Source organism: Genypterus blacodes, unplaced genomic scaffold, assembly GCF_046128005.1.
Source record: "Genypterus blacodes isolate CSIRO-AG114 ecotype Tasmania unplaced genomic scaffold, CSIRO-AGI_Gbla_v1 ptg000021l_1, whole genome shotgun sequence".
In the NCBI taxonomy this organism is placed as follows: domain Eukaryota; kingdom Metazoa; phylum Chordata; class Actinopteri; order Ophidiiformes; family Ophidiidae; genus Genypterus; species Genypterus blacodes.
Window position 1 is genome coordinate 1,512,386 of NW_027466834.1, and position 72,089 is coordinate 1,584,474.

The window sequence follows — 72,089 nt, forward strand, 5'->3', positions numbered from 1 at the left end:
ATAAAAACAAGGGAGGATGAGGATTAAACTGAGATTATCGCATCTATCAACACACATTTCGCACGAGTCGCTTTGATATAATAATCTGAATAATCCTGGATTTCAACATGTTTTATTTTTACTTGAAACTAACTCCCATTTCCTGCTTTGTGCCTGTGTTCATTTTCTTATTAAATCATACAGTATATTCAGGCTTACATACTGAACAGCCCCTGATGACTTTTTAAGTACCACAGCAAAACATTTTCTTGTAAATGGCTGTTTGCTTCACTGTGTGGTTCTGCTTCACAAGAACCTAATGTTGACAAAAGACTGTCTTGTCAAGGTGTTTATGGTGCGTGTGTGTATCGTACCTACTGTGAGCACATCAACATGACTTGACGTTCTGACCCACCTCCACCATCTAACTTCTAATCGTTCTGTCACTGCCTGCTGATCACAACCTAAATTGACTAACGTAAGACTCAAATAGACTTCTGCTGAACATCTCTAAGCAACAATAACAAACTATCACATCTTCTTCTTCGTCTCTCCTCCCCCCGTGTCTCCTCTCCTCTTCTCTCCTCTCCTCTCCTCTAAATCACATTCTTTTACCTCAAATTACAATGAGAAAAAAGCAGTGAAACTGACTAAAAAGTGCTTATTGTTTGTGTCAAACCATGAAATTATGCATTTTCTGGATTGAACAGAAGCAGGTATATCCACCAACTTTCCTTCTTCCCTCAACCTCGACTAAAGAGGCAGAGCAAACTCCCATCCTCGTCTTCCCTGAGCTCTCCTTCACCCTCCACTGTGTTTATTAAATCACATAGCACATGAATGCTTTACTAAATGAGAAAATATTGAAATTCAGACCTTTCTCTCCAGTCGAGTTTGTTCTCACACTCCTTTGCTTTTAAATTGGTTTCACGCTCTGTGGCTATCTGAATGTGAAATAATGTGTAGCATTATTAACTGGGAGAGAGGGAGGAGATAATCACAGGGGAGGACAGGAGGCGCTGACGAAGAAACTGGGCCCAGGATAAATGCTGCCAGTCTGTCATTAAACCTGTGCTCAACTTTAAAGTGGGGATTCAGTCCAAATGAGCATTGTCCTGTTGATGCCACACCACACCAAAGGAATAAGCCATCTGAGAGTCCCTGATGTTTGTCAGGAATGCCTGTGTTGATTAGCATCTTCACTTTTTCTTTCACTGTGGTGCAAACGATGTCGAGCTCCTCTTCTCTTATTAGGGGTAAATCTACTTGCCGGGGAATGTCAGCGAGAGTGAGTTATAACCAGAGGAGATCAGACGCGTATCGCATCTTGTTTAGGCAATGAGTTTGGTCTTGGTTCTCTTTAAGCAAACCTTCATACCTTCCTGATGGGGAAGCTGCTCTGGCGTTAAGTCCCTACGCTTTATGCATTAAACCAGTCAAAACAAAACTGCCTTTGCAACCAGGAACAATATATAAAACCAAATGGGAGTCCAGTACAAAAATCATCCTCTAAATATTTCATACGTGGGCCATTATCACAGCTGGAACCCATTGATAAATTGACAATGGCAGAAATTCATTATCACAACTAAAACCATGTGTTGCCACGGTTGCTCCTAACGCAGAGCTTTCCAGCAAAGCATGGCAGTGACAGTTACAATGAGGCAAATTTGCATAATAATTTGTTGTTTGTAAATGTTTATCTTGCCATGGCATTTAGAGTATGTAATCCAAAGAGAATGACATTGTGTACAGATGCAGTAATAATCTTAATCATTTGTTGTTTCTATTTAATATAATGCTTGTAACATGTTAAGGAATTGCCCTATAATGAAACCGAAAGTATTTAATGACTAAAAAGTGGTGGCAACAACTGATGGTTTGATGGTATGTACAAGTAAATGCAGGAGTTGTGCAAATGTTGCAGTTGCTTCAAGGAATTAACCTCTGACAAGTTTGAATCTCCAGTATTATAAGTCGGGATAAAAAATAGAAAACTCTTGAAATGATGCTCCAATTTGGGCCATTTTGGGTCCAGGCTGAATTTGATTTGGAGGGACTATGTACAGTGTGAGGCCATAATCATTCACACTTTGAGTTTGGCAGTACATTAAATATTGCATCTATCAGCTCTCGTCTCACATGCATTACCGTGTCATGTCAATCTTTAAAGCACTAATGGCTGGTAAACATCTTTCAAAACAACATTGACCTCCTCAAGTGATATCTGTAGATGATCTGGTCAACAAAAAAAAAACATTTTAAAGCACACACACACATCTCACCATGACACAAAGAGCACTTTTTAATCTTAGTGTGCGTATGGAGTACCGGCAGTAGTCCTCAGCCTGCCATGAGCTGTTGCTCTGTGTCCTCCCACACTTTGACAGGGTAACACAGACGGCTGCCTCTCCAACCTCTCTTCCTCTCCTTGGCTTGTATGAGAATATTTGTAAATAGCACTGAGAGGATCCGCTGTCTGGTAAAAAGCTGAATAGTGTTTGCGGCGCAACTTACTGGCCTTGCCATCATTTAGCCATGTGTCATCTTCACTGATCTGAGGCTAAGAGCGCTTCATTACAACTGACTACTACTCCACACTCCATTTGCATGTAAATACATTCTACTTAGTACAGTGACCTTGGAATAACTTGACATCCAGTGCCTTGCTCATAGGCATTTCAGCCATAATGATGGAGAGAGTGGGTAATGTTATCTGCCTTGCACTCACTGGTTCACATTCCACCCCCATTGCTAAGAACACTAAGGGCATCATATTAATATTTCAGCTGACATGCTCTCAGTTGCACATAACGATTTAACCACTTTCCAAATTGTGGGAGTGGAATCCCATGTTTGTTCTTTTTTAGCAAGACCATTTCCTCGCCAGTTACCTGGCGAGTGGCCTAGACACAAAGGGTTAAGAGAGGTTGGCACTGTAGGCTGAGGACAGGCTTTGGAGGACACTGAGTGGGTCTCCAGGGCCGGCAACTGCTTTGTTAGACAAGACCAGACATTTCTGCTGTTTATTGCTACCCTCCTGTGTCCTACTGTCCTTCCACTTTGTCAAAACGCAGCATCCCGGGAGACAAAAGCCAAAAGTAGATTGGAGCTCTACCTTTCAGAGAATCTACCTCTCTGTCTTGTTATTACTTGTTCTGTATATTGATTAAGAACATTGGAGGAAATCTCCTCTTCAAAGCTATATGTGCTTTATGATTTATTTATTCATGATAGGCATTTCATATTTCCGCACAAATGAGGAACGTCTTTGTAAAGAGGAGTGTGTGGCATGATTGTGAATGCTGATAAATAGGATACTATTCTCTTTGCCTATAGACCTACTGTATGTCTTTAAGTTGAAAATGGAAGTTGCTAAAAAGGTATTTTTCACAGTGATGCCAACACCTCCATAAAGCTGTGTTATATATGCTCTGAGGCTTATGTTTAGAGATTAAACTCGCTCACGTTAATCCGATGTGTGGTTTTCCCGGTTAAAGCAGCACTTTGTAATTTTCTGCCATGAAAGCATTATGATCATATTAACATATTTATATATAATAGTAATGGGTGAAGCAAATTGGTCCAATGTCTGTTCAAATAATACTGTCATTTTTATGGCATAAAAAAGTGCCACAGGTCCATTTTGCAGTTTCTAGCTATTCTGTAGTTCTTTGATGAAATGAATGGATGAAGCTCACTGAATTGTGGTGCAGCGTTATAGATTACCTTAGTGCTATTGTAGCAAGAGAGCAAAAATAGAAGAATGGTAGATGGGGAAGGAGAAGTGAAAAGAAAGTTTTGTCTGAAGACAGCAGACATACACACCAACATGGTGGCATGGAGGAAGCACGGTTGCCTCTTTTTACCTCCTAACTTTTTGACATGTATCTGAATTTCTGCACCATCCTCTGTAAATTCAACAAAACTACAAATGTACCACTGTCAGTTCCCTGGTTACTCACCTGGAGAGCTGGTAGCCTTCTGGCTTCTTTGGCTGAAACCACCTGCCTGAACACCAGCACATTTTCGTGCCTCTGGTAGCCCAGAAAATCACTTCAAAAGACAGGGAGATGTTCTCCTCCGCTCCTCATCTGGGCTGCAGCAGCTGTCCCCAGGCAATGCATGGGGCCCATACTGCCCATGTAGGACTCCAGGAGGCCTGGGTCAGCTCCACTGCCTACTTGTGCTCAGCCTGAGCTCCATGGGACTGCTGATCGTGAAGCCTGGCTGTGTCAAACACAATCAGGGGTACAGAGGCTGGAGCCCTGTAAAAACTCAGGTCAAAACCCAGTCTCAAAAAACAGACCGTGAATTGGCCCTCTACTCTATGCGTAACACAATATGTGCATGTAACATTAGATATTCCTTTGATCATTATGTTTTTTAGTATGTAGTCATGAAAAAGTAAGCAAATGACAATTCGAGACGGCTTCAAAGACCACACACTTTAAATGATGCTGAGGCTGGGTTTAGTTACTGATATTATCAAACCTAACCCTGTCAGTTTGAAGCTTCATCAATTAATTTTTGCTAACAATTTCCGATTCAGTAACGGATCAACCCAAGTGTCTTGCAGATTCATATATATACAATTACACATTATTCAATGTCAGGGTTTCATGAAAGGTGTCCTGTGGTCATGTAATTATCCAGACCCATCACACAGAGCACTACACAGCATACCTCATTGTCTGGTAGAACCTCTACAGCTCTTCCCTGACAGTCTGTTGATTTATTGTGATGAGAAATATTTGCACATATTTTAAAATGTAGCTGTATAAGGTCTCGCAAGTTAGCTGTCCCTGCTGCAGCGGAGGGGAATATGTTTATGAATACATTATTAATGCCCTTAAGCTGATACACAAAGGATAGAGTATGATTTGTCCTTGTCTTCAGTCTCTAAAATATGGTAATCTATACTACACAAGATTATTGACAGAAAGCAGGAGACATTATTGTATTGTGGAAGTGGAGACATTGTGGGTACAGAATAAAGGAGGCATGATTTGTAGCTGAATTACCTTTAGGGATACCCCGAATTATGCTCTCTTCCTAATCTAACCTGCAATTTGTAAGAAGTTGAAGTACAGTCTATGGGCTGTATTTACTTTACTTGCCCATTAAATGACTTCATATCAATTTACAAAAAAGACAAAGCAATGAAAAAGAAAAACACCACACTGATCTCCAACTGATCTTATGTCCACTATATCTTTTTAATACAGTTGTTGAAAGTGATTGTGTTTTTTAACATTTCACATTGTAATGAGACCTTTGATAAAGGCTTGACTTGAAGAAGACGGTGGTCAACATTCTGATGAGAAGGGAGGTGAAGTTTTTGCCTTGAAATTTAGCATTGTTTTTGCCTTGAGATTTTGTTGAGTTGTTATTTTGTACACCTACAGCGAGGCAGCTCAGCGTGCTTCAGCAATGGGGATGTACAGGAGTTGCTGTCTGAGCACAGGCTTGCTCTCTGGCTTTCTGTTGTTATGTCGTAAACCTACTGTATGTCAGAACTGGCAGGGACCTTCCCACAGCTATTGGGGACATACTGCTGCTCCACACATGTGTCATTGTCATGGCCCTTTCTGCTCATGTCTGCTGGCATGTGTGGATGTGTCTCCACATATCCTTGTACTGTTACGAGGGGAATCTAACAGAAGGCTGACCCCGAAACAACAAGAGCAAATTCACTCATGTGTTAAACACAGTTAAACAAGTGTTACGCTGGACTGATCCCTGCCCTCTGATTTTATGAAGCATGCATAGGCGAGCAGCAGGTCACTTCTAGATGACCTGGTGAATGATGATTTACTGTCTGTTGTACTTGAGCTATTGCACGCTGTCATGTCATGGCAGTCGGCGTAATAATATAGCTTCATCTTCTGAATCTATGCAGTTCGGTTGGAGTGTGTGAAATGAAGGGATGCCATATAACAACATGATCACTGGTGGAGGCCTTGAACAAGTCTTCTTCTGCTGCCTCAAGAGTTACTGGATAAGGAACAGAGCAGCTGTCCTCTCCTCCACAGTTTGAACAGGCTTGTGCTAACGGACATGAACTACAGCCACAGATATACCGGTTGAGGCAATACATCTGTCTAAGAGGGCTATAATGTCATGTGACATGTGCCACAGTTTTTATACCTATAGATATATAATACCGTAAACAACTAGGTTGTAAATAGGCATAACTACAAGTCATAAAAAAATAACAAATAAATAAACAAGCAAATCCATTAAATAGTGTCTTTGTGTCTTGTACATATTCCAGTCAAACTCATGGCATTTGTACATAAGCAGATGTGTATTAAGAAAGGAATTCTGCCATCAAGGTGATACTGTTGCGTTTCTATGAATTCAATCAATGATCTAACAGATGGCTGACCCCGAAACATGATAATCAAAACGTGACATTAACATTAGTTAATATTTTTTTTTTTGAATGAATGAATGAATCCATCAAACTTGATATAAATAGCAATTTTCTTGCAACAACTATAAAAGTGTTTTCGGTAGAGCATTTGGTTTAAAAGAAACAAATATCAACAGTAAAAGAGTAGACCACACACCACAGAGTAAACAGACAGTGGACATGTCACATGTTGTGGAATGAAACAGCAGACAGATCATAGGACTGAATTAACAACAGGTGGCAGTGAAGTTGCGCCGTGTTTGATTAACATAAACACACTCAGTCTGCAAGGTGAATCCCTATCTTTGTAATGCTGGACAGCTTGATAACAGACCTAGACAACATGGGAAGGAAAGTGGAGTTTGAGTCATTTAGGGTGTGTTTGGAACTTTCAAACTACCACTTGTCTCCTTTCTAGTGTAGGAATTGTTCTTTAACTTTTAACAATGAGAACTCCCTCTATCAATCAAAATTAATCTCTACAAGATTTTTTCATGACTCTTTGTCTTTATATATAAAATATGTGAGCAGGTGCTTTCACACCTGATAATTGGAAACTTCCCCTATATGTTCTCCTTCAGCCTCCTAACGCAATAGTACCTCTGTTTAAAAGGTCACAAGCTTTGAATAGTCATTCATAGCTCAGTGAATAACTTTCTGAATTAGTAACTTCATTTAATTATATAAATAACCACATGATACATTTGAATAATGGAGCATCTGCTAGCTGAGACTGAAGTTATATATAGCATTTTCACAGTTTTTGATATTATGAGGTTTTGATAAATCACAAGCAAAGATCTGGCCCTGAGAGAACAACAGGAGGAAGGTGCCAAGAGGCCGAGCCTGCAGGAGATATAGGTAGAGAATTTTAAATTATTTTGTTTATTTTTCTTCTCCGGCCTTTTTCAGCTGTCGTGTTGTCATATTCCTGTGAGACCTAAAGCTCCCAGTGAACCGTAACACCTTTGGCAATGACTACAGCACATAAACACACTTTGAACCACTAGACAAAAAAATGGGCATTTGGTACCAAATGCCAAAGAGTTGTTGAGGCAGACAAAAAGCACAGAAGATACATTTGCTGTTCCTGATAGACTTGTAAAACTTGTAAAAGCAATATTCGCTGCGGTAGCAGAAAGAGATGTGCACTGATCATGAATAAGTGCACTGATCCAGAAATGTCTGTGCTCTTCACAAGGCCTTCCAGCCTCCCCCTGCACTTAGAGAGACATTGCGCGGCCACATCAAAGTGGGGAAACGAGTTTGCTTCGCACACCACAGACCAGACACATGCACACTGATATATGCAGTTAGATGGCCACAGTTGAGTCTCTGTTGATGTGGTGAAAATGTGCTCTCTGCTGTGAAATACCAACTGCACCGTTGTTTTCCATGCACCTGAGGGTTTACTTCCATGAAACGGTTTAATTGTTTGGATGGGGTATGGCGTATGCTCACTTTATATCCTAGTGTGTCCTGTGGTGTCCGACATATTGTTGTGTTAGGCCAATGAACCAGCGGGCTATTTCAGGAAGCAGGTGCAGAAAAGTGAGACTTACATTGATTACCTCATTAAATGTGACTTCATAGTCCCCGGCAAGGAATACAGAGGTTGTGCTTGTGCATGTCAATTAATAGAAATCATCAATGGTTGAAAACACACAAAAGTATGTGCTAAGTTCTTCAAGGCTGCAGAAGAACTGATAATACAGCTTGACGAAGACTACATGCAAATGACTCAAAAGGAAAGAGTCAATAAGATTTGAGGATGCCTGGCAGTTGATTGTCAACCACATCAATGAAGACGACCAACAATGTCTGCAATGTTGTAATTCAGGCATCAAGATAAAGATGTGCAATCCACTTCTCTGTAACATGCAAGGGTCTATTTACTTTTCTCAAAAGAAGGAAAAGGACTTGGAATGCAATAGAATTTCAAGAGGAACATTTTCATTTCATCTTCTCGTATGTATTATATTATTATGCAATTATTTAGCATTTTTAGAATACATTTTGAAGCAAAAAGTGCAATTGCATGCCTCCAGGACTGCCTTTTCATTTAGAGCAAAGACAAAATGCAATACCGCTAAGATTGAAAATACATTTTTATGTAACATTTCTAGCAGAAAACTGATATTATCCACAAAGCATTCAACAACATTTTTCAGTTGATATGTCTACAAAACCAAAGCCTAGGAAAAATGCTTCCTAAGTATATAGCGGTTAGACAACGGTTGAGTAATTTAACAATTATGGTCAAGGTTTAAAACTGACCACTGCTCAGTGAGATGGGGACTGAAGAGTCTGTATGTTGTGCTGTGCTTCAGTAAATATCACACTTGTTACACTGACACTGAAGGCACTGAATGGAAATGACAGAATATTGACTGACTATATCATCAAGATAGAGTTGTTCTTGGCTTTAATCAACAGAAATCCTTGTAAATGCACTCTCAATGTAACAATTTTGAACTCTGATAACTTTTTAACAGACAAGGCTTTTAATAAATTACCAAACAAATATATCTGAAGTGCTTTGCTGTTATGGTTTCATCACTTTTTTTCAAATCAGTTCACTGGATAATAGGCTATGATTCCTCATTCATGATGTTGAGCTGCATTAGGCTCAGCAAGTCAGGCTTAGCCACTTTAAACCTGTGGGGCTGCAAGTATAGGTTGCCATAATTGGCATTTAGTCTTACTTTTTAAAATGAAACTTAACTTTCTCACTGCCTCAGATTGCTTTGTGAAACAGCCCATCACATGGTTGTTATGTGGATGGTTGCGAGGTCAGTGTTTGTTTTCCTCATTTTATTCACAATTTTTTATTTCTCACATAAAGATAATTAAACACAGAGTGCCTGGACACAGTCACACAACAAGAGCAGTTCTGCTGAATCGACGGCACCCAGGCATTGCATGTCTCCATCAAGGTTGAGTATTCTTTCAATTTTTTGGGATGAAAATGCTCTCTTTAAGTCATTGAAGACATTTGGTTGTTGTATTTTATAAATGTGTACCACAACATGCTGTGAATTCACATCCGACTAATGTAATTGTATGATTGCTGGTGAACAATCATAATGTACCGCCCTAGGTTTTCAAGGGGAAAATAAGCAGATGTTACAGACTGAATGAATATTTATACTAGGGGCTGCTGAACAGTACTTTCAACTACGCTGTGGTGCAACTCGTCTCATAACAGTGAATGCAAAGAAAGTATTTCACCAATAACAGGAGAAGCCTGGAGCAAGAAGCAAATGGACCAGCATGGCTTTCCAGTTTGCCTGTTAGGTGACATTAAGGAGGTGAGCTCAGCAGGCTGGACTCATTCTTTCCACTTTATGCTCTCTAGACATTACAATATAACTAGAGGCTAGTAAGCACTGATTCATCTGTAATGCAAATTGTGCAGAGTAGAGAGAATGTTTTTGTTTTTGCTCAGACGTGGTTACTGAAGCGGGGAGGCGATCTCACCTAACTACCTGCACAACTAAAAAAATTTCAAACAGGAAATGCTGTTTTTGGTCCGTTAAAAGAAGAAATTGAAGTGTCAACATCATTTAAAAATGTTTCAAACCACATTTAACATTTTATTTATTGTGTAATTGAGAGTAATGTGCAATTGCACCTTTGACATTTGACTGGCAATTGAGGAATAGAGATTGACTCCAACTTCCTCATTATCCTCATTATGTAAACATCACAAACAGAATATGATATATAAATTCAACATTGTAATAGTTTGAGAATTTCACTCAAGAATAAAGATTAATATGTAATTAAAAATAAAATATAGGTCTCTGACTTTTTTTGTTCCTCGTCTCTTTTGTCTGTTTTTTAATAACTAGTAACATCTCACTGTTCCAAATGTTCCAAATACACTGTATTGATTTGCTTTGGCCCATTTGAAATCAGAGGGGATTTCTAAGTAAATGATTCCTTGAACAGAAATGGCTGAATGTGATGGAGATCTCTATCTCTGACTGGAAGAATGAACACTTATTCATCCTTGTTACCCATTTCCTATTTCCTGTGCTGAGCTCATCCATTCTCACAGCATACAATACATGCAGTGAAGCTCATACAATCACACTGTACCCATCACTTTAACACCCACCTTTACTGACTGCTGGGATAATTTCCACCAACATGCAGTCTGTAGATTTTTTTTACGACAGTGCTCAATGTGAGTAACTATGAAATACAAATCAAACTGATGTTTTCTAAGCCAAATAATGAAATTTGTGCAAAACAGTGATGTATTGTTCTAGGACGGATCAAGGTTAATCTTGTGTGGGCTCTTGCATGACTTATAAATAGGTCCTGGTGCTGTGCTGCAGATGTGTGTGTGTGTGTGGCCCCATATACAAGAGAAATACATGTCCAAATGTACCAATGAAATAAGACCATTGTCTTTGTCACATGTGACCTGCACATGAATTTCCTACTCAGTTTTGTCTGTTTTCATTTGAAATTATATAAATAAAGAAACGTGAAAAATGTGCAGTTTAAATATAGTTACAATGTTTAATATATTTAGATATTGTGATGTGATTATGACAACTTAGAGAATGATTTAAAAACGTCATGTCTAAAAACTGCACATGAGCTTTACTCTGTGTATCTAATAACAGTATGAATATCCCTATAATGCAACCTTATTGAGCAGAAGTCCTCATTGATAAAAGTACACATACTGTATATATACTGTGTGTGTGTGTGTGTGTGTGTGTGTATGTGTGTGTGTGTGTGTGTGTATTTATACTGTATATACTGTATATGTGAAAACAACAATGATATCAGATGGAAATTATGTGATAGGCCACAGGAAGCAATACCTGAAAATGTATAAATTCCAGTAAAGGTTCTGTTTTATTTCCCATTGTTTCCAAAATCAGTAGCAGTTTTCCCATTACTTTTACATTTACCACAATCTTATTATTATCCTGTTGACCTTGTGAACAAACAATAATTGATGAAAGCAACTTTTATTTTATTATATCTAGCCTCGAGTTCAGAGGAAATGCATTTACCTTGCACAGATTACTTTCAAATTAAACTTATATAACATAGGGTCACTGCAATCAGTAGCTCAGTATCTCCCTCTGACTCATTTCTTTCAGCAGGTTTAATTATCTTTAATGGCAAACCCAGGCTCTGCATATATGCTGAGAAACAAATCCATTATATTGGCAAGTCTTGGAAGAGGGTGCTGTTGGAGGCAAAGTGAATGAAGGGTAATAGAGTTTAGTGTGTTTGTTGAGATTTGATAAGCCTAATTGTGAGCAAAATAATCACTTTCCAGAATGAAAATTGTATACCAGATGTGGTGAAGAATGCTGAGAAAAAGTAAATTCAATCATTCATGGTTTTGTTGCATTATAAGCATCCAGGCTATAACCATCTTTATACTAGATTTCTCTATTGGATATCCTGTACTTCTTAACAAGGCACATCACTGAGATAAAAAACAGATCCCTGAGTATTATGGTTTACACAATCTCTTGCTCTTACTTTGTTGTCATGGATACGAATGGCTTCTGCTGAGGCATTACCTTTCTTTTCATGGCATCTTACATTTTTAACACAGTATCAGCTTTCCTGGATACCCCAAGCACACGTTTTGACATTCACTCCCGTCACATGATCAATGATACTGTATGTGTATGCTGTGCTGCCGTGTGAGCCAAAACACGGGGGAGGATGAAGCACACAACAATTGCTCATTTCAAGCAGATTGGGGTTTTAAATTATGCAAAGGTTTCCCAGAGGCAGAGCTGCGCTTCAGGTAGAAGTTAGTTAGTTTAGATGCAGCCAACGATTCACCAATCAAAGGTTTTCTTGAAAAGAGAACGAAACGAGAAAAAGCCTGTAACTTTATATATTTATACTTATCGGGTACTAACTATTGATTAACTATTGATTAATTGCAATAACAAATACTTGTTGTCGTCAGGGCCAGCAAGGCCTTCTCTGCTGGCCCTAAACATCATCAGAATATAAATTGAATTTTGATATATTTTTTCCACCAATATGTATTAAATTGTTCCCCATAGTCTATTCTCTTCATTTCATAGCTTTGGTCTTGGTTGCGCTGCTTCCAGCCTCAGAACGAGATTTGGAGGGGGCTGGGCTTTATGTGAGAGCTTTTATCCAATCATATGTCAGCCTTAATGTGTTGCGAGGGTCCATAAAATCTGCCCTTAGGCCTTAAGAGTCAAGAGTGCGGTCGCCTGTAGCTTAAAGTGAACGCAAACAAAACTGTGGCGTTAACCAATCAGAATTGAGTTGGCTACTAAGGGCCAGCTAGCACTATTGAGAGGCAGAGCTATGCAGAGCTAGCAAACTGATCTTGAACGAGCCAATTTGTGTAGATTTTTACAAGCTGTTTTTTTTCAACCCACAATGGCTGAAGGAGGAGAAGAGATCGATTTGGTCGCAGATATCATTACGTCATTTTCAAGACGAGCTTTTCAAGAAAAGCTGGACATCGGGAGAAGAGTCAGTATCCAAGCAATCTTAAAGTTGGTAGTTTAACACTCTTAATTGTAAATGCGGATTTATTGATTATAAATGCTTCGGAAATATTAATATAACTCTGTTGTACTTGACCAGGTGATGCAACGCCCGGTTCTACTGGGCCTAGGTGTGAAATGCACGGCCCGCCGCTGTATATTTATATATATATATATTTATATATATAGTACATCTATCCACAGAGGAAGGGGGGAACATTGCCTTAAATAATGTAATACCCCACCTATGAAGCTCAGATCACAATGCAGGCCAAGCTGAGATAAAATTACAGAGATCACATTTAACATCAGGTGTAAAAGGTGCCATCAGTACAGCCACAGATAACCACAGATGTGATTTCTTTCCATAACCTGAAGGGTAAATAAATAATAATGTAATTTTTCCCTGTTTTCTGAGTCACACATGCACCATCACATCCTTGACATTCATACATAATCTGCAGATACCAACAGTCGCACTGCAGTTTTACTTTCTATTTTTGCAGATCTCATTAACAACAACAACAACTACAACAGTATTGTAGCTCTAGAGTGCAGCCCAAACAGTATCTGGCACTGGCTGTGTACAGTTTCCATGAAAACAAGTACTTGGCAAAGCATTAGAAGACATTTGCTGGCACAAACGTGATGCACAGCTAATTGAAACATACCCTTCAAAAGACCAAACAATGTATTTTAAGTAATTAAAAGAAACCATTGACCTCACTAATGATGGACACTACTATAGGTCATCCATAGTCCTCCGGCGCAGCACTGTCAGGAGCAGGATTCTCATGAATTATTTGTGACTGGGCTCATGTCAAATTTAAATAACCTGAAAGGGAAAATTACACACACACGCAGTTGTGTACTGACGGATTTCACTGTACTGGCGAGCTCTTGGTTTATGCTGCTGTCTTGGTTTCAGAGCACAATCTTGGTGTGAGTTAAGACACCAGTGCTCAGGTTGATGTCCCCCCAGGAGCAAGTGGCCTTCGCAGTGTGCCATGTCAGATCCCCTCAAACAAAAAGAAGGAGGGGATAATCCCACGGACAGATTCCTTCTTACCAATGTACCATACCTCAACATTTGCAGAGTTAAAAAGAAAGAGGGTAGGAATGCATTTTAAGCCAGGATGAAGAATAAATATCACCATAGAGATACTATCAAGTATTTGTCATTTGACATTTCACCCTTGTATATAAAATGAATGTTAATCAATGCTAATAATATACATAAATAGCTTTCTACCCAAAAGCCCTTCTATAGACCTCCTATTCAAATAAAAGAGACAATGGTTTTGTAGCAACATATCTGTGGTTTTAGATTCAGCTGTCAGTCAAAAATAAAAGCATTTGCTGCAACAGCGACTAACATTTCTCAAGATAGAATATCCCAATTTTACAACGTCGCCAACAACAGATAAAGTCTGTAGGCAGATCACAGTTGTAAATTGCAGTAAACACATTTGCACCATGATCTTGAATAAGAATGACAGTCTCCGGACGAATAAAGATGAAATGAACACAAGCCGTGTATGTTTGGGTAGAGAGCGAGAAATGGCTCCGTTGCCCCTTTTCAAGTTGCAAGCGCTGCAAATATCACTGATGTGAAGCAGTAAAAGGGGAAGTTAGGTCTTTTCTGAATACAGCCCTGTTTCAGATAATGAAATGGAAATCAAAGATAAAAGCAAGGCAAAGGGACAATGTGTATGTGTGATTCAATTTAGACAGAAAGCGAGAGTCAACAATGGCTTGTATAGTGTGTGCAACATGCAGAACCAACCTGCCAAAGCTGCTTTTGTGTTTCCTTTTGCATGATTACAGAAAGCGCAGGTTTACTCCTGCAAATGTCCTTGTCCATTTGTTGTATGGCCTCAAATCTAGTCCAGGCGTTTTTATTTATTTGCCCATGACCTCCTTGCAACTGCAGATGAATCACGCATCACAATGTGGAATAAGCAGAGTCCTATATTCTTTCCACAATTCCACTTTCTTTGGATTGAGTTTATAGCAACAGCTTTACAAGGCCACATGTTTACCTGCAAAACACCCCAATGTAAAACAGGAGACAGAGAAAGATGGAATATATTTCCACATTATGTTATTTCAAATGTTCTTTTCATTGCATAATGCCACAGATATCCAGCATGCAATTTTTCTGGTGGATACTTGACTTGCTCCCTTCTGATGCAATGAAGACACATCTGCTGTATTTTGGTTCCGACAGTAAAATTTGATACTTATTGTCTTGTCATGTCATGTTGATTCTGGGTTTTAAACACTGAAAACACCTTTATAGCCAAAGGTGTTTATTCAATTCTTGACTTTTCTCTGCATTGATTATATTTCATCTAATTATTCCGTTTTTGATGATTATTGCTTTCAGCCTGTGCATTCGTTAAATAAAAGATATAATTCTGTCATTATGTTAAATTATCCCAACACCCAACAGGAAAGCTTCATATGAAATGGTACAAGTTAATACAGTGTGTTACAGTACGGATGGTGTGTGCAAGTGGCGGCGTGGTGCCTGTGTTGTTGTGCCAGAGAGGAAGAAGGTCCTGCAGGTTTGAATCCAATTGGAATCAGATTGGAAACCTTTGATTAGAAGCCTTGACATTTTATTGTGGACAGGCAGTAATGCAAACACACACACAATGAAAGATAAAAGGGAAAAATCACATCAACATTATAGATTCTACATAGTGATTAATACATTTCAGGTTTTTGTCCCATTTCTGCTGAAATGACAAAACACCCTAACCTATCCACACAGTTTCCTCATTTTGGCCTGTGAGGACTTTTCTCCTGTCTGATCTTATGTTGTTGTGAATCATATGCTTTTTATAGGCCACATAATAGGCAATTATGTAGTAGTGGTATTTATCAGTATGAAAGAGTAATGAATCCGCTTTTGCATCATACAAAATGTCATTTTGCATTGAAGTGATGACTTCTGACATCTTCAGGCTCTTCTCCCCATCTTTGCAATTTGGGGAGAGATGTGATTTTCACACCTAGGTCTTTCTTTTCGCACCTCCCTTTTAGATAATTGAAACTTGAGCAAAGCCGAGCAATTCTGTGCCACTGAATTAGAGCAAAAACTTCCTTGCCTTCCTATGGTGAGACTGTTGAACAAGTCAAAACAGCACAGATTTGTAATATCTCTGCAGTTATTGTATCAACCATCCCCAGGGTTTTGCAAAGGGAAAGTCACAGCCGAGACGCTCAACTGGTTTCTGACATCTTTAACATTTTACACGGAGGGATTTGTGTCAGAACAACTGGATTCAGTCACAATCTCTTGGGACCTGTGTGATAAACCCATACACTAACTCCATACACTGTGTCTTAGATAATATAAATTAAATTAAATATGCGTGTCCTTTTTGAGGATTGCCTGAAAGAAAGTGCCGATTCTGGGTCCTCTCACTTCTGAGAGAGGTTGTTAAAGGCACTTCTAATGTCGGCGCGTAATTGATCATAATGATGACAGCATTTTATAATATAGCCCATTATTGTTATAATGGATGTTTCAGTGCAATTGATTTGGGAAACTTGCCTTTGATTAGGCACAGCTGTGTTTTGGAAATTATTCATTGCTGGAATACAAGCCATCAGTGTTTCCTGCACTACACTTTTACCACCACTGTTCATGGATTGTGGTGACATGAGCTGCATGGATGTTTATCACACATCATTCATCACAGTATTCATGGATATTGTATTCCTTGCAGCTCCTGTACGTACCCATTGTAACATTTGAGCCACTGTGTTACACAAACATCGAGAAATATTCTGTCGTTTGGGAGAGCGGTCAAAATCAGTTCTGTCATTTGGGACCCTGAGCTCATCTCTCAGTGGAAGAAATAGAAATTCAGACATCACAGAGATTTCTTTGAGTTGATTATTGCTCTGTCTGTCTACTGTGCAACAGCAGTACACCAGGGAATGCAAGTAAGTGAACTCCCAAGCCAGTCAATAACTCCCATTGACAAGTTAGATACAACAGAGACATAGTCAATAGTGTGAACACTTGAGAATTAAATAACATTTTGATGTAAGTAATTTGTTTTTATTGAAGCAAACATTTTACATGACATTGCGCATACAATTATAGAATATTTTGGTGATAATTTTTATACAGAAAGAGGGGGAAGAGGAGAGAGAGAGATAGAGAGATAGAGAGAAAGAAGGAAGGTTGTATTATTATTACTATTGTTGTTGTTAAACTTTATACATAGACCCTGAGGTAGAGTAGGCAATATATATATAATATAGCAGACTGAGATTGAAAAAGCCAGAGGCCACTGCCGCTGGAGGTTGTGAGAACATGGCACAGTAGTGTGCGGCCACATTTTGATGTAAGCTTAAGATAATAAAAAAAAAAAAAAATGTTTTATCACATGCTAAGGTGCATCTGCGCCCATAGTTACTCAGGCATAAAGGCATCCAGGGTTAGGTCACATCTCTCCCTCAGGGCACCCAGAGCCATTTACACTCTTATTCACACCTATGAGCGACTAATTCGACTAACACATGTCTTTGGACTTTGTGATACATTTGAGCGCCTGGAGCAAACCGTGATGAATTCAACTCGGGACATTCTCGCTGTGAGGCAGCGGTGCTAGCAGCGGTTAGTAGACACTAAGCCAATTCTGTGTAAAAGCATTACACTTTCATCTAACATGATTCAAGATTGTGACATCTTCACCTGTGAAAATATCGAATCATCATGTTTCCAGATTTAACATACACAAATGACACGAGCGAGTAAATGGATCATGCTTTCCAGGATTGGACAGGCGTTCATCCGATACTTCTATAAATACTATCCTTTGTTGTGATTATCCCTTAGGACAAGACTGCTGAACAATACGATAAAGCTTGAACTTCACTGTGAGAACACGATTGCAGGCCCTCTGGAAAACTACCCAGACACACAAGAATACAATATCAGACGGCAGATGGAGAAAATAATGAAAAATGAAACCCAAACTTACCTGCAGAAATCTTTTGGAACAATGCTGACAAATGGAAGCGGCAGAGCTTGGCTGTGCCGTTTTTATCAGATCACATCGTCCATCTCGCTTCAGCACCTTCCTCAGCTGCCCCATCAAATTTCAGCAACCGGCTGTCCTTGAGGCAGGTAGGCAGAAGCCAAATCATTTGCAGAGTGTTTAGCTACTTCAAGGTGAAACAACAACTGAGCACTCGATTATTTCACTGTGGCATATTCAGGCCTTACGCAGGGGAACAGAATTATAGGTTGGATCAGCCCTGTACTTCCTCACCTATTTACCTTGATAATTACTGCCCATATTACCTTGGTAATACATCTGCCTGCGAACAATCTGCTGTCCCCTGAAGTGAACACAAATTATAGATCCACTATAGACGTTTGCCAGCAGTGGGTCTGCTTTAGTGAGCTGCCAAAAAGATGTTTTTTTATGGCAGACAGATGCAGTCTTTTGGGCTGTCACAATTTTCATATTGGGATCTCATGACTCTTTCATGGGCCTGTTAAATAAATAAGGAGGGAAGATTGAGCCGCCTACAGAGAGGGGTGCTATGGCATATGGCCCATGCAAAAATTGGCCTCAACAGAGCACCTCTTTTGGACGGCGTCCTGGTGCACGCTCAATAGCCATGAGCTCGGCCAAGACAGTAAAATAATAGAACGGCAGCCACCAGCGAGAGACGGGGGGAAGGCGGGGGTAGGGGAGGGGGAGGGGGTGGGGGGTGGGAGAGGACTTTTTTTTAAATAAAGAAACAACATGTGCAGTTATTGAATTCTCAGGACTGCTTGACATCAAAGCAAGAGATAAGTCCCACCAGGGAGCCGCAGCAGACATAAACATCAACTATTCAACTTAAAATACTTAATCATGCGAAAACGCTGAATATCGTGTCAGAAACATAAATAGATAGACATACCAACAGAGGCTTATCTAACCACACAGAATTTATGATAATTACTGTATGTATTTCAGGAAGATGTATCAGGAGTTGCTGCTGTAGTTAGTTTTCCTTGGAAGTGATATAATGCATGTTTACTTAAGAAGTGAGCTGTTGGTTTTAGGTTTTCACACAATCATGTATTTGTATGTAGACAGAGCCACACAATACTGCACTACCTAAGTGGATGGATGAATCCAAATCTAATACTTCTGATAATAATATAATCAACTGTTTTATTTGCTAATCCTGTTGCTGTATAATACAGCTGGTGAGCGTCTGTATATAGTGAGAGATAATTTCACCTGGGAAGCATCCGTTAAGTGTATTGTAAATCAGGACATGGATCGGAGTTGGATGACGCCAATATGGGTCTGGAAGATTTATCAGTGGCGCAGTGTGCTGGCTAACAAAGATATAGACCAAGCCTGGTGCTGTCTTAATCTTATCATACAGTCTTCTGGAGTCAGTAACGAAATAAAATGTCATGTCCAGTCTCCCTGCAATCTTTTCAAAAAGGAAATTCAGTACATAGCCTCCAGAAACCGCTACACATCGCTGCTGCGTGTCCGAACAGAGAATGCTGTTGTTGTTTTGACTTTGACTTTAAGTGAAACAAAAGATGAGACACTTGTTTGTTTAGGGTGTGCAGTCTCCTCAGATGAGCTGCAAAGTACACTTGAATAGAGATTGTTTGGGGAAAATACAAGGCTGAGCTGCTATGCTGAAATCATTGGGGTGTTATATTAATATAGTTTGTATGAAATGAATTCTAATAAACTTCAAGCACCATATATTGTATTGTATGCTTTGAAAGTAATGTCAACCCCTCGCCACTCAGTCTGAAAGTATCTGAATATGAAACCTATTTCCTTAATCCTCCTCTGTGTCTTCTGCTTGATACAAGCATGATGAATAAGCAAATGCTGTATAATTAAAGACCAAACACAATCTGACTCACATGGCATATGATTCACTGCAACATAATTGGGCCATTTTTGCTCATTTTTGAGAAGATAGGTGCTAAATCAGGTATTAAATAAGGAGATTTCAAATATTCCTCAATTATTTGATTCACATGACTGCAACTATCTGAAGGTCAAGATATAATAAGATCAATGCAGAAAAAAAGCCCGTTAAAAAATGAATGTATGCATCTTCAGAGGAGATTCAGAGGATGTCAGTTAACATTATGCGTTTACCCCGAATTGTTGTTTGTCACTATATCCATTTTGAGCTAATGATGTGTGACAATGACTCAGCAGCAGATGAAGTTTTACAACCTTAAAACGACACTCTAAATCAGGGGTCACCAACACGTTGCTTGCAAGCTACCGGTAGCGACCCAGTTCTGAGTAGCTCATTCAAGGAATGTATGAATGAAAATGAAGGTACATTTGACAACACAACTTCACTTGGTAAAGCTGATTAAATTTCTATCCAATCAAATTCACAAACATTCCGCCCTCTTTTGTCACAAAATGATAATAAACCAATCAGCTGTCAGTCCAACACATGACGCTGCTGTCATGTTTGGTTACGTGACACCGTAACATTCGGCTAGCAAGCACACGCCGGATTTGACAATGAACGCAACAAATAGAGGAATTCATGGAGAATTAAAAAAAAATACAAATGCGAATGTCAAGTGTGTGCGTGTCGAACGCGTCTGTGGAGCGCCACTTCACCAAAGACCACAGGAACTTTTCACAGGACTTAACTTAACACAAGACAGAATGATAGGATGGTCTTCGCCATGCCATGAACACGGGGAAGACTGAACGTTTGAACTGATGTTGTGCCGTTTGACCAATTCACATGAAACAGACAAGGATCATAACCTCAAGCAGGGTGGGGCGGGGCATGCTGACAGTCTACTACAGGTACAGAGTAGGACAGAGAGAAGCAGAGATGAGTGACAGCTGGAAAAAAGCAGTATTTGGATGCATTTTGACAATTATGACATAAAGACAGAATGCAGAATCAAGCCTTCATGAATGTGGCCTGACTCAGATTGTGAACTCACAACTGATCATCTGTTGGTCCAGGAGACATTATCCCACATCTGCCCACAAGTTAAAAACCTCATCCTGCCCTTTTATTAAGCTGGAATGTTTTTTCTTTAACCATAATAACCGACAGTTACTAAATAAAAGGCACAACTTCAGTTACTCACCAGTGGAGTAGAAAGTAGTAGAAAGTTCACTATCGTTGTCCAGATCACATAGCTTGTCCCAGGTTCCCTCCAGTCCAGTGGTCTCCAACTCAGTCCTACAAGGACGCTGTCCAGCAGGTTTTCTATCCTGGCATTACATAAATTGCTTGCACCTTGTATACAGGCGTGAAGGCTACAGTCTTGCCACCAAGGACAACCAAACCATAGATCAGACAGCAACATGCAATTTCAAGTTTAAAACGGTATTGGCAGAGATCTGAGACAACTGTGAGATCCTCTTCCGGGACAGGAAGCAGAGGGGTAAGTGCACCAGGCTCCAGGCCAAGCTAAGGGCTGATCCAAATAAACCCCTTCACCCATGTGGAGTCCTTGCAGACACAACATCCCTTGACAATAAAATGGATGAGCTGAGACTCAATATTGCATAAAAAATGAATACTATACACAGTATCATTTGTATGGAGACATGGTTAATACAGCCAGCAATGCTATTAGGGTGCACCCCTGACTCCCAGTCTATTCCCTCTGAATCAATACTTTTTTTTATCCTGCCAAATTCAAAAATAGTATCCTGAAAACAAGCCATTACCTGAACAGACCAGATCAGCCTGTCTTACGCATTTATATGATATATGTTAATATGAAGATAATATTTGAGGTCACATAGTTACATAGTACAGCTTTAATGGACATGCATGTTGTCTGAGGGGTTGTGGCCTTTGAATGATCTTAACGGTGTCACTTCTCAAGTGTGAACACCTGTGTGAAGATCTCTTTAGAACTAGCATGGAATTGAATCCAGAATTCTAATTTAGCAAATTGAAACTGACTGTTTCATTTGAAGTGACCTAGAACTAATTGGATAGATCTTGATCATCACTGTAATTAGGAACCTGTAACTGATGAATGCAGTGTATTTGTGAGATGAGAGCACTGTATTCTTTTTCACATTAAAAATGGACTGGTTGACCTTTGTAGTGCACCTGCCATTAATAGTTAATTAAGTTCTAATTAACAGAGGATAGCAATGGTTTTACATGTTTCAGCCAATTAACTTCAGTTTCTTTACCTACCTACCACCTTACAAAATGTACCATTAATTTTTCATTGATATCTTACCAGAATGAACACTAGAACCTCAGTCAACAATCCTAAATAAAAATGTGTGTTGTTCTCATAATATACTGGTGTAAAAAGAGAATAATTTTGTACTATCTCTGTAGTGATTTAAGATACACCATCTAAGTCTATCAAGTACTAAGCACAAATGATCCTCAAATCCAGCTCTTTTTTGAGTAATTCTGCTCTCAAACAGACCAACAAACTGACAAACAGAGGTGGATGGAAACAGAGCCTCCTCCCTGTTTTACTAAATTCATTGTTATTCATTACTTATTTAAAGAAACTTTTAATTGACAGACTGACACAATGGGTAAATATAAATACGCATTCGCTCACACACCGGAACAAGGACCTAAATAAGATCCTTTGATATGGAGATCCTCATGAAGAAATAGCCAGACTGCAGTGAATTATGACTCACCGGCTACAGCACGCATGCATCTCTAGTGACTTGCTTTTTTTTAAGCATCTGAAGATTGTATTGTGTAATAGCGATGAGTCCAACTGCAAAATCACACTTAGTTTACTTTCATACCAGGTTTCCCAGTTGCACTTAGCCACAAGGATTTGGATGAGTGCAAGGAACACCCAGAGATGTGTATGTATTTTCATGCTCAGCTGAGGGGAGGCGACTTGTCACACAGTGTCGGAATCCATCATCCTGCTCCTGACCTAGAATTTTAAGCACAGATCTAATATCTGAGGAATAAAAACACTGGATTTCTCCATTACTCCCTTGGGCTGTGAGGCCTCAAGAATAGCTTCTCTCCTCTTGTATTCTGTCTGTCTGTTTTCAAGTCAGAAGATAAATGAGCATGCTTTGATACAGCTTGGGGGCGGGGGAGCGGGGCGGCAACAATCCCCATGGATTCCTCACCATGGCAGCAAAGATGGGAAATAAGAGGGCTGGGACAGAAATCCAAACTTAATGCAAAGCAGCACCATGTTTTATGAAACTAGGCTATGCTGTCATATCGGTCATTGCTGTCATGCAGTCATTTCCCTTCACCTTCAAAGGAACAGTAACCCAATTTAAGAGACCCCAGAATAAAGCTGTGAGTTTGTGTTAAAGTGCATTTAGTTTTTGTTTACATCCAAGTCAAATAATTACTTGACAGCAATGGCTCTTTAAACTTACAAATGCAGTTTATGCAGTTATAACTACATGGATCTTCCTTCTTTCTCGCTCTCCTTTTCTTCCTCCTGTATAAAAAAATGATCTCCAAAATAGTCATGTAAAATGTTTGCTTCAATAAAAACAAATAGTAAAAAAATAAAAAAATAAACTACATGGATCATATTGTCTGTGATCTTTTATTATCTGAAGTTACTTGTGGTTTAAAGATATCCAACAATAATTTGCATATTTTGCCATTTCACAGATCCCTGATTGGTAAAGTCTTAAAGGAGTGGAACATATTTCAGCTTTTTAATCAATCCGTAACTGACAAAAACAAAACAAAATAATCTCTGGCTTAGTTTAAAGTGCAGTCTGTAGTGATGAGTGAATCCAGTTATCAAAGCCTGGAATACGACAAAATAATTGAGGATTTGTAGTAATCGACAAAACCTTGCAGATACAAAATGTTGGATTTTTTTCTGTTTCTTTTTTAGATTGTCAACCTTTTTAAGAGCGTATTGAAAATCAAGATAGGACCATCATGTGTTTAAAAAATCCATAGATTGTTTAATACAACATACCATATTCTCAACAATTCAACATCAACAAAATTTGTTAATTAAAAAAAAATCTGCATATTACCTTTATTGCACAGAACAATTTTGTATGTATTTTCAATAGATTTCTTTTTTTAATATCTTTTTGTAAAAAGTTGGCTTGGACTACATGGTCAATAAAGTCCAGGGTCAAAATAAAAAAAAGGGAACAAGAGAAACAAACAGAATCCCAATATTACTCGGGCCAAAAAAGGCTAGGTACAGTAGCCACACTTTGAACAAAGAGAGCATTCATAATCAGCAAGTGGGAGAACCATGAGCCATACTGAGTGTGTTTTTTCCTTTATGCAAAACGGATTACAACAAAGCTGCTTCAGATTGCTCCATGGGTGAAACCATCTGTGTCACTCCAACCGTCTGCATATTCAGTCCATACTTCCAGCCCATTACTGTGTTGTTGTCTGTAATGTCATCCATCAAAAATAACTTAGCCTTAATCTGCACACATGTTTGCAAAGCCAGCTGTCCACAGTATGTTTTGAAAAGGTAAGGCTCTAACCTTGTGTTTTAATATGCACGCCCATGTGGGAGCACAATATGTGGTTCTTTTACCCCCTGACAAACATTGCACATTTTGGGGAATGGCAAACCTGTAATTGATCAGAGAAGGTAATATTTCACTGACTTTGATGAGGGGAGCAACAGTATAACTGATTTCAGAAAACATTCAAGAAAACTAACCAACAATGAAAAAAATATTCTACAGGTTGAGGAGCACATCAGAAAATGTGAGCGCCACAGTTTTTATTCTTCACGATCATGTTGAGCACAAAATAACATGAAAACATGATGCTTTTTGAAATGTAATTTGAAAGATAAGCTAATACAGCATGGTACCAGGTATTCAAGCCAACCATTCTATTTAATGGCATAAATCATGGAGAGATGCTGCAACAGTTGTTTGTATAAAGATTATATCAACAACAATATCCCATATTTCCTGTATCATGCCTTTGATCTATTTGCCTGTGCTGTCTGGGTCACATGAGTATACTGATACAAATATAGCAAATTTCCCCTGACAGTAAAATCTCATATCAACAGTCATATGTGACAACTTCAGCTATTTTTCACCAATACACACAGTAATATCTCTTTCCAAAATTATATTGCTCTGCTATATTTTTGGGATATTTTTTAAAGCATAGAACTGAGAATTGGTGTCAATACTAAAAGTGGTATTGATAAACTCCCTAAGAGTTTATGCCGTCAAAGCCCTTGCCAGTATTTCTGTTATTAATTCAAACTGACACAAATAAGGTCATCATTAATTGCAATTTTACCATTCAAATTAAGTTATAGTATATCACCGACAGTTTACTCAATGCTTAATTTACTAGCCATACTTTTCCAGGTGCTTCTGATAATTGTTGGGGCATAATCTTTTGACTATTCTATCTGATACTATAAAACAGACAAATATCTGATGCATTACAAAAATCGTTCTTAGAAAGAAAAACAGACAATATATAGCACATAGTATATGCAGTTACAACAGTAGTGTATTGTAATAACGATGTACATAAAATGCATAATGTACAAAGTTACTACACGTGAGAAAATGTGCTCACCAACCCATACAAATCTCTCTTCATATCTCAACACCTAACCCTGAAAAACAACAACAGAAAATAAAATTACGGACAAAAAACACCAATGGCCAATATACAGTATCTTCTGCCCCTCGCATTCTGGCTGTTTGAAGTGTTAGTTTTCTGATATATTTTTCTGAATATAAATCCACAGGAATATGAACCGCTTATGACAAATCTGACTTTTAAACAGTGCCCCTGCAGGTCTTGTAAAAGCCTTAAGTGCCCGGTAGCACTGGGTGTACTTTCATTCCCTCTCACTTTTGAAAGTCAGGAACTGCCCTCTTCTCTATGATGCTTCAGTCAGGAACAAAAAACATTACTCTATGTTAACAGACCAGGATCCACAGGGTTTTAAGAATGGAAAGGAAATGTCTTCTTTTCCATTTTTCTTATTTTTAAGTTCAAAAGCAACCAATTCCTCAGATCCCTTAAATCATTTTCATATTAAACTTGCGAGGAGCATCCACTGTGCTACTGCTCATGCCAGCATCTGATTTCCGTGGCACATACTCGATCTCAATGTTGTGCTTTGTGTTGCCTTTGCCTCTGCTCCAAAGGAAGAGAAGTACCAAGCAAAACAAGACGACGCCAAGAAAAGAGATAAAGCCCATGGTGGTTGCGATGATCAATGTCTTTATGTCAAAAGGGAACGGGGCGTTGGTTCTTGTGCCATTGGCACCAGTTTCTGTGGGCTGGTTGGAGATGAAGGCAAAAGTCTTGTTAGGTTGGTGCGGCCAGTCAGGTGAGTAACTGTGAATGTGCAGGTGGGCGAGAGAGGTGTCATTTCCTCCTGCGTTGCTGGCTATACACACATATGTACCATTGTCTTGAATCTGGGCATAGCGCACTTCAAGGGAACCATCTGGCAACACAGAGAGCCTTCCAATTGTTTTGGTGGTGATCAACTTTTTCTGTGGGGAGAGCCACATTATCACTGGGGCAGGATCTCCATCTGCTTGGCATGTGAAATGAACAATGGCTCCCTCATCAACAAATTTCTGCTGGGCTTTGCGATCCCTAATCCTGGACTTGCGACAAGTGAAGTAGTTAGGCTGCAGAACATCAGGGAAGTCTTTAAATTCTTTGCCTTGGACAAACTCAGGCGAGGCACAGGTGGGCTGTTGCCTGTTAAAGTTCAGCCTCCAGCGTCGTCGGAACACCCATAACAGTCGGCAATCACAGGCAAGGGGATTATCATACAGTGCCAGGGTTTCCAAATTGCCAACTGAATGAAATGCAGACTCTTCTAAAGTGGTAAGAGAGTTTCCAGACACATTTAACATCTTCAGGTAGTTAAGACCGCGGAAAGAGTAGGGCTCAATCATTGCCAGTCTGCCTCCTACCAGGTGAAATTCTTGAAGACGCAGGAGATCATGAAGCTTATTCCCCTCAATGGTATGGATAGGGTTGTACGACAGGTTAAGAAAGCGTAAATAGACCAAGTGCCGCAAAGAAACATAAGGAATTGTGGTCAGGTTGGCATTTGCAATGGTCAGAGAAGTGAGATTTAATCCGTACAAGCAATTTGGGGTCATCGTATCCAAATATGGCCAATTGGCTATCTCCAGTACTTTAAGCCGATAGAGCCGTTTGAAAGAGTAATCCCTTATGACATTGATATTGAGGTGGCGCAGCCTAAGAGTGACCAAACTGTGGAGGTGGGTGAAAGCCTCTGTGGGCACAGAGGACAAGTTGCACTTCTCCAGACTCAGGTGCTCAAGGCTGCTTAGGCCATGAAAGGCCCGGTGGGAGATGAAAACAAGGTCATTATCACCGACCTCTAAAGACCGCAGGTTGTACAAATCCTGGAACATGTAGTCCAACAGGATGACAATCTTGTTCTCACTGATGTCCAACTGTGTGAGATTGCTCAGACCTGTGAACACACCAAGCTGGATCAGTTTAAGCTTGTTGCTACGCAGCCCCAATGTTCGCAAGCCGTAAAGGTTGTTGAATGCTCCAGGTTCAATAGTGGAGATTGTGTTTTCACTGAGTTCCAGGTGTTCAAGGTTAGCAAAATTGGCAAACTCATCTGGGTTGATGGTTCTAATGCGATTCTTACTGAGATCCAGCAGTCGCGTCTCTGGAGGGATTCCCTCAGGAACTGTCATGAGCTTCTTTCGATGGCACATCACAGAGCGCTCTTGAACATTGCACTCACAGCGGGATGGGCAGCCTGTGGCAGAGCTAGACAGCACAGTGCCCAGCATCAGGATCAGAATGGGCTGCCAGCAAGCCACCAGGAGGCTGCGCCCAGTCGCTTCCCTGGCTGCCATCTTATTGGTTACCTGGAGAGACACAAAAACAATGCAAGCATTTTGTTAGAAAGGAAACATCATATTGCTAATTTCCACAACATGGCTGCTTAGGGAATTTAAAACACAAGCTTTCTTGATGTGGAAAAATACAAAAATATACTAGGTAAGCTTTTTGCAATGTGCTCGTGTGTATGCTTGGTTGGCTTGCTATAGTTGGTCTGATATCACTGAGTTGTTTGAAATCTACCTTACACTCTTGTGGTAAATGCTGCAGTTCAACATCATATCCCTGAAGTTGCAAAGTCAGGGTAGCACAAATTCATTTTAATGCGTTAAAGTGCTCTCTATTGGCCATTGTGTTTTCTGCCAGCTGGTAAGTTCAACCATTGTGAGTGCTAAAATGATGCTATTCTCATGTCACACAATTCCTCACAGAACAGAGAATATGAACCCTCGTGCAATATTCATGGCACAGGAGCAGGAAGAATAGAGGGAGAGGTTACATAGAATGAAGAATGCGCTTGCATAATTGAAAGTGCTGACAAACTTGAATTTGGAATTGTTCCCCTTTTTACACAGACCATGAAAAGTTATTTCAATTGTGTGTATCTGCTATAAACCAAAGGGCCATACCAGCACTGTCCCGGTCTTATTTCTGATATTCATGAGGGAATACTCATCTTTGCAGCATGTCCTGCAAACCTAGCAGGAGATTGATCAGTCAGTACCATCAGTCTGATATATAATGATAATCTATCAAAGCAAGGCAGCTTCAATTGGAATTAAGGATATTTTTCAGGAGGTAAGCCAATTCACACACATATGCTGAGCACATCTGTGGTTTGTTCTGCTCGCATAAAGTCATTACTTCCCCCCCTCCACCTCAAGTCATCTATTCCTAATTCCAGGCTGAATTTGCTGTGTGAGTTGAAAAACAGTAGGGGGTGGAGCAGCGGCAGCAGCAGGGGGACGAGGAGGAGGGGGAGGATGCAATCAAAGACGGATGGTGGCAAGTGTGATGTATGTACTGTGGCTGGTACTCAGCTCGTGCAATCTTTTACAATAAAATATAGACCATACACCACGGGGACAATTGGATACAGAGAGATATATACAGGCCTTAAGACCAAAAACACAAACCATATTCAATTTCAATGCCATCTGACAGTGCCCCCCCCACTCCTTACATTTGATTTCATCATTACACAAATTTCTGATTCATACAAAGAAGCATGACCACCAGAGTGACACAGGATCCAAGTTTAAGTAGAAGAACTTCACCAATGAATTAACGTTTCTTTTTCAAATGTGGTTTTCTGAGAGTGAGTTATCAAGTCTAACACAATATAGTGTCCAGACATAATGTGCCCTATTAAAAATGATCAATGACTCGCCTAAATCTAAATCTTAAAGACCTTACAGTGAAGATGTAGGAACAAAAAATTGTATTGCAGTGCATTGACAAAATTAAATTAGGAAATAAAACACTCTAATTCTGCTTCATTCTAAGACGTGGCACTGTGGGACTCAAACCTGTGTGATTGCAATCTCTTGCTCAAAATTAGTATCTAACGCCAACTGCTAACACATCCTGCTCCACAGAACAGCTGTGACGGCAGATAATGCTCACTTCTGTGCCTCAGTGGATTTAATGGGCCGTACTATATGTGACAGTTTGAGACTGTAGACTGAGTGTGCTGAAGAATCTGTGATCTTAGAGTTGACAGTTAATCATGTGGTGATATGTTATTGCCACTATGGCCACTGCTAATAACCTTTCCCCCACCCAGTCAATAGACTACTGGATATAAGATTCATGAGAAAAGGGAGCGTATAGGTTGGTTTTCACTTCACCCAATTTCATTTAATTCCCACTGAGGTCAAAGTTCAAGCTCTGGATTGGATGATATTGGTAATCGAGTGACATCAAAGTGATATCAAAACAGACTGAAAAAATTATGAGTGCAACATCACAGAGCTGCATTGGAGCATGCTGCTCCTTTTAGCCTCCATCCTTAATTTATCATTCTCATTCCTTAACCCACCCATTGATCAACGTGTGATGCCGAGATGGAGGGGTGTTGGGCTTTGGCATGCTGGGACACATAAGAAGAGGGAGGGACCTTTTCTCAAGCTCTATTACATCTGCCTCCCTCTTTCACGTGGCTATTGGATATTGGATATCAGTCACTGAGATTCTATTATGTTCAACTCTATTACCACTGACGACGCAACTCAATCAGGAAAATGTGATCAAATATAACCCCTCGTTGGTAAAGCTCCACAAATTCAGTGGGAGCCCTCAAAGTTCTCGACACTGGGTCAAAATTGCCAGAAAATAACAATGTGTTTGATGACTCAATCATAATACATACTCATTAAGTTTCCAAAGCTATTCCAACAGAACGGCTTCAACATTTATTGAAAGTGGCTTCAGCAGTAAAAATGCAGGGAAACAAGTCAGGACAGGGACACATTAAGGTGAAGAATGCTATCCATGGCTAAATGTTTAGAGCTCTGTATTGTTAATGATCTGGTGTTATCATTCCCTTGCAGCTGTGAAGTCTAAAAGCAATTCTTTGTCCCAATCAGCACTCTCCCAGAGAATTCCATTTATTGAGGTGAAATAAAAGGGGGTGTACTTCTCAAAGGAATGCATGAGGTTGAAGAGAAGTAAGAGAACGGTGCTCAATAAATAAGCAGCCCAAAGACTGTTCCAGGAATAGTTATAACTAGATCAATGGACACTGAGATTAATGTGATTCATGACAGCATCAACTAGGGATCCTGTTTGAAGATACTGCATTTTATCTGGAAGAAGGTGGTGCCCTGTGCTCCTGTTACAATACAATACAAATTAATGGACAGTGAGAAGTCTGCAGTGCCTCCACACAAAATAGGTGCCCATGTGGTGTTTAAGCACACACACACACACACACACACACACACACACACACACACACACACACAGCTGCAGTACACCACTTCTAATCCAACCTTTTTTGCAGTAATTTCACATCAATTCTCGACTCAACTTTAATTTGTCTGCTGTGGTATGATTATAAAATAACTAGGACAATGTATGGTGGTGTTATCTAGGCAACAACTTTACAACCACTCCTATTTCGTGTGGTAAATATCTTAAATATCCCTGAAAAAATACGTCAGCATGCTGGCCTAGCATTCTCCAGATAAATTAGCATATATTTTTTGCAATTCTCCTGAAGTCCAGAGAACAGTTTACATACACAGACTGACAATGCTAATATAAATAATCTCCCTATATCCCTATAATGCTGAGTTTCAGGTAATTCCTATTTAAGCCCCCCTGTATTAGTGAGGATATGATCCGCTTCACCTGCTTTGCATAAACCATTTGCCACCATCTACAAGTTTGTGTATACATGGGAGGTAATTGTGACATGTTTCGATTTGCTTTTTGTCCACCTCTAGCAGTCTTGAACAATGCGGTATTACGCCTCTAGATTTTGTAACGTAACGTTTTTCTGCATGTAAAAAATGTGACAAAAACAATGAAATGCTGATGTCCCATGTGTCTTGGGTGACACTATCTGTAGAAAGCTATACATTAGCTATAAATTACCTGTCACTAGATATGGTGACTGAGGCGTGTTAATACCACAGTTAAATTCCTGTAAGCTTGAGAAAAATCCCTGAGATGCTGCTGACATGATCTGCAGCATAAAGTGTTAAAAGCCCTTCCAGCCCATTCCTCTACACACTGCTTAGTCAGCTCTGAGGCTAATACCGGGGGAACAGGCCCAACCTCTGCTGTTTATCTACTTTACCATTTGCATGACTTTGATAGTCTATACTAGAACTAAATGCAGTGAGCATATTTCCCAATCCTCTCTTTAGGCACCACAAAATTCTTGTGTCAGAGTCCTACTGGTATTATTTAACAACATACTGCTTTCATTTTGTAGCTTGTGAATATTAACAGAGCAAACGTAAAACAGAGGTATGGTGCCATCTCTGTGATGAAAAGGAATTTATTAACTAAATATCACTTTTCATGGGTTCTGTTTTCTATTGCTGGCAGTTATGATACAGCGATGTGGGTACTGACAGCCACACTTAGGGTAAATCTATATTACTCGGGCATTGTTCAGGCACAGCATGTGACCTTTGGCTGCTCTTGTTAGATCCCTTTCACCCTGCTATGAAGCTGAATTTCAAGATAAAGGTTACCTCAGTGTCATTGAGAAGCTAAGCTGCCTGGTTGGATTGCTGGCTGGAGCGGCGCATGTGAAATGGCAGAGCTTAAATGTAAGCCTATGCCCGACAGATGGACAGCAAAGCCCTAATCCGGGCAAAGAAGCTGGTTGGAGCAACAAGGTGCAGAATTCCAACAGTGGCCAGCTGCTGTCCTATCAAAACTCTGCCGTGAGAACCTGTCAACATGTTCTTCTCAACTTCACCTCCAGGAGGGGTCATTTGCTGTTTCTGCACAGGTGCACGCTGCATTGCTCTATTACACCATCACGTTATATGCTAGACCCCCACTGTCTTTGGAGGGAGCCACGTACCTCTTTTTTCACTTGCAGGAGTCAGGCTTCTCTGGGAGTGAGGCTGACAATATTACCCCTCAAATCTTGCTCTGCAAGTGCATCATGCTGGCTCGTATAGGTATTAAGCTTTTATCAAACTTCTTTGAAAAACTCTGAGCTAAAGGTGATAGAACTTTGAAGCAGAACTAAAGAGTGTCATCCCCAACAGTGGTGATTAAACAGTACAAAGGAGCTCCTAAATGAATCAATCCCCATCCATCACTGATCATTGGTAAGTGTCATCTGTAATGATGTGCACTTTAATGACAATTAAAGCTCAGAGTTATTATACCCAAATCACCCATGTTCCTGATTTGATAGATGTGGTTTTGTCGAGGATGTTTGCGTGCGTGCGTGCGTGCGTGCGTGCGTGCGTGCGTGCGTGCGTGCGTGCGTGCGTGTTTACATGGTCCCATCATTATGGAGCTCATCAACCTAATCTCCAAAGCTCTGCTACCTCAATTTCTTGTGGGGCTGTATTTTCAAAGAAACAGCTGACTTTTGACATGGTGGATTCAAGATAGAATGACTCAGCTCAGTATTCACTAATAACAATATAGAGTCCTTACACACAATCCAAAAACATGCCACTAATTGTGTGTACATGGCTTAGGCAGGTCTTATAATATATAACTGCCTATTCACTTATATAAGACTTATATAATCACCAGTTCAAAGAAATTATTTTATTTTATATATACAGTTTTTTACAAATATCTAGCTACATTTGTGGAAATATTAGCATTGATGGTACTGTATTTTTCATTGGGTATCTCGACATTTGTAATCACGATATCTTGAATAGGAGTATTAGTACTTTTCTGTACTTTTAGGGTGATATAACAACACAGATTTGATGTAAATATATATTCTAGCTATACAACTTGCCACTTAATTCCATCCCAACTGATGTAGACTTCTTTAAAGCGCCTGTCAAAAGCTTTGGACCAAAGACACTAAGTTTGATGTTGTTGACTCGTTATATATATGATTTCTCTGCCGTTTTAAAGTTAAGTTGATTTCAAACTAACTTGCATAAAAACAACACATAAACTACTCCTAATTCTCAAGTATAATCTGATGTAATTTATGTCGTGAAACAACATAGAATGTGACTCCAGTGTCCCATACAAAGTGGTCCAATACTGGGGGGTAAACATCTAAGATATTTATGATGGCACTCACAGCATTTGAAGTGTGGAGAGTAACTGAGCAGAACAGCTAGACTGTGTACGATTGAGCTCCCCTGAGATAGCTGCTGGAATGGCTGTTTTCCTCTTTCCCTTAGGCTGAGAGAAAATGCTTCACAGGCAGGAGGGCTGTTTCTAAAAGACACACACATGCTCTTACAAAATTTCTGAGTCTGTCTGAGTGTGGCTTTGTCCCATAATGGTATGCCCCCCACGCTGAAGGCCTGATCTTTTGAGCTGAGGACAACTTGACGACAGCCTTCAAGACTTGAAATGGTAATGGCACTATGGCAAGCCACTTCAAAAGATGCCTTCTCAGCACCGCAGGACATGCCAACCTTTAGTGATCATCTGCACCACTTGCCGCTGAATTGGAAAAAAAGAAAAACAGTTCCACCATGGTAAGAAATGTTCAGGGATGACTACCTGTCTATTCAAAAAACATCTATTCCTGTCTCCATGTTCTTCCTCTTGGCACATTTGTCCTGTCTAACTAGAACTTAGCTTTATTGCACTTAATCATGTTGTTCTCTTCTCTTAACTACATCCTTGCTCTCGTTGCTTTAGTTAAGTATCTGCCAAATGAGTTAGTAGTAAGTTAAGTGAATTTGTTTAATTATTTTAATCTGTGAATCTGTGAAGTTAATCTTTCTTCGGTCAGCACAACCACAATTAAATCTACTTCTATGGATTTTCTACCAGGCTGTGCAGGAAAGTATGGATTTGTTTCATCATCATCAACATACATAAGATAATACCATGTATGATTACATGAACCACACGTGTCAAACTCAAGGCGCTGTTACTAATAATGTAAAACATGAGTAGCTCTCGGACACTTTTATTTTGTCAAATTAGCTCTCGGAGGAAAAAAGGTTGAACGGCCCCTGTCCTATATGGGGCTCGGGCAGCAGTAGCTCAGTCCATAGGGGACTCAGCTCGGTACCAGAGGGCCACCAGTTCAAGTCCCTGTATGGACCAAGAAAGAGTAGCTGGAGAGTTGCCAGTTTGCCTCCAGGGCACTGCCAAGGTGCCCGTGAGCAAGGCACCAATCCCCCAACTGCTCCTGGGGTGCCATAGAATGGCTGCCCTGCACCCCCTCTGTAATGCATTTGTTTTTTTGTGTGTGATATGTAAGAGGGGGTGCAAGACAAATTTCAAATTATGTGTGATAAACATTTTGAATTGCATGTGATCTGACCAGAATAAAGTATCTTATCTTATCTTATCTATATATATATAGTCAGCATAGTTTCATAATCTACTGTATGCTTGAGTGGATATTTGCACTTATTTACAACAGATGTACAACATTTTCTGCACTTTTGCAATATGTCCTTTCATCCTATCAATCAATCCTATGACAGTATTTGTGGTACTTGCCCTGAACTACTTTGCTCATACTAAATGAAAGAAATGCTACTACAAAGTACGCAAGATAACTTGGGGCTCGGTAACAAACTTGGAAGTTTCTTTAAAATACTCTCATTCAATCCGCTTTCATCAAACCTGAAGACCATTTTCCACCTGTGTCATACCCACAAGCTTCTGATTAGGAGAACCACTCCCCATTATGTGTAATGAAGTCACTCAAAGGCGCTTACACGGATAAACAGGTCCTGACATTGCAGCTTTGATGTAGCAATGGAAACACCGAAAAAAAAGTATTTTAACACTCTGACCCCCCCGGTGTGAACCCAAGACCACAAGAAAAACCTTTGTCTTGGAGGCAGAAATTTACATACTTGTGCGAGGTGGAGCTAAGAAAAAATGTAGGATTTTGGCTCCTGGGTTAAGAATGTTGATGTTGCTGTTGCTGTGTATGATTAAATAATAGTGTCTATTGTTCTATTACACAGCAAAACCTCTGCCTAGATTTGTGTGCATGTGGAGGATCTGGTTGATGGTGCATTTGTCTTTAGATTCAGGAGAGTTTGCATTTTCTCTCCTAACACAGCAGCATTTCAGCAGCTCTATACACTCACACTGCTCAGGCACAGTGTAGCACAGCTGAAGGCCATATTGACTTTAATCGGGACTGGCATTTATAGTTTTTTGTTTTTTTTACAGATGTGGTGAGGCATTAAAGGAAATGAGCTGTAATTAGTTGATGGGGAGGCAAATCCCATGCAGAAAATGCCACACTGAAACACTGCGATCAGGCATGGTTGAATATGGCTGCTGCATAACAGAGAAAAGCATGCGTTGACAACTGGCTCCAGTTTGGACATGAAGTCATATTGTCATTTACCTAAATAGCAATGCAATACAATAAATATTCAATTCGACAACTTCAGTTTGATATGATAAGATTAATACTACATTCAGATTTCAATGTTTCAATGTTCAGTTAGTGAGCAGTATTTGTTGTTGTAAAATGTTAACACTGTTTTTGTTTCTCAAGGCATTTTGTTACGTGCTCACTCACACTCATTCAAGGTCAGTACACATGATACAGGGAGAAACACCTTGGACGGTTAACTACTGACACATACACTCGTACACGTACGTTACGTACACACGTAAACTCCTCTTGATGTATGGCATGTGCAGCGACTTCAATGATATTCTGTATAAAACTGTCTGAGCAAAGTCAGTTTACTCATTTAGGATTTATCTCCTCAAAGGGAGCTGACTCAGAAAAAAACCCCAATGTCTCTTAAGCACTTTATCAAAATCCAGGGGTGCATTAAAACAGCTGCACAGGCGCCAGTTAAAGCTGTGAAACTGATGGTTCAGATGTACCATAACTACACAAAATATGCAATATGAGTCATGCCAAAAGCTGGTGTGAGTCAAGTCAAAAGCTGGTTTAACCTCACACATACTGTAAATTAAAGCATTTGAGGTCCTTCTGTCGCTCTCCCTTTATATGGCTCAGCTATCTCAGCGGATGCTTTAATGAGTGTTGACCCACACTTTCATCTATTGACTTTTTGCACCAAGAGCAGACACAGCACAACAAGGCTTTTGAAACCACTTTTGTGCTGCTCTCACGTTGGCACCAATGACTCACTATCCCGACTTCAACTGATTGTTAATGCAAATGAAATGGCACCTGCTGAGGCAAGCAAAGTCTTTGTAAATGAATATTCCAAAGGCAAAGGTCTCCAAGGCCACTGATTCAAATACCACACAAAGAAAGTTAGAGTGCGTGAAGTCTGTTGTCAACTCTAGCAAACCCTTTAGCACAGCTCATCAGTAAACTCCCTGGTTTCTCCATTAACTTAGAAAAATCTTTATTGGTTTCAATTCAATGCACTGAAAAAATATGTAATTATTGGGATGGCACACTCAGGTCAGGCTTTACAAAATCTTTACCACAGCTCACCAATCAGCTCATCAATACACTCCCTGATTCCTTTATGAGACATTTAATATTTTATTATCCTTTTTGTTCTTAGTATCAATTTAAACAAAACAACCTCAACAAGTCTTAATGTTCTCCATTCATAATCTACAGAGAGCAGCACAGTCCTGACTGACCCCATCATGGCTCCAGTGCCGAGATAGGGAAGCTTAATCCATGTCCTCTGAGAGACTGCCCAGAAAGATGAAGCCTTAATTAGCCAGATAAGACCCCACATAATGACGCCATTGATATAGACTAGGAAATGAGGACTAAGCAGAACAAAAAAAAAACAAAGACGGTGTAAGATGCCTGAGATGGGCTTAGGAGGCTGATACACGGTAACTGCAGTGGATAGAAGGGCATTTTACTCTCCCTCTCAACTCAAGCAGGAAAGTATAGCAATCCACCTGTTCTGAATTCTCTCATAAGAAGCTTAGAGGGAAAACGCTGACCTTCATATAATCAAAGATTACGTAGAGGAAAACAACAAACAGTTTGAAGTACTTAAGCAATAGCACTCATGGGAGTTTTGAGCAATTAAAAGCAAATTACTTGTCTAAGCTGTCCTTGCATCTTCACGTTCTCAATCTTTGGTTCCCAGTAGGTCATAAAGAGAGCAAAAAAAAAAAAAAAAAAAAAAAAAAACCAGCTCTGCTAATCCTTGTGGCTCTAGAGGGAGGAGGATCTCAGTTTTCGAAAGACAATCTAAGTATTTCACATGCTACAAATGGATCAATGACAAGGTGACCCAGTAGAGTAAATACCAGGTTGCTTTAGGAGGTGACAACACTGCAAATCCCTGGGCAACACTTCTGCACCCCTGAAAAGAAGTTACACAAAAATGCAGCAGTTCCTTTCATATTTCTCACAACAATTCTATAGTAATGAATGTGCCATTTCGGTCAGCTCACACCTCTGTGGCTTCATCTCTTACCACTAAGCAAAGTTAATTAGTTTCTGAGTGTCATAGAGTCTCATATCAAAGCACATCCAACTTCATTTTCCAGAGAGAGGAAGTGTGATCCCTTCTGCCACTCGTGCTTTAATTAATAAGAGGGACCGCCATATTCTTTTTACATCAGAGAAATAAACAAACTCTCTTTGATTGACGCAAGCTGACGTAAGCTTGTGGATTTCTTCTTTGTAGTCTTTTGATGTTCGCTGTGTCACAATGAACCTTACAGAATAGCCTGCTGTGCTGACACGTTGCTAAATATGCTAAGGCATTTCCCGATTTCTCTCTGCATTCGTACAGTTGATGTGATTCTCGTTTAGTATCATCAAGGAAAGTTGTAACAGGAAAACAGCAGGTAAATGCTTTTCTAATTTTCCAATGCGGACAAAAGCCTGTCCTTGTAGCAAAATTGCTGCTTGTACCTTGTCACCAATAAACTTCTTATTAGACTATCCATTGATGATAATGATCGACACAGAATCCCAAATGCTCTCGGTTGGGGTTTGGATGGAATCTACACTATGTCGCTAACACAGCAATGAGGAGTAGCCAATGTGATTATGAGAGGAGGTGGAAACAACAAGCAATTAATCGTTTGACATCAATAGCGCACAAAGTGAACACAAATTAAATTCTCCTTGTTTTTGCCCACATTTCCCAAATCATCACTCGTCTGATTTTGTCTTCAAGACTGTGGTGTCATTTGAGCAGCTCAGTCATTTTGGGATTTCTAAAGTTGTTTGTTTGTGTTTGGCCTAACTACTAATTAGAATGACTCAATTCCAATACAATTTTTAATGCTGGATTACCTTTGAACCAATATTCCTGACACAAAGAAAACATCTTGCATTCAACATCGATGTCACAACCCAAATGACAGAAAGGCTTAAGGCCTGACATCTGAGGTTGATTGAACGCCCAAAATATATGGCAGATACATTACCTACTTTCCTTATCAGTCGAACAGCTAAATTATTTATTCTAAATTTGCATTTCCATCCCAGATTCAGGACTAGGGCGAGATAGAATTGTAATGGTGAGGAAGATTAATTCTAAGGTTTTTTTGGGGGGGCAAAAGACCAGCTTGACCAATTCACACAGAGAATTTAATCTTAGTATAAGTATTCTAAGTATTCAACGCATGGAGAGTTATGCCATAGTTCAAAAACACGAGAGGCAAAAAACATTGCTGCACCTGAGAGTGACTTGTTTTGCAATACTAAACTTTCTACCTTTGAACAGAGCCTTACTAAATGAGTAATGAGATGGAAGTGTTAAATTGCATGGCCCATCAGTGGTCTGCGGGCCTGATCTCTGCTGCCTCCAGATTCCCACAGGTTCTCAACTATTTTGCACTTCTGTGGCAGCCCGTCACCCGCCAGCGTCCAACAAGGTCAAATGCCATTTCATTTTCTTGCCTTTGATCGCTGCCTCGCTCTTTCATCAGCCTCACCCCCCCCGTCCTCCCACACATCACTGCCACCATTTCACCGTGATACTGCTCTCACTCATCCCCTCGCAGAATCAGACTTTTGCAGTATATCTGACGTTAAATATGTCAGTCTCCACAGTGAATACATAAGCAATCAACCAGCCTCTACTTGGCAAACTTGTAAAGTCTGAGCGATTTGTTGGTTTTAGACCACATATGAAGATTTTGTGTGAGCAGACCAATCTGTGTATTGTGTTTGGCTTACATTCCCATGACTCCTAAAGCCTTCTAGCAGTAAGTCTGATTCTCCTGAATCTCCCTGAAGTTGTACTGAGGTCTATAGCACATGGAATGAAAACACCCACCTTTCCTCTCCGCTTAATTTATCTCTTGCAATATACTGCGCAGCTCAGCTCAGCAATATTTCCGATTATACAATATTACACAAAAGAGAGAATATTTTATCCATATGGCATTTTTTTTCTCTTTGTGACTGGATTAATCATTATTGTAGAAAAGGAACTATCATTTACTGACTATTGCTGCAGAATTTAGCTTTTCTTAATTTAATTCATTTTTAATGTAATACCATTGGGGTTTTTACTTCCAGTCAGACTTAAAAAGCCACTTTGAGACATTACACACGCTCTGGTACCATAAGCTGTAGATTTGTCATTATCATTATCATTCTGGAGGTTTTATTGTGTAAAACATTCACTCGATGAGCTGGTATTTTAGAACACTTCTTTTCATTTCAGTTTTCTCTCTGCTTGCAGCACTGTACATACATTTGATTCTTTAACAGAAACAAGACAGAAATGATACATTTATTCATGAATACACAAGCCAATAGACACATCCGATCCTTGGGTATAATCATGGTTATTCTATTCATGGTATAGCCTTATCCCGGGTATTGTAAACTGAATAGAGTACACATCAATGACACAGCATTGATTTGCACATTTCCATAAGATCAGATGTGAGGTTGCTTTATCTCAAGACCGAATGTTGATGGAGTATTCCTGCTTCAATATGTCCAGCAAACCAACATTTCCTCATGCATTCTCAGTCTGATCGATAACCTGAAATGTGAGCTCTTGTTTCCTCCCTGCACATTCTCTGTTCTGCATCGACTGTATTAGCAGTTCTTTTTACATTACTCCGTCATTCCTTTCTCTTCCTCTCTGCATTGACAGCTAGAGGAATAAAAAAAAAGCTAACATGAGATGGGGAGAGAGAGGCGAGAGAGAGGCGAGAGAGAGAGAGAGAGAGAGAGAGAGATTTAAAGGAGGAGAGAGTAAAAGACACAGAAGGGGAAAGTGAAAACGAACGAGATTGAGATAGCCAGCATTTAGGCAACTAAAAAGGTCACTTTGTACTTCAACGCCATCTTGGATCTGCCTGGTGAATAGTAATAAACACTCAACTAAATTTGTCAAAAGGAGCTAAAAGCATAATAAAATGCTCAGACTTTCAAAAAAAAGCTTTAATCCATACACTGTATCATAGAGAGTAGATTTTATATACTTGTGTCCCATGTTCTTAATGAATTCTAATGAGATTAGCGGTTTTTAATTACACTTTTTGAGTACCATTAAAGCAAGAGCAAAAAAGGTAGTGAGCAGAGCGCTGCATCTTACAACCCATCCCGACGTGCAATTAAAAATTGGGTCCATCCAAAGCTGTAACTGCAACAAGAAATGCACCATCAAACTACTCGGCAGAGCAGAGAATGAAAAAAAGCTAGTACCTTAACACTGAATTCAATGAGCTCTGAATCTCAACCCAGTGTATTAACATCCATTATATCTGAGTGTTGGGGCACAAAAACACATTTCAATTTCCACTTGTGAAAAATATATGCTCCATTTAAGTGTTGCTGCACAGCACACACTGCTGTTGTCCCGCTATTATCATTCCTGTTGTCACTGAATTTGAATAGAAAGATAGAACATGCTGTACTGTAATTTTTCTGTACAATGCTGATCAAAACCATTGTAAAACAGTTTCTACAGAATATAGTTATCTCCCAGTATAAGTACTTCAAGGGTATGAGACCAAATTGTGTTTGTATCCGCAAATTAAAGTGGATGATGTATAACCAAAATATATGATCGTGCAGACAAAACAAAAATGAGCTCAGGTTCCATCTGCACATTTTCACAAATGATAAGTGGGATGCTTGAGCACCAAAAAGAATACAGTTTTCTATGAAAATGGTACAGTTGATGAATTAAATTAATTTTATGGCACAAAGGGTATTTTAACTCCTGTCCAAACATACTGCCAGAGGTAAATAAACATGATATTAAGAAGTGTTTGTGCCCTGTGGTGCTTAACTCCGCAACTTGTATTGATGTCTTGATATTTTAGTTCTAGCTGCTGGACCTAATCCAATACCTGCCTCAAATCAGTGTAATTTACAGTCTGATTACAGCTTGGCAGGGTGATTTATGTGCCATTCACACAATGATCCAAATGATGTGTGTAACGGCTTCATTCTGCCTGGCAACATGGGCGCCAGCATAGGCATTGATTGGTCCCTATGCAGTGAATACAAATGTCCTCTCCAGAGGGCTGGTGAGGAGCCTTAGTAAGCACAATCACACCTCCCCAACCCTTGACCCATAACCTCATCCAACACAAATGCCTTTTTTAATGATGCATTCCCCAGTGGGCTCCAAGTGGTTTGTGGCAGGATGTTATTTCAACCCCCGGCAAAGATGAAGAATTTGCATCTGTTTAATATACGGTAGATGGATTGGAATAAAGCATGTAAGCAACTGTGAATTTTAAATATGTGAAGATATGTGCAGGAATGTCAGGCATAATCAAAATAAAAAACAATATGGATTTTGTTTACAGACAGGCTGAATGGAGGAAATGGCTTCTGGTGAAGCTTATTGTGGTACTTTAGCTCAAGACTCACACTGGGTCCATTTCTTGATCTATTGTTGACTATTGCCAATTAAAAGATATGTGTGTTAAAGATATGAGAAGTTGTAATTTTTGTTAAGACATTTCAATGACAATCTGAGATAGGTTAAGAAATACACCAGCTGTGTTCAGATTAACTAGACAGGGTCTTTTCAACGTTAATCTATGCAAAGGTGAATAGGGGCTGCAGGCTAATGAGAGGCCATGACATTTCTTGGGCTTAGACATGAACATGACATGAAAGCTGAACTACGTAATGTGGCATTTCCCTCACGCCAAAAATTCAAGTGCTTACGCAGTAATAGTAATGTTGGTAATTGGTTTGTTACAGGTATTTGATGTGATCTGCAGGGCCCCTGAAACAGTTTTATATCAGTATCCCTGACACATCTTTATTCAGGGAGGAAAACAGTGTTAATTTTAATGTAGTAAATTGCGCTTTAGGGCATGTGATAATTATGTTTAGGCACCAAACCTGACAGGATTACGGGCAATATAATTACATTTGTGTTCAACCTGTCTTTAAAATCAAAGTATTTTACTGACAACACAAAAACCTCACCTATCTGTTCAACTTCACAAAAGTGTTCCGCCTTAAAGCAGCATTAGGTCACTTTTGGAGCCCTGCCTTGTTGACATCATGCAGCAATCAGACCTGCAAAAGGGTCGCATGACAGTCTTTTAAGTGCCTGTGAAATCAGTCACACAAACACATCAGAGCTGTCTTGAGGAAGTCACAATTACAGGATAGCGCTCCATGAAAAAGCAACAAAAATCTCCCCATGATGAGAATATTTTTTTTTATCAATACAAGAGCGAAAACATTGATTCAGAATATGATCTATAGAAGTTATGGTTTCTCGACTGTATGTACAAAGTGGCACATGCATATATTTTAACCTTTCATAATTGTGTTAAACTATCCTTTGCTACACAATGACATAACACAGGGAAATGTGATTCCCTCTGCACTGGACCGAGGAAGCCAAGATGAAGTAATGCAGTTCGTTCAATCAAAGTGTTTTGCTAATTGAGATTCAGTTTCAGTTGATATGTGATTGCTTCTGCCATGTGCTTTGGTCTGAGATCAATTCTCAGTGGGATACAGGGATAGATTAAACCCCTGCCAAAAAAAAAGAAGAAAAAGTAATCAACATCAGCAGTCCCTTTGCACACAGCATCACAGCAAGATCACTTTTCCTGCTGATCCAGATCAAAAAGGTATTCACCAAAGACAACTGTGACTTTTGAACGATAACACCCCCCCCCCCCCCATCAAACAGCCAGTTTGAGCCCACAGCAGGCCTTTTACAAACAATCCATCCAGCCTGGGGCATCGCTGCATCAAGGCAGTGGTGGCAGATCTTATAAAAACAACATAATTGCCATCCCCAGTGGAAACTCTGTGTGTCGTCGTAGCATTATGTAGGTATCACGTCCTCACAACTGGGAGCTAATAACACATTGTCAATGCAGTAGGTGTCAGTTTTGGACCCGGGATGAACGTCTCCAAGAGACATCACATCACAGGCCAGTATAAGCCAGTATTCTGACTCTACCCACTCCTACTTATTACACATGTATGGAATATTATAAGATGAAAATGAAGACAGTCTGCACCCAATCCCTCTTATTTTGGTCCAATTAGTATTCTTTTCCAGTTCAGTCTATACTTGATTTAAGTACGAGATGAAACCATACTTCACTGAAATATAATTCTGTTATTAGACGCATGATTTTCCTATGACATCAGATACACTGTATGATATTGGTCACTATGGAGAGCTTTAGGCTTATTGCGAGCATTGATCAACGTGCCGTAATTCAATATAGGATGTCAACAGCAGCACAATGCTGTCCTGCCTGGTGGTGGCAGGGGGAGGGCGGGGGGTGAGGGTGTATGTGCTGTACATATGTTCCATAGCCTTCTTAGGGAATCCTATTGATGACTAGTAGACAGCCAAGGCCAGTGGCCACACATTTGTTTAATGAAGGCACAGTGTCTGGACAAAGCCGATCACACCGCACACACTTAAGCCACCACAGCAGCCATGACTGAGTCAGAAATCCAATGAAAAAGAAGAACATAACAAGTGAACACCATTGTTAGTTCCGTAGATATAGTTACACATGTTTCACACCCAAAGACAACTCCTTGGGAATGTAGAGGATTAAGGTCACTGTAAGCCATTACTGAATGCCACAGATACACAGGGGTGAATCTGGAAGATGGAAGTAACTGTGTAAGGGCAGCTTGCAACAGCTTTGGGGAGGGAAAGAAATTATAGAAAAAGGAGGGAAAAAAAGAACTCTGGATAATGCATCTGTGAAACCAACTGTGCCACACCCTTGCCGATAACCGTGATATCTCAGAGTGTATCAGTTATCTATCATCTGGGATGGTGTGCTCAGATAAACCCGGAGAGTCTGTGCTGGAGCTACGGGAGACTGCTCCTATTCTATCTGGCTGTCCGCTCCCTCCGGCTATTTATAACCAACAGAGCCACAGCACTTTATGAATGTCCGCAGGCACAGCATCACAGAGCATTCTGATACTCCTCTGCCACTCCTCTGGGTTGTCATTATGAGAGGCAGTGTTGCAAAATAAAGGGAAAACTCAAAAATTCAGGTGGCAGTGTTGTTCATCCTCTAATGCTGCCTTCAATGGCTAATAAGAGCCATAACCACACAAGTTTCACCCTCCTACATGGTGGAGCTGCAGTATAGCTAAATATAGATCCAGTGACTGATGTTTTTTATGCAATGACTGGAAACAAAAAAAATAAAAACAAAACAGATCTGTGCTTCAGAAAAATGCAGAACCTGGCTGCAGCAGGAGCCTTGCAGCTTTTATGACAGATAGCCATCTTTGCAGATGAAGACAATTTCGTATGGGGGAGATGAAGAAGAAGACTGCGCACAGCTCCACATAACAAAGATGCTATAGGTGGAGAGGAGAGGGGGCTACATGGGGACAAATAAATATACATTTTAAATATCATTCTGTGATTTATACACACCTCCTCTCCCATACAAACACACACACACGCACACATTTACACACATATACATATTCGCGGGACAATTATTTGATCAATAGCCCTTGTCCTCGTAGACAAACACACAAACACATAGAGTCAAAAAAAAGGGGAAGATTAACTGCTCACATTTTCAAGTGATAACACCATAAATTCAATTTCAATCGGGACCCATTTGTACCTGCAGAGGACGCGCCTAACCACACTCAGGTCCCTGTTTGCTTGCTGTCCTGTCTTATTTCACCGCATCATCACGAAGTTACAGCAATATAAGCGCATTTCAAAAAACGAAAAACCTTCCTTTACATTAGAATTCACATTAGTCCAATTTCGACTGCATGATCTCCAGCGCTGGTACAATCTTGGCTCCAGCAGCAAACACCGACACGAGTGGAGATCGGCAACTATGATTATATTATTCACAGCATTGAAACGAAGAAAACCAGCATCTGATCCCAGAACTCACCTGCTCCAGCCTCTAGTGCTCCCGAGCATCCTTCCGCATGTCCCCCTCCACGGCAACTCCCAGACACCGACGCTAAGATCGGGACGCGCTATCTCAAGTCCATCGGTTTTAAGGGGGGGAATCAGATTTTCAGAAAGACAATAACCGGGCGTGTCTCGCTGTTTCCCGATGAGTGTCTTTCTCTCGACAAAACGGCGCTGCTGCGGTTATAAAGACTAACAGCTGGAGTTTGAAGCCCCCCCCAAAATATGTGCAACCCACATACGCACAACGGCAGAGACACACACACACACACAGCGAGCAGCGATCCTCCCTCGGAAGCTGGACTCCCTTACGCGTCCCGGAACTCGTCCCGGAATGAGGTGTAAGAGACGCGGAATGCAAATATGAGAGAGAGAGCGAGAGAGAGAGAGAGCGAGAGAGAGAGAGAGCGAGAGAGAGAGAGAGAGAGAGAGAGAAACTCCCACGCAGCGCCCCCGATTGCAAAGGGAACAGTTGTCGCTTCTTGATGCAGTCCCTCTCGCTCGCCCAAAGGCAACACACAAACACACACACACACACACACACACACACACACACACACACACACACACACACACACACACACACACGCACTACCGGCGCCTTGTGTGCGTGTGTGAGTGGCTGTCGTCAGCGGCGGAGGCGATCTGTTCGCCCGCAGGGAGGGTCGGGTGCGTGTGCGCGCGCGTGTGTGTCGTGTTTGCTCGTATGTGTTTGATCCCCGCAACGCAAACACACTGTTCATTTTCGGATTTATTCAGGCGCGCAACGTTAATCGTCCATAATTCCATCTCAGGGCGCACGCACACAGGCTCCTTCATAATATGTAATAAAGTAGTGATGATGAAATGTGACCCATAATAATCGATATTATATCTGTAACGCGTACACATTATATTATATATACGCAGACAAGCCGGTGATATGTGGTAACGGTTTTTTGTGCGTGCGTGTGTTTGCGTGTGTGTGTGTGTGTGTGTGTGTGTGTGTGTGTGTGTGTGTGGGGGGGGGGGAGGGGGGGGGGGGTAGCAGTTCCTCTTGTAAGGGACTGGGGGCACTGTGGGCTTCAGATACGCACACACATACACGCGCACGCGCACGCACACGCATACACACAGCCAACAAACTGGCAGAGGAAACGTGGAAGAGACTAATACATACAGTATCTTCATTGTTTGACTTCCTCTGTCTAATCAATCCCAGTTTGTTTTGATGTGAATAAAAGCAGTAAGAATAAATAATTAATACTATCTGATCCCATCCGAAGCAAGGGGAAATCAAAATCAAATTGCTCTTATTCACATATGCTTGATAACGAGGGTGATTTTGATGCATTGGAGCTTTGAGATCAGCGCATAATCATTGAAGTCCTTTATAGTTAATTTACAGACTTATATGAGTCATTTGTATCAGTAATGATGGTGTGCATTGATTAGGGCAAAGTTTATGGGTGTACTGCAAATCTGATGGATTTCTTAACTGTTCATTACAACTTGAACTTGCTGTGCTATTAAAAGGTCCACATGACCTATTGCTCAGTTTGAGTATCTTTAGTTACAGTGTTAAAGTATCAGTAAGTAAAGTTTATCTGTCTGTCATGATTTGGCCAAATAAAATAAAATATACTTTTTATTGTCAAATCACTTGCAATTATCACACGATGCAGTTATACAGTTATCACACAAATTCAAAATTACTTGCCAGGCAGGATGGCGCCAGTGGAGCAGTTTTTGGGGTTCAGTGCCTTGCTCAAGGGCACCTTGGTTCTCAGACCCTTCGTTCTCAACCGAGTCCCCCATGGCCTGAGCTACTGCTACCCGGAAAGTGGCATCAAATTAATTGGCATTTAATTATTATGCTTAGATTTTTCAATATTATATGTAATTTCCGCCCTCTTAGGACATCACCTATTCTGTCCTAGCTCTTCTGATGCTCTTGTTTTCTATTCTGTCATTTCTAATTTGTCCTTTTTTCTCATTTATCATAGTACCTAACTTATTGCACTTCTACTCTAGCTCTACTTTTGCTCTTAGCTGTTGGTTTTGGAAGGAAATGAGCTTACGATTTCTTGTGTCCTGAAGTTCTTTTATCTACCTTTGTTGAACGCACTTATTGTAAGTCGCTTTGGATAAAAGCGTCTGCTAAATGACCGTAATGTAATGTAATGTAATGTAATTTGAGGAAATTCAAGGTATTGCAGCAACAATGTGGGAGAAATGTATATAAATGGCTGCTTGGAATAATTTATCATTCTCACCGGAGTTGACAAAGGGATTTGCTTCTCTGATTGAATGTCTGTAGTGTAGAGTAAAAGTGTAAAGTTTCCAGTCATGTGTACTATGGTATTCTTTTATAGGCGCGAGTGCCTGTGTGGTACAGTTATAACTGCCACTTCCATCTGACAGCATTCCAGCAGATTTTATTTAGCATGGACAATTTCCACTGAACTTTATTTTGTTTGTTTCACCCTGCAGACACAGAAGGAGACAGACAGCCCTGAAGAGAGGATAGAGAGCAAGAGAAAAAAATAGAGATTGGAAAACACTTTCTCTTCTCAACATCAGCATTTCTGCAATAGGGATTTTATGATGAAAGCCACTGAAAGCTGATTAGCTGTCACGTGTAGAGTGTGACGACTATATACCCATGTGTTGTGTTACTGCTGTGTGCTGCTCCTGAGCTTCTCCTCCATTGTTCCATCACTCTTCTTACATCACATACAGCTTGTGCTTCATTTGTTCGCATGTCTGTAAAGGTCACCAACAACACATGTGTCAAAGACTTTGTTGGAACTTTGAGCGCAAGAGTGAAATGTATACAGACAAATCTCTTTCTAAACAATACGCCCCCTTAACCCTAATTTGCAGCACCGCTTGGTGTTAGACTGCTCATCTATAAGCTCATCTATAAGCATAATCATAATCATAATCATATATATCTTAACACATCACAAGCATGTCTGGTCTAAAGAATAGATCAGCGATAAAGTACAAGACAGCACTAAACAAATATTTTACAAATAAATATAAAAAAATTAATGACTTAACTAATTGTTAGTACTCAACATCTGAAACTGCTTTGCATATTCTGAGTGACAGATTTCATCAAGTCTACTAGTAATCCACCTTACATGTAGTAACGCTGCATAATAAATTACAAGAGCTAATCTAAGCAAGATTGTCAAGCATTAACTAACATTACCCCAATTAGCGCACATGTGTGAGTATAAGAGAGCCTTTTTTTAAATGCATGTTAGATGTATAAGCCCACAGACCTGCTACATGATCATGCTGTAAGATGGTTTTGGGTATGAGAGGGACTAAAACCTATGCTGGGAAGTTTGGTCCCGACGTTCCACCATTTTTGGATGTGAGAATCAAGGATGAATTCTAATTCTAGAGGCACATTATCCCTTTGTGTTCATCGCTCATTATCCCTTGACAAGTATACTTTTCTTCTAATTTTCTGAGGTTGTTTTAAAGAATAACAGGACGACGTATAACAAGTAATGAAAATGTTCCACTTAAGCCGTCTTTTATCAAGCCCCCTGCTATCATTATGCATGTATTTAATTATAGATACGTGTTTATCAAGACGGATTACTTAAGGTGTTTTTAAACTCTTGTCCTTTTTAGATTAGCTCACATCTCATCAACTAATGCAAAGTCTAACTGAAATATTTCATTAGTAATCATCTTTATGGGGATTAATTATGAAATGGTTTCACAATGATCCCATGTGTACTTAACATTAGTTCAAGGAGTTAGGACATTATTTATAACACGACTCATAACTCTGGTGTTAGTGTTTATGTCATGCTTCTAACCCAGCTCAATTTTTCTTGCTAGCACATTCGTCGTTATGAGATACTGTATGTCAGGGGTCTCCAACCTTTTTTCCTCTGAGAACTAATTCGACAAAATAAAAGTGTCAGAGAGCTACTTGTGTTTTACATTATTAGTAACATTTAGCCACATGGCTGATTCTGCACCCAGACCAGCTACATAAGCGTTTTTTGTGTTCATCCACTTACAGGATGAACAACACTTACATTTTTTATCAAAATGTCATGTCATGTTTTTTTCTGTATACATTTTCAGTGTAGGCTGACACTAATAAATTCACATTATATTAATCTCATAGAAAACAAAACAGTGTTATAACTTATTTTACTATGTTACTAATACTATACCTTTCATATTTCACATTTGTCTGCCCACATATCACTGTCACAACTTCACTTCACATTCCCTGTAATTCAGGGAATTCCCTGTGGTTCCCATATCATCTGTACTTCACATGCATTCAGTCTGTTCTGATATTAATGAGATGACAGAAAGTGTGGTACTATTTTCATGAGGAGTTAAAAATAGTTTTGGAATGTTCTTGCAGTGAAGCACGTTCTCTGTTGTACAGTTTTGGAATGTTTTCCTGTTTGGAGGAACTACGCTGGATTGAGAGTCTGGGGGGAGCTCCTAAATTAATTGTAGAAGCACAGACAGTAGCAACCAATCTAGCCTGCCTTTTGTCTTCCAAATTAACTGTTGGATGCACAGATCTCATGTCTGTGAAGGTTTTGTGTTCGACATGCTGGCTTATCCGGAGCAAGGTGAACGCCCTGAAGGCAGCTGGCCCCCGATGGAATACCTGGGCGCGTGCTCAAAGCCTGTGCAGAGCAGCTGGCCGGGGTCTTTGCAGACATTTTCAACCAGTCCCTGGCCCAAGCAGTTGTTCCCCACTACCTTCAAGACCGCCACCATCGTGCCAGTGCCGAAGCACTCCACCGCTACGGCCCTGTATGACTTCCGTCCTGTTGCCCTCACCCCCATCATCGCCAAGTGCTTTGAGAGACTGGTCCTCTCACACTTAAAATTCTGCCTACCTGCTACTTTGGAACCTCACCAGTTTGCCTACCACCAGAACAGGTCAACTGAGGACGCCATCTCCACGGCACTTCTCTCCACACTGACAACCCGAACTGTTACACCAGAATGCTGTTCATTGACTTCAGCTCAGCATTCAATACTGTGATCCCCTCCAAGTTGATCTCCAAGCTCAGCCAGCTTGGTATCAACTCATCCCTCTGCAATTGGACTCTTGACTTTCTATCTAACAGACCCCAGTCTGTTAAGATAGACAACCTCTCCTCCACTATCACCCTGAACACCGGCGTGCCACAAGGCTGCGTGCTGAGCCCTCTCCTTTACTCCCTATTCACTCATGACTGCATTCCTATCTATGGTTCCAATTCCATAATTAAGTTCGCAGATGACACCACGGTGATAGGCCTGATCAGAGGTGACGATGAGACGGCCTACAGGGAGGAAGTACGGCACCTGACCACGTGGTGTGCTGACAACAACCTGGCACTCAACACCAAGAAAACCAAGGAGATAATCGTGGACTTCAGGCAGGCCGGGAGCCATGCACACACCCCCATCTCCATCAACGGAGCTGCAGTGGAGCGTGTGCCCAGCTTCAAGTTCCTTGGCATCCACATCTCCGATGATCTCACCTGGTCCATAAACTCCTCCACCCTGGTTAAAAAGGTCCCAGGATCCTGGTGAACTTCTACCGCTGTACCATTGAGAGCATTCTCACTAACTGTATCACAGTATGGTATGGCAACTGCTCCGCATCAGACCGGAAAGCACTCCAGCAGGTGGTGAAAACCGCCCAAAGGATCACCAGTACACAACTGGACAGCATCGAACAGATCTACCGTAGACGCTGTCTGGGCAAAACCAGGAACATTATAAAAGACTCATCCCACCCCAACAATAAACTTTTCACCCTCCTCCCATCCGGCAGGCGTTACAGAAGCCTCCGCTCTCGCACCAGCAGGCTCAGGAAGAGTTTCTTTCACGAGGTGGTGACCCTGTTGAACTCTACTCCATTCCCCCACTCAACTCCATCCTCCCACTAGCATCATCTTGCTCTCCACTGCCATTTGCACAACTTTCTGCTTGCACTGACCTTTTTCATTTCACTCCACTGCCATTTGCACATCTTCTGTTTTGCACTGTTCAGACTCATTACATTACATTATATTTCGATCATTTGGCAGACGCTTTTATCCAAAGCGACCTACATTACATTACCACCCTTCGCAGAGGGGGGAGCAATTGAGGGTTCGGTGCCTTGCTCAGGGGCACCTAGGCAGGGGCTCGAACCGGCGACCCTCCAGTTCCCAAACGGAAGCACTCATCATTCTGTCTTGTATTAAGTTGCAGCAAAAATAAAAACGTCTTTGGATGGGAGCTGACTCCCATCGTTTACCTGAAAGAGTCGGTCTTTGAGCTGGCTCATTCCTGAACAACACATCACGCCCTGCTAGCAGCCGGAAAGTCCCGTGAAAAGTTGCTGTGGACTTTGCTGAAGTGACGCTGGACAGACGCGTTCGCACCACAAATGACACGCACACACTTGTCATTCACATTCGTAATTTTTTGAAATTTCTTATGAAAATAGAATATTTGTTACTTTTTATTGGGGCTATTTTCTGTGGTCATCGTCAAATCCGGTGTGCGCTTGCTAGCTTGCTAACATCGCCGAATGTTACGGTGTTACGTAACCAAACTTGACAGCAGCGTTATTTGTTGAACTGACAGCTGATTGGCTTATAATCGTTTTGTGACAAAAGGAGGCGGCATGTCTGTGAATTTGATTGGATAGAAATTTAAGCAACTTTACCAAATGATGTTGTGTTGTCATGAATTTATTCTTTGAACCTTTAGCGAGCTACTGAGAAACGCGTGGCGCGCTACTGGTAGCTCTCGAGCGACCTATTGGAGACCCCTGCTGTGTGTGCTCCGCTTGTTTTCATTCATAGGCCACAACAGGATGCACCACTAATGTGTCTGTTGGTGTTAAAATGCATCTTAGGTCTTGCAGCATCCCCGAGCTTCTCTGCACAGACCCTCAGAGTAACTTAAGCCACTGATGCATTGCAGATACATGTGAATGTCATCAGCATCAGTTCACGCCTCGTCAAGGCACCCTGGCTATGCGAACAGGGCATATTCTCTGTCTTTTCAGCTGTTTCCTCTCCTGCCTGGTGGTGTAACCGTTCCTTGAAGGCAAACACAGGCTTTTCTCTCCAGACCTACACACAGAGGCTGACTTGATCCAAGCTCAGTCGCAGAGGAAGCCAGACTCCATTTTGCACTTAAATTTGCACAAAATGAACTGAAAATTTATGAAAATATATATGAAATTTATTTCATATAATTTTAAATATTTAGACATTTTCAACATTTAAACAAGAAATTATTATTATGCTGGGTTAAAGTTGAAAGTAGTAGGGCCATATTCACATTTAAAAAGGCAGCATTACTCTGTTTTTAATGTCGTTACATAAACACATACAGTAGAAAAGAGAAACCAGTAACTACCTGCCAGGGAGCAAACAGTGAAAACATTTTGTACTATATATATTTTGTCATATTTTTTAACAAGCCTGAATGTTGCTTGAAAAGAGAAAAATCATCTTTTGCAGGCTAAACGTTTTGGGAGAGAGGAGAGAGAGTGAGTTGCTTGGTTTGCGTGCCTGCCTGCCTGTCTGTGTCCCATCCTGTGTTCCTCGCAAACAACGAGGTAACAATGGATACCTTGTGATGCCACGAGCTTGAAAGCCTCCCATCAATAATTAATTTGTGCGGCTGGGCTCCACAAAACTGGCATGCACGCTGGTCCTTAATCTTTTGTTACATAGGTTCTGACGAGAATCTGTCACTTGACTCTAAAAGATAAATGGCTTTGGGATAAGAGGCTGTTCTTATTATAGCACCATTCCTCTCACTTTATGTTGGTTTGCATATTAACTAGCAAGTCCTCATTCTTGTACTTCAGTGTTATTGACAAACTCTGTTGTTAATGTTAAGTTAAGTTACACTGTATTGATGCCTGTAGGGAAATTTGCCATCTGTATTTAACACAACTACATACAAGGAAGATGATTAATCCTATGGGCAGACAGTGGTCTATAGCATAATGCCTTGCTCTAGGACAAATGCAGGATCCTTAACCTGACACACACTCACACGCACATTTCATTTTCATGGTGTGACCACTGAGACCACTTCTTGCTGTAAGGCATGTGCTTACCACTGCACCGCGAGTGTCTATTTACAGAAAGTTGACTAACCTTTATGGCAAAATTTAAACTTGCCAAAAAATTATGCTTGGGCTCTTGCATGATATTCTGTACTTTGGCATTTGCATTTGGTTATACTATGTTGAATACTACAGATTACACCCAATAGCAATGCAACCGAGTGTGTAATATGAGCATTCATAGATTCTATACCTTATAGCAATGCTACTGTCTTCCTACAAGCAATCAGCTCAGTATGTCTGTACCACTGAATCCAGAACCATGCTCCACTTGCTCTGAGTCAGAGCCTAAGAACATACAGTAATTGCTTGCTGTGCTATTCAGCAGTATGGACAGAACAAGACCGAGGCAGTGCTGCAGATGGGTCCACGGAGACAGAAATGTCATTCATTAACACATTATAACGGCACCACAGACGGAGGCCGTGTCCAAATCAAACCCACAGATACCGACGTCAAGAAAATCAAGACTCCCTGAGATTCTGAGTGTCACAAGTTATGAACTTTTAATAGTCATACATGTATAGGCGGAGGCCCAAGTTCAGAGTGACAGCATGGCCTCTGCTAAAGGATTCAGTCGACAATGCTCCACGCAGTATAGAATCCCAAGAATATCGTTTGAAATTATAATGCTAAAGCTGCTGGTAGAGGACTTGATCTTGCTCTCCCATAACATTTGCACCTGAGAGAAAATATTTAAAAAGTAGGAAGGATGAAGGTCAGTACGTTACAAAGGTAGTAAATGTAATACAATGAAAAGAACCATTGAAATAATATTTCCTCTGATATATTTCAAGCAGCATTTTTCCTATCTTGGTCTTTTATTTATACCAGTTAGAAACGAGAGTTATTTTCTGCGTGTAAGCCGAGCTCACCAATAGGCTTGACAGGTTTAGCCTGACCCATTTGCTCCCGTCAATACTATGGCGATTTTCCAGGGTCTGCAGGTTAAAAAAACATTCATGACTGTCGAGAGGACCTCAATCAGGCAGCTACCCCGTGTACAAACACAAACTCTCAACACAGTATTCATACATATTCATTTGTGACTTCCAGTTTGGAAAGTCAGGGCCCTTCTGCTTATGGGCATGTCAAAATGTAAACAGGACCTCATCGTAGACGAAGTGTGTTACTTATGATCAGAATTCTGATTCTGATTCTGATTCTGATTTTAGACGAAGTGTGTTACTTAATGAAACATGTAGTTCCTCTAACTCTAGCAGCAAAACAGTATCAAAAGTAGAATATGAAATGCACTACTTCTTATCTGTTTTACATGTACTGTGGATTGGATCAACACCAAACCTGTGGCATTTTGTTCAAGCATCCATACAGCGCCACTGAAAGGCCAATCAATCTCCCTGTGCTCTACTCTGTGTGGGCTTTTTAACAGTGGCTCCCTCTCTTTTAGGGAATAAAAGCACTCTTTCAAGCCTACACTTTTGACCTTTTAAATTGAATATTAGAGGCAAAAGAACGACTTACATTGATGAAATGCTGTTATGTTTCTACCTCTTGTCTCTCTTGGTGCACACAGAACACAGACGTGTGTTTATGTTGCATAAATTGCCGTTTTTGTATGTCAAATTTTCTTCACATTTTTGACATGCAAAGAGCTAATAATTAACTGTAAAATATCGTTGCCAGAGTAGCTCTTGTTCATAGGAATGTCACTGCTGGTGCTTTGTGAAAACATTACAGTAGCGACTCTGTAATGCATAGTAAAGTGTCTGAGCTGACATGATAACAAGCATATGCAACTTCAGGTATGACAAAAGCAGAGTATCACCTGTTTCTCCATTTAATTTTTCCAGAATTATAGATTTAATTATTTGCTTCTACTTTGCTGCACCACTGACACAAATTTCGTATAAGTGCTAAATATCACCTGGCCTTTATTTTTTACAGTCTGTGTGATGATGAACCACACACAAAGAGAAAGATAGATAAATGTGGCTCAAAGTGATATTCTGACAAAGATCATCAAGATCATGAAAATCTGTGGCAGAGGACAATCTTCACTATCATTACAGATGTAAGGATGATAAAATGTACACAAGAGGCAGCCAAACACAAACCATCTAATACCCATTATCACAACAAATTAACATCCTCAAGGTTATCATGGCTTTTATGGTTGCCAATTCATGTGTAATGATTTGAAAAGCTTAAAGGATGTGGTTACTGTTTTTCAGCCTTTTAACAGAAGTATATGGAACAGGTACACCCTTTTCTTTCAAACTGCTCAAACTCTGCTGCAAACTCGGCCTCAGTAGAGAGAAAAATGAGGCTCCCATGCCAGTTGCACACGTTGCTTTGGGCAAACTATCATTCCTATTAAACTAATAGCAGTTAGCTTCTTATCTTTCAATGTCTTGGCAAAGTCACTTCCACCCTAGAACCCTAGAACAAAACAGCATGTTCTTGAATACTGTGGCTTAATCTATCACTGAGGCCCAAATGAGACTATATAATCCTCTGCAATTTGCCTTTATGTATTTTATACTATCGCATACTTCTTCTGGTTTCCAAGTATACAAATTTGTTTGTGGGACATCCGTGCTGTCCTTCAACTTCCATCTGAGAAGTGAAGTTCATCTTCACACAACAGAAATATCATCCGTAGAAGCCAACAGACAATAGTCCTGTATTCATTGTGTATGCGAATATGTATGAGATCGCAATTTTAGCATTTCATGTCAAACTTCAGTTTCAACCAGCATCTTTTCAATCCCCATAAAAGGTGGCAGTCTAGACTGAGTCATTGAAAGAGCGCTGAAGTAATTATGGCTGAGAATACTTTTAGGAGAACACCATTTAAATCTGGATATCTGACAGTTGGCATTGACTCCAGAGGGTTTTAAGATATTTTAGAGTGAGAGGAAAATGCATATTTCTTGGCTCAAATGTAGATAGTGATGGAAGGTCAAGAAATTCTGGAATTAATGTATTTATGTATCCCTATCCATCCTATCAGTCATAGAGCCACTAAGCAATGGTGCAAATTACCATTCAGGCCACAAATACCTGCATTGCCGTATGTTTTAAGTTATGTATTTAAGTTGGGTATTTACTAAGACTAATTGTGTCAATGAACACAACAACAGTGAGTTCATTTTAATGCACTGCTGCTATTTCAGACACTTCTTTCGTTTATTATCATGCTGTGTCTTTTCTTCTCTCTCGTTTTTGCTCTCTCTCTCTTGTGAGCTCTGACTTCAAGGGCCGTTCCATCATGATTTATCAAGTAGATGAGAGACATAAAGAATTGTAAGCGATGATTTTTTTCTGATTAACATGCCTAAAACTATTCATATAAAGCAGCAGCAGATCTATTCATATTCTATTCGTAAACACTCTCCTCCTAAGAATGACAACAGCTACAATCTAGGGCCGCAAAACACTTAACACCTTTTCAAATATGGTAAATCATAGACTCAATTACTTTTGCCACAACAGTGACCACCCGTGATCAGTCGTAGCGAGCCATATACATACATTTTCATTCTCTGACACCAATGTGGATATATTTTGATGCAGATTTATTCAAAAGACTAAATTAAATATATTCTGAATGTTGACTCCATTGTCAAACTTCCATCTGAAATGTAGGTAGGGGTTACAGCGTTAGGTTATCAATGAAAAACTCTGAAAATGCCTTTCACTGGTCAACTACTGCTGGAGCTGTTTGTCTTGTAAAAAGAGCCGTTTGGGTTTTTATTTTGCCAAAGAGGCAAATGTGACAAATGTGTTTCCCTATAGACAAGCTATTATGTGCTGTGCTTTGGCCTCAAACCCCTCCAGATATTCTGCTCATGGCTTCCATAACAATGCTCCGTTTTATTTATTTTTTTCAACTGCAGGGCGCCATCCATCGCCAGGGTTTCTCGCCTGTCATCTCACTGCATAGACAGTGGGTTCCTGACATGAGATTTTCTTGTAAAGGATGTTGCCACCCCTCAATCACAGGCACAAAATACAAGCATGTGCATACACAAATACACAGTTGTGAACACATGTACCAAACACACAAAACCCTAATCTGGCCCAGAATCAAATTCATTCATCACATTGTTTTGTTTTCAGACAGTAAAGTAGGGCAGGGCAGTAGGACTGACAGTAGTGTACACCGGTAAAGTAATCACTAATTGACAGACACACACACTCCTCTCTCTCTCGAACCACACAACTGCAAACGGCAAAGAGATTTCAATCACTATAAAGCTGCCACCATTTCTTTATTAATTTAGTGACAGCCAAATCTGTGTCGATCCGTTGAGTGATTGCATGCTGTGAAAAGTCTAATCCCATTTTCTCTTCAGCTTGTGACTGCCTTTAAGCGAACAGCCATAAAGTCCGGTTTGTTAGTTTGTTTGCCTGCATATGATGCAATGCAGCAAAATACTGAGAGGACATTTCTTCATCATTTCTTCAGTCTTCAGCATGTAAACCTTGGGTGACTGTTAATGCAGTCATATGTGGAGTGCACAACATGTTAAAACTGTCCATTCTCAATAGTGTTTCACTTTTTTGAATTGCATGGAATGCTGGTGTGAAATCTCTTAACACTTCACACAGGCATCCCATAAAGATGCAGATGGGCCATGTTCGTAGTTTTTTATGATATTATACACAAAGAAAAGCTCACAAGCAGGGTGCTGCTGGCTTGGTTTTCCATGGCTCTACACTTAGTGCTATTCATGCATTTAATATTGTCACTTAAACAGATGAGTCATGGAAAGATTATAAAACGTATTTTAGATGCATCACTTAATAGCAGGAATAATACCGGCTGTTTCAGACAAAGCCACAGACAAATTTAACAAACATAAAACTGCTGGTTAAATGGACATTTCAAAGACTGTTGTTAAATCAGAATGCTTGTAGCTGAACCTCAAATGAAAGAGACACACAGCCAGAATGCCCTTTTGCTAGTTCTATTGTGATAAAAGGGAAGAAAACCATAGCCAATTTTATTACAGTGTTAGATGGACCTTGTCAGTATCTTCTCTGTGATCCTTTGCTGTTTGTTCTATTAAATGGAACAAAAAAAAATCTATTCAAACACTCTTGAGTATTTATCAGATCACCCATTCCTGGTGCCCAAAGGTATGTGGATGCATATTTGTATTTGAAGGTCATCAATATGTCCCTGGTGGGACCAGAGACAGGAGCTCAAGAAATCTGATCATGTTGCTATCCCACAAAGGCAGACACACCCTCCCTATGCAGCATCACTTTGCACATGACAAACTGTCTTCAACACACATAAATTGTTTGTCATCTGCTGTACATTAGTGCTCCACTGGGGCATAAAAAATTCATTACCGCTCCTTATACCCATGCGTTGCATTATTTGTTTTTTTTTGGAGAACATTTTGATTTGAAGTGTGTGACAGACAGCTCACTTTTGAACCCCTCACATGTTTTGCTGTGGAAATGTCTGAGTTTGCACAAAGTTAATGGTTTGAATCAGATGCCTCATTTGAAGGGCGCTGTTTGGACCAAGAACATTCCCACTCTGACATTTCTGCTATGAAGGCCAGATTGATTATTATATATTATCAACATGATTGCCGCCGAGTCTGAGGATTTCAGCAAATTCAATATACGTAAATATATTCAGGAAATCAGAAATTGCCATTGTCAAAACACGTCAGTTAAAAGGACTATTTTGGTAGCCTGTGCCTTGCACAGAGGGACAAATCCCTTAGTGTCCCCTCTCTTCGCCACATTGTGGAGAAATGATGCCATTGAATTGCCAGAAATGCCTGCTGTGACTTTGAATACTGTTACACAAAGCAACACAGTTATCCATAAATTGACAATTGGGTAACGTATTCAACCTAACTGTGACAAAATGCCTGAGCACGTGAGCATAAAGAATTTTCCTTTGCTTGCCACAAGTGCCTGATGACCCACTGCTCCGATCCACTTTTCTCTTCCAAACTCAGCTCTAGGTTTTTTGCCTTGTTTGTAGTGCATTAGATCACACAACAACTTTTTGGCTTTCTGTGCTCTTCACTAGCAAACTGAAAGGACAAGGGGGCACTTTCTTACAATACAAATCAATAGAAGATGGAATCAAACTAATAATTTAGATTTGTGATAAATCGCCATAGAAAAACTCACTTCTTTTGCGGTCGTAGTACAACTCTTCCTTCACATATCACAAAACACACTCCACCAAAATCTTTTATCATTATAACACTGTCACTCTTTCTGTGGCTTTTTCAGCCTAGAGGCTAGATAAAGCTTGGATACAACAGCAATTTCACAGGAGCATAGAGATACTCTCAGCAGAGCAAACAGGCAACGGCAAATAAAACCATTTGACCTCTTCAACCTGTGTACCCAATGGATCCGAACTGCAAATACACAAACATTTAGGCATGTGCACATGTACACATGCTACACACAAGCACAAAAGCACACACACACACACACACACACACACACACACACACACACACACACACACACACGCGTGTTGAGGTGGGATATACACGTATTGCATTCACCCTACTCCTTCTCCCTACATTCTATCAGTGGAAGGAAATTATTACACTGCTTGATATTCCAGGGTTATGGACATTTCTCAGAATGTCGCTCGAAGCTATTGTTTTTGTGCATGTGAGTGTGTGTATGCCTGTATATATGTAGTGGCGTCAGTGCCTATACATCATTATTAGCAGTTTTACTGACAAAAAGACTACTTGCTGTCAGGCATTAATTGGTCAAATACTAAATAGGACTGGAAAAAACTGAAACAACCTGCAATGTACAAAGCCAAAAACACTAAAAGGAGCCTCCTGCCACACCCTGGCCCATCCTCACTGTTCTAATGTCATAATTTCCTTGGCATCTGATGAAATGATGCAATGTTATCTGAAGACGAGGCAATTTTCCTCGTCAGCGTTCACTAGTGGGGTTTTAAAAGGCACCAGAGCCCCACAGAGGGGAAGAGAGCATTGGTTTAAAAAAAAAAAGGAGAATTCTGGTTTTAAAAGCATGCTTCATCTCAAATTACACATTACAGGTGCTTCCAGAATAGTTAGGCTACACCAACAATAAAATTCTCAAATCATGCACGTGAGAGAGCCAGAGAGTGCTTCCATGAGAAGAGGAGGAGAGGCACTATATCCTTGTAGGAAGTGCTAACTGCTCAATATCCTGTTTTAGCCACTTGATGAGTCCAGTAAAATATCTCACAGCATGTGCCATGGTGACTTCATGAAATTATGTAATTTCTCGAGGCTCTGAATCATCTGTAAATCTGTGAGGAACAGAGTCCTAGAAAAGTATGAAAGAAGAAAAAACAAAGCAAAAACAGTGCAAAGCAATGGGTTAAGTTGTGGCCTACCTGCTTAGAGACAACGGCCGCAGCTAGGTATTTAAGACGTGAGCTGAAAAAGAGAAAGAAATTGATTTGTCCAAAGTTAGTTGTGTCCATTTTATTGTTGTTTTTCTTGGCATCCAAGTGGAGTGATAATTGGGAGGACATAGAGCAGGGGTGGCTAACTAGTCCAGCTCAAAGAGCCACAACAAAACCCAACACCATTTCAAAGAGCCGCACTGTTACCAGACCATCAATGGCATGAAATGGTTCAACATAACAAAGGAGCCATAGAGAAGAGGTGACGGAGAATAAATCAAAATACAGGAGAGCAAGGTGGTGGTAAAATAACCTCTCTCTCTAGAAAAAAACCCTGACAACACATAACTGATGGGAAAAGAAACAGAAACTAAAGACAAGTGTTTGAGATTGTGTGTGTTGTGAGAATAAAAAGTATTAACCCACACGGGTAAAGTGCTTAAGATTAACTAATAAAGAATGTTCAAACTATAATCAAAATGCGCAGTGTGCCAGCAAGGCACAATGAGGAGCTGCCCAGTGACTGCCTGCGAGAGCAGACGGGAAGAGAGACCAGCCCAACCCGTAATAAGCGTTCACAGCACCATTATGACATGGCCTATAGAGAGACAATAGCGCAGCTAAAATGTCTGCTGTTCATCTTCATATTTTGATTTAGCTTTACGCTTTCCTGCATCCATGGCAATTCTGTCGCCTCCCAAACCGTGGTCGAGGAGCACAGGGAAGATGTTTTCTCCACGACCAAAATTGATGCTCAGTAACTTCGGGGTTAATCCCCTCACCTTTTCCAGCAACAGCAGCAGAATAACGCACGGGAAACTCGGCCGTTCTTGGGAAGTTGGCAGCTTTATTTTCACCAGTCGCTGGCACACTGTACATTCATATCTTTATACTGTAACCCCTAACCGCAACATTCATTGCTCCCGCCAATGTTGTACGTACCACCGGTCTCTCTCTCTCGCTCGTCCATACACACACAACCAGACGCGATATCTGCGTCTCTCTTCTATGACAGTGATGACAGTAAAGAGTAAATATTTCCTTTTTTGACTGTATTGCCAAATATAGCATATGCATTTTAGATGTTTACTTAACAATTTGATAAATTCTGTACACAAACAGAAAACGCTGTGAGCACTGGAGCCGAGCCGCACGTCAGCCAGCAGAGAGCCGCATGCGGCTCGCACGCCGCAGGTTCACCACCCCTGACATAGAGGAATCCCAGTGGGCTGCTGCCTTTACAGGGATGCCTCAGGCTATCTGTGTATCTCCTCACCATGTAATTCCCCCTCCTTTCAGCCACATGACCCTATTCAGCCAATCAGCAGTCTTCTTCAGTTCTCATCACTACACATGCTCTCCATTTCCCTTGTTAGCCTTCCCAGTATAAAACCAGCCATTTTGCAGATGCGTTTTCTTATATTTACTATACAGGTGGGCAGGTCAGTTTATGTTGGCCAAATGTTAACTGCCATGATTAAGTATAATAAAAAGACTTAATAACATTTGTTTGACAATAACAGAGCCTCCTGCTACCTGACATAAGTGGTCCTATCTACTCAGCATGAGTCTGCTTGATCTTGTTTGAGGGTTAGCTTCCCTGTGAGGTGATGCCTCTATTAATTTCCTGTAAGTTCAACTTCTGAACTTGATGAATGAAGGAAATGTCAGAAAAGTGGATGAAAATCCTTAAGGACAGACCATTATATCAAGCTGAAAATTGCATTTTGCCAAGATTAAAAACATGCTTCTTACATTCCATTTCTTACATCTTTCTTGAATGTATGAGTTCTTGCGACTAATCCTCCTGTGGTTAATCCTGCAGTTGGAGGTGCATGCATTGTTTACATTGAAGTATTCTAAACTAATTTCCCAGGCAACATAGGCTAAATATTCACTGCATTCTCTGTTGGAAGATCTGGCTCATATCAACTGTTTCCTGCTACTGAAGGGCCATCAAAATAACAGGTGACTCCTGCGGTGATACAGTCATTTAGATGATTATAGATAACACTTTTGAGTGAAATGATGACTGAAGGTTAATTGTATGCCAAGACTAGGGAGGGGACAACATAACTATTCAACCATTTCTACTCAAAAGGCACAATGATATCCAGGGCACCAGAGACCTGGGTTCCTGTTAACCTAGTTAAATTATAGCTGCAAGCAGCAATATTAATACGATGGCTACAGTCTGACAGTTTAGTCTTGAGGGGGGAAAAGGAGATATATCATTTGTTCAGGATCCATTGTTAGATGGATAAGATGTTTTTATTCAAATTATGGTTAAAGACTTCTACAAGATTGCAGTGTATGGAAGCATATCTTATCGCATTTATGTAAAACATTCAAAAATGACGAATATGCATCCTATATTTTCAACGTTTTCCAATTTTGTGCCCTATCATGGTTGCTGTAGCACCGCAATCAGTAGAATGGCCTCCTTAATTTTCTTGCTCTATTGTTACCGCAATAATATGCCTACTATCTAAGGATATTGTTCAGTCCACCAGACCGGCACGGTTCGGGAACATTTTCTTACTCATGACCCATCCGTAAACTGCCTCAGGAGTGATGGCGGATAATGGGGGGTGCCGTTTCCTGTCCCATCTATGGTTCCCACTGCTATTACTACCACTCATACTATCACTTCTTCTGTAACCTACCAGGTATGACCCAACAGCACCCTAGCAGTCGCCAGAATGTCCAATAAGTACTTTTACTAGTACATTTAGCACTTCTACTACTCCTACTACTATTACTAATTAATTAGTTAATTAATTAAATTGATTAATTTATTTGAGTGCAAATTACTCATACCATTACTAAAATCAGTTTACCACTACTAGTAATAATATTACAATTCATGCTAATATTTGTCATAATAAACATTCAAGCTTCTATGCATCTCTCTGTCTCTGTCTCTCTCTCTTATTACACAGATTGAACCTAAGCATTTCATGCAGTATTCCTTACATTAGTTCAATTTTGTTCCTAAATTACAGACACTTTACCCCAGACTGCTTTTGGTTGAGTGTTAAATCTTCCATCTGTAGATGCACAGTGTACTGTATCTAGGTCACACTGTGATCGAGCAGCGTCATTGATGATTGATGACAAAGACAGCCCAAAAATTCATTGCTGATTGGACCTTTACTCACCGTCTACAGGTCAGGTCAGTGCTTGCTTGTCATTATTTCAGAAATAATTGTATGTATGAATCAAGTAGTTCTACACGTAGACATTTAGTGCAATGTATCTATTAAACAAGTCTTAAAGAAATTTGATTTAAAAAAAAAAAAGCTCAGCAAGAACGTAATTGTCACCCACGACAAACTATGTAGGCAGCTGCTGGGCATACTTTGAGCAATTGGGTAAAGGATTTTACATTTTGGCTTCTATTTTTCAACACTGGAACACAATGTGAGGTTGTATAATCACTGCACCTGTTTGGATAGGGTAGGATGGGATGTACCCTAATTTGACACATAGCGATTGATAGTTTCCACTTCAATTTCATCGGAAGCGCAAGTGTGGCTCACTGGTGTCATTCTGTGGATAAGACTGTGGCTTCCCTTAGGTTGGGAGTCGGATACTTGAAGAGAAACTCTAGTCGATACTTGAAGTCAAACTGGGGCTTGCCAGGAATCTCAGAATTAAAGGGGAGGTGGGCCACTGCTAAAGTCCCACTGATACCAAAGCCAATAAACACTTGCGACTCTCAGCTGGAGACAAACCAGTGCGACAGGGAAGCAGCAGGACTAAAAGGTCTCCTGAATGATTGATAGGGCAAGTTGTGCTCAGCGAGGTGTTTACAGTGACACATGCTGTGTCGACATATATTAATAGAGTTGTACAGTCTATTTCGGCTGAAAAAAAACCCTGATTGTGTTCCTTTAAACTTTAAAGGAACACAATTCAAGTCCTACCTTTAAAGTTTAAAGGTAGGACTTTCATAGTGGGACTGTCTACTGAAATTGGCTATACATTTGGGGAGTATGATATAAAACAAAAAGCATTCTTGTTCATCAACTGACTTTAAGAAATAATTAAAATTCTCAATTTACACAATTAATTGTTATGGGTACCGAAGCTTTGAGATGCCATTTTTTTCTCTTTTGTGTTGTCAGACAATCATTTGCTTTCGCTGATCATAAACATAATGATTCATAATGTTTTGTGTTCGGCATTCTAGAGGTGGAAACAGGTGATCTGCTGTTTTTACCCCAAACAGCAGCATCAGAAAGAAGATTCTTCTGAATAAAGATTCAGTTGAAAGGGTTGCTGCTCCTGAATCAAAACCAAACCTTTTGTGATGTGTTTATGAATAGTGTCAATCACAATCACAGACTGGCTTCATGGGTTTTGGACATGTATTGCAGGGTTAGATGGTGAATCAGACTGTTCGGTGAGCAGTGAGAGCTTTTTCATTTAAAGTATTTTGTTGTCATACACATTGCTTTCTTCAACGTGTATTTAACTGAAAAATATATGGGTGGGTCATAAAGGGTGGTTTTGATAGATGGGATCCAGACTAGCCATCTATGAACTGGTAACAACTGCCGGCTGGATGAATTATGTGCCAATATTCTGTCCTGAAGCTCTGCTATTGTGAATCTCTAAGACTCAACACTGTGCCTATGCTTAAGTTTTATCAATCTGAATATGACCATGTAAAACATTTCCCCCTTCAAAGATTCAGTAGTACACATTCAGTTCATCTGCCACTTTTTTCAAATAACCATTGCAATACAGGGTGTCTTCATGTGATCTTGCAGTGACATTCCACAAACCGTCTTCAGTACTACTTAGCGTTGCGCTTTTAATGTTATTGACACATTGCTGCCGCATGAAAGAGATTCCAGACAAATATGCTGCATAATTGCTTTTGTGAGAGCCTTTCTGAGGTCTCAAGGGTTGAGGTCTCAATGGTCAATGTATTTCCCATGAAAGTGTCATTATCTAACATGGGTTTCACCTTCTTACCCTGATATGCTCAGAGATGCAAGGAATCATGGGTCGGGAGTGGGGGTGGGGGAGATTACAATCGGCGCTCTGAGGGTTCTGGTTTGCAATCACATTGATACATCTCTTTGGCAATGGATTCATTGCCCTTCAGTCTTGTTCAATGACCATCTTTCCGGATCATTAAAGCACCTTTGGCTTGAACTTTGGCGTGGTACACATCATGCACAGCCCACACCCAAAGACCCACACCTCTAATATCAAGAAACCATTCTTCACATTCTACAAAAACACCCAACAAATCGCTTCTCAATAGGGAGTAAATGACTCCCTCACGATCAATGCTTTTTTTCTCACATTCGACACATTAGTTACTGCTACTTTCTAAACCGGCAGGTTATTTGTCAAACAGCTGGTTCATGTATGCATTCAGCAAGGTAGGATTTTTAGATTGGTTTCTCGGTGCAAAGGAGCAAACTGGCTGAATGCTTATTTCTGCATGAAAACAAGCATGATGAAGAATCTGTCATTACCTTTGATATTAAACACTCCCAGGCCTCACATAGAACCTATAAATCTCTTGCAAACAGGTGCCACACATGATGATGTCAACCTGCAGGCCGCAGGCAGATGACAGAAGCCCTCCCCCACTGCCAATTATTGGCTGTGGGCCTAATGAATTATTCTCATGATCTGTGTCATTGCTGCGTGCAACTGCGATTCACTTTTGGTTGTTTTTTTCTATATTGGGACACACAGTTGCATTAAAGCAGTGTTCTGCTCACTGTAATGCCATAATGTGTTGAAACAGCAAACAGACTCATTGGTTATATATATATATACTGCCTCAGTGTCAGAGTGTTCTCCATCCCACTTGCATCTCCAAGGTTTAAAATGTCCATCTCCACCTGAATAAATAATAATAATAATAATAATAATTTTAGGATGAATTACCATTATCGTTAAAATAAATCAAGCGCTCAGCAGTAACATTTTTGGTCTCTTATAAGATTTGAAATGAAGCTGTCACAATGACTTTTTGGTTCATTGAAGAGTGTCCAATAAGAACGACCTAGTTTAATATCAGTGAATGTTTGTCATTGCAGCATTCGGGAGCATTCGGGAATAATTTCTAGTGCTATAATTAAAATAAAGATGTAATTTTCTGGTAAATACTGGATGTGAGAAATAGAAAAAATCTTATATTACCTCCCTTAGGAGATTTAGCTTTTCCATTGGGGATGAAATACCAATTTCACACCTCTTCTTCTCTCTTGCACTTCTACTCTTGACCTTGGTAGGGATTGAACACTGCCTCAGATATTCCCCCCCCGTCTACATTCCTATAAAAGATACAGTAGTGTCAAAAAGGTAATAGGACAAAGGATGTTGAGCTGAATATTAGCTGTTACTTGTCTTTCTATATGTATGTATGGTTGTATAGAACTAAGACAATAACTTGTCTTGAGATGATTTGAGATGTCCTATATTTGCTTTGATCATCATGATAGAAAACAGACATTCAGATATTCAATACAACCAAGTACAGATATGCACAAAACTGGAACAAAGAAAGCTGGGAATTGGCATTGTGTCTTATTTTCAAAGTATCAGTCCCCATAGCTGAATGTATTTCAAGTTGTCATCATGGTGGGATATTGGGTAAAGTTTTCAACTAGCAATAATCATGCCTCACATGTACTTCACAGGCTACAATACTGCCACTGTGTAAGGCTGACAACAGAGCTGAGAGGAGACAGCAGTGTGTCAGGTCCACATACTCTATGTTAGGGTTTAACACAAATACATCTCTGACTTTAGTAATACGGAGTATATCATTTACTACTTATACTAAAAAAAAAACATACAGACAAACAAATCTGTCAGAAAACATCACCACTTTGTATTGAAGGGGGTTTGTCAAACACAGTGTTGACACACACTTTGGAGAATTTTAAGGTTTGCTAAATTTTGACTATGAATAATCAAAGGATTAACAAAGGTTACATTTATAATCAGGGGGGGATTTCTGATCTTTAAAATGGGGGCCCTGCAGAAAAAGTTTCGGAACCACTGGTCTAAAGAGAGGTACTGCCATTGTTTTCCTTCCCCTTTTTCTAAATGCATAGGAGCTTACAGGGTCATCTAGTAATAGATGTATCCTTTGAGATTAGTATTGTGAAAACAGTAATAGTTAACAGTAACAGTAACAGTAATAGTTTTCCCGGCGTGGTTTATCTTATATTTGAAGACAAATTAAACCAAACAGCAAAGCGTAGTGATGCCTAAAAGTGAAGTGGATCAATCCTGTTGTGACTGGCCTGAACGAGCGGCTTAAAAGCACTCAGCAGCACTGCGACCAAGCAACCAATCCATAATTAACGATTATAAGGCACATCAAACCGATAGCAACCAATGTGTCCAGCAACAGCTATGTCCTGTGAAAGTGACCTTGGGCTAGCTACTACAAGCTACTACAAGCTACTACAAGCTCAATTCATTTGACTTGGTTCGACAGTCTTCGATGCACTGACACCAGTTAAATTTCAAAAAAGAATTGAACAATATCAAATCAAACATTAAATTAGGCTCAACGTAGTGATTCATTATAAATCAGAGTTGTGAATTTGTCCACTTCAGGCAAAAATAGAAAAAAATAAATTGCGAAGTACTCCTTAACTCTTCCGGAGTGAAGTGTTATCTTCTGTCTGTGTTGTAGTGTGTGCACTGTAAGTCATTTCTTGTCTTTTAAATTCATCAATATTTAATGTAGAAACAGTTCTAAACCATTATGTCTAACCTTGGATAAGGCTCAGTAGTGTAATCTTTGGTACTGTAGTGTTCCAAGCAATGCGAGGTGCAATGACCTTCATGCGCTGATGTTATGCAATCACTTAAAAAGCAAAACCTCGCCACGACAGCTTACTAGATAAGACTAAAACCTTCAGAAAAGAAATTTGTTGCTCTTCCGTCGAGCCCGAATATGTGAGCAGGTCTAAAAACTTATTTCCAACAAAGTGTGAGAAGTCAAAATATGTGATGTATTTGCTCAGTTTGACCCAGCTGATACATAACCTTTGAGTTCTCAATTTAACAGTACCAAAACTGCAACTCCAGAGAATTTCTGTCCTACATCCTCTTGCCTGTTCTGTGTGAGATCATTATGAATCAATTTGTTAGTGTGTGTGAAGCACATTTTTCCCACTTTCGACACATTAAAATGAGAGATTATCTAAATATAAGTTAAAATATTTCATGAAATATGGTACGTTTGTAAAGATGTCACATTCCACTGGCGCCTTTTATTGCAAGATATGGTTTTCAAGAGCATAAAAAAGCACAAAAGAAATGTATATATTATATTATATACACACGTGGCCTATAATTTTCTTAATTTTAAGACCACAGTTCCTGTGAGACTTCTTACCTTCTGTTGCTGAGACAATGTTCCCTTGACAACCGCAGAAAGATAAGGGCAATAAAGGCCCTGAATAAATGTCAGTATGCAGATGCTTTGGATGAAAGCATACATGATTCTGCATGTGTGCACAGTAGAGGTATAACAAACAGTAGCAGCCCCGGTATATCAAATGCTTAAGTCAAGGCCGCTGTTATTCGTCATTAGGCCAGGGACGGTCCTTAATGGTCCTGTTTGATGCTGTCACACATTTCCTTAACACCCAAGCTTTGAATGTTTTGGGAGTGGCACTTTCTTTTATTTGGCCTACAGGAATGCAAGGCAAATTAATACAACTCTGTTTTCTCTAGCTCAGTTTACACTTTCTTTGACAAGTCAAACTCATCCATCAGGTCAATGTGTTGCCGCCTCTTTGGAAATCTGTCAAAACACAGTCAACAAATGCAGTCAGGGCAGGTACTGTATATTTAAGAAAATACATTATTTTCTGAGCTTACCAAGTGTTTACAAGGATTTCCCCAGGATACAACTGGATATAAGTGTTTATTTTGTTTGAATGGCTAAAAAAATATCCTTTGATGAAATGTAAATAAAATAGTATTGGAAATATAGATGCTTCAGTTGGAGGGAAATAACTCCTGATTAAACAAAAAAAGAGTACACTATTCTCAAAGTGCTGGCTGATTTAAATCAACAGCATGCACTGTCGACACAGGTGCACTGTTTCCACTGGAGAATACTCACAGTTCAAAGGTTAAGTCACGGGGGTGCGAGTGCAAGTAATAGAACAAGGAGATTTCTCAATAGAGTTCGACGAAAGGTGTCTCTTCATTGTTTTTATGCAAATGAGGAACAGTTTTCTCATAGCATACAAAGCGGTTGTCTCTGTGTGGCACAGTATAATGTATAATCAGGGGTGCTGAGGCAAGGATAGGGAGGATGATTCATGGGGCCCAGCATGGTACAGGTTACACTTCAAACATCTGTTTTAGGGATCTGTCCAGGTGAAAGACAAGCTCAACTATCATCCATTTGGGTGACGAACATTTTAGAAAATGAAATATTTGGACAAATATTGGACCCAGAAACAATACCTGATGGCTGATGCACTGACTTTTTTTTTGTTTTACATTTTATTGTAATTGTGATAAAGTAATAACCCTTGCAATTCTGACCACACCAATCATAGGACAGATAGCATACCTTAAATGTCACTTATTACATCATTAAAATAGTGACTGGGCTATTTACTATTGGATATTTTTTTAGGCATATTACAATATGTTTGGTATGTGTCCCACCCCTGTATCAATAATACAGAAAATTGAATGGGATTACCTCAAATAATGTAACGGATAGGAAATTACATAAATTGACCTTTTATAAAGCCAATTTGGTATACACAAATCCATAAAATGTCAGGAAGCCGGTCATTGGTATGTGCTCCTGTGTGTGAGATGCAATATCCAAAATGTTCCATTCAGTCAGAGACAATGTATGCATCACTACGTTCCCTGTTGCCGTCATATGGCAGTGCTGAAAATAGAATAAGAAACGCCACTTGCTCTGCTGCTTGTCTCATCATACATCTTCAGTCATGTGGAAGGCCGTCCGTCAGTTTTACTGCACATCGGCTTCCTCTCAACGCAGCATCGATGACTGATGGCCATAAGTGCAACTAGATAACTACAGCGAGGATGATCAAAATGTGAAAACACACATCCTAGACATAAAATTGACCATTTTGGAGCAATTGACACTGAGGAGCTGAAGTAAGGGCGCTTCCTGTAGTGCCCTTCCCCTGAAAAGCTGAGCTGTCTAGTCGTCCTCTGGGAGATAGTCACAGTCCACTGGACATGTTACTGAGGTACACAAACCTAATAGGTCTCAATTTTTCCCCTCAATTTTCTCGACCATGTCTCACATAGTCAAACATAAGATCAGAAAAGCTTGTTAAGGAAAAGGCTCAAGCTAATATCCTGGCAACAAGCAGCAAAAATAAGATAAGAAATATGATGGGGGATGACAAACTACTGTATGGTACAGGTGTAATAAAACAATGGCTGAGTGAGTGTAGGGTCATGATGAAAAGTGAACCGTTATGAAAACATATTACTGGGAATTAATGGTGAGTGGAATATCAAAGGAGGCAGACATATAACAGTGTGTGGCGGGTCAGCTGTTTCCAAGAGTGTTACTAACAGTGATGCTGAATCTGTTGTGTGAAGGTTACGAGCACATTAGAGAGGTCAGAACTATAATCTTTCGCGTATTGAATGCAATCAGTGCGTCATATTTCATCTTTTCTGTCGAGAATAATTGAGATCAAATCAACGTAGCTCATAAATAGTGCTCATCGCTACACACTTGTTCTTTAATAGATGAAGATCTGTCACCAGCGGATATTTTTGTAACATAAACCCTGGTCTTGTGATGAAATTTCTATATCATGTAGTTAAACACAGTGTGCAAAATGTCATGTTG

At 40.1% G+C, this 72,089-nt stretch overlaps 1 protein-coding gene and 1 non-coding gene across 2 annotated transcripts; both read right to left on the reverse strand.

The window, feature by feature from the left end:
• Nucleotides 1-25,937: 25,937 nt before the first annotated feature.
• lingo1a (leucine rich repeat and Ig domain containing 1a) lies at nucleotides 25,938-46,032 on the reverse strand. Its single transcript, XM_076142295.1, has 2 exons — nucleotides 45,712-46,032; nucleotides 25,938-27,797 (listed from the first exon to the last, which is right to left on the reverse strand). The coding sequence occupies exon 2, from the start codon at nucleotides 27,783-27,785 to the stop codon at nucleotides 25,938-25,940; it is 1,848 nt and encodes a 615-aa protein (XP_075998410.1). The 5' UTR covers nucleotides 27,786-27,797; nucleotides 45,712-46,032.
• A 21,750-nt stretch (nucleotides 46,033-67,782) lies between these two features.
• On the reverse strand, nucleotides 67,783-67,923 carry LOC142992262 (U4 spliceosomal RNA). Its single transcript, XR_012961023.1, has one exon. It is a non-coding gene; the product is annotated as a U4 spliceosomal RNA (small nuclear RNA).
• Nucleotides 67,924-72,089: the final 4,166 nt, after the last annotated feature.

What these genes read in the sequence shown, in the direction of transcription:
- lingo1a (XM_076142295.1), bottom strand. Translation starts at nt 27,785, where the DNA reads ATGGCAGCCAGGGAAGCGACTGGGCGCAGCCTCCTGGTGGCTTGCTGG.